This window comes from Trachypithecus francoisi, unplaced genomic scaffold (genome assembly GCF_009764315.1).
Source record: "Trachypithecus francoisi isolate TF-2019V2 unplaced genomic scaffold, Tfra_2.0 Lachesis_group5, whole genome shotgun sequence".
Lineage (NCBI taxonomy): Eukaryota > Metazoa > Chordata > Mammalia > Primates > Cercopithecidae > Trachypithecus > Trachypithecus francoisi.
Window position 1 is genome coordinate 39,541,916 of NW_022681470.1, and position 60,948 is coordinate 39,602,863.

General features: G+C 40.7%; 1 long non-coding RNA gene across 2 annotated transcripts; it reads right to left on the reverse strand.

The window, feature by feature from the left end:
- Positions 1-43,247: 43,247 nt before the first annotated feature.
- Positions 43,248-57,519, reverse strand: LOC117075065. Of its 2 annotated transcripts, none has more exons than XR_004433832.1 (3): positions 52,282-53,506; positions 44,924-45,049; positions 43,248-43,402 (listed from the first exon to the last, which is right to left on the reverse strand). It is a non-coding gene; the product is annotated as an uncharacterized LOC117075065 (long non-coding RNA). The 2 variants fall into 2 exon arrangements; XR_004433833.1 differs by lacking the exon at positions 43,248-43,402 and adding an exon at positions 53,674-57,519 and having other exon boundaries at positions 44,448-45,049; positions 52,282-52,837.
- Between the last annotated feature and the right edge of the window lie 3,429 nt (positions 57,520-60,948).

The following is a 60,948-nucleotide window of genomic DNA, read 5'->3' on the forward strand; positions in this document are numbered from 1 at the left end:
AACTTTTAATGGTTCCTTCCCACAAGTCAGAAACTCCACCTAAGCATTTTCTAGACATATCTCAAATAAGAAATCACACCATGGTTAAGATCATGGACTCAAGTCAGACCACCTGGCTTCAAATCCTGCACTACCACTTACTAGCCATGTGACCTTGGACAAATAACCTAACCTTTCTGTACCTTAGCTCTTCATCTGTAGAATGAGCTGATAGTGGCCAGACCTCATGGGACTGTTGGGAGAAGTAAATGGGTTAACATAGAAAGAACACGTAGAACAGTGCCTGGCTCATAATAAGTGTAATTTAAGTATTGGCTAATAGTATGTCTGGAATGAAGACAATTTATGATGACTTTTGTTTTTCATCATTTGGAGGTTTTCTCTTCGTGACATTTCAAGGGAGTAAAATTGACATTCTGCTCTTTAATCATTTGCATAAAATGTGAAGAATTTGGAAAAATAGAACCTTTTCTTGAACAACTCATAACCTAAATGGAATTAGATAACTAAAAGCAGTTCCTAAAGGTTACTTTGCTTAATGTTGTGCATTTTAGAACACCAAATAATTCTATAAAGATTATAATTATGTCATCTATTCTGTTTTTTCTTTTTGTTATAATTAAATTAATGTTATAAATATTTTAGGCTCTAAAGTATAGGGTTTTTTCTAAAGTAATCTACTCAATGTATTCTCTCATTGTGCATATTAATCTGCATTCTTTCCCTATTTATTTATTTATTTTTATTTATTTATTTTTTTGAGGCGGAGTCTCACTCTGTCGCCCGGGCTGGAGTGCAGTGGCCGGATCTCAGCTCACTACAAGCTCCGCCTCCCGGGTTTACGCCATTCTCCTGCCTCAGCCTCCCCAGTAGCTGGGACTACAGGCACCCGCCACCTCACCCGGCTAGTTTTTTTTTGTATTTTTAGTAGAGACGAGGTTTCACCGTGTTAGCCAGGATGGTCTCGATCTCCTGACCTCGTGATCCACCCGTCTCGGCCTCCCAAAGTGCTGGGATTACAGGCTTGAGCCACCGCGTCCGGCCTCCTATTTATTATTCAAAAGTTCATGGTAATTTTATATATAAAATGAATAGTTTCACAATCATGTTAATTATTGCAGGATTTTACTCTCACAATAACAAATGCACATTTACACTTCATTTGACTAAGACATTTAACTGAATAAAACACACAAAAGGATTTTTTAATTCCAAGTTACATCTAGAATAAAACTTACCTATATTTGAATAGCCTAAAATTCTGATACTCCAATATCTACCACAAATCCAAATAGCACAATACATTCATTTGACAGAAATTTTTACACTGATATTTGGTGGTGGTAAACTAAATAATTATAAAATCGCTGCTCACACCAATATTCAAAATGTCAGAAATGACACTGAAGCAGGCATTAATCTATCTGAGCTTCCAAAGACTAAACCTGAACCAAAGCTGAATAGCATATTCTGGCTAAACATAAAAGCAAAGCCAAGCTTCAGTGCATTCCTAAGAAAGTAGAACAATATGCAACCATGAAGGATGTGGTCTAAAAATAAAGATACCGAAAAATGCTCATGATAGCATCAGGGTACCTAAGAAGACAAGATATTTAATTGTATAAATACGATTCAAATTATTTCAATATGAACCTTTAGGTTCTAAAGAACAGAGACCCACTCTAGCTAGCACAAGTAAACAGAAGTTTAGCATAATGATAAACATTGAGCAATATGGATAATGTCAATGGAATCCAAGAGCAGAAACTTCATGGAGTGAAAAGGAGGAAGAAAAAATAGAGGAAGAGTAAGTGTGCTAAAATCCTCACCTAAATGATGGGTATTAAGAGGCAAGATCCAAATTTGATGGAACCAAAAAAAAAAAAAAAGAAAATTTAATAATATTCTTTAAAGGTTCAACAAAGGAAATCAACAGAAGAACTAACAATAATTGCATTAAAACTTAGAAGGAGAAGTGGGCAAGAATAGTGCAATACTCAAATTTGACAGGAGAGAATCAACAGATAATATCCTAAAGTTATCAGTCAAAAATTAGCAGGACAAGTGTACTATTTAGAAATAGAAAGGTAACTATCAAAACCCTAAAAACATTGTCACTTAAAGATGGTTGTCTCGGCCGGGCGCGGTGACTCAAGCCTGTAATCCCAGCACTTTGGGAGGCCGAGACGGGCGGATCACGAGGTCAGGAGATCGAGACCATCCTGGCTAACACGGTGAAACCCCGTCTCTACTAAAAACACAAAAAAACTAGCCGGGTGAGGTGGCGGGTGCCTGTAGTCCCAGCTACTCGGGAGGCTGAGGCCGGAGAATGGCATAAACCTGGGAGGCGGAGCTTGCAGTGAGCTGAGATCTGGCCACTGCACTCCAGTCCGGGCGACAGAGCGAGAATCCGCCTCAAAAAAAAAAAAAAAAAAAAAGATGGTTGTCTCTGCTAACGCATGCTGGGCTTAACACCTAGGTAATGAGTTGACAGGTGCAGCAAACCACCATGACACACATTTACCTGTGTCACAAACCTGCACGTCCTGTACATGTACCCCAGAACTTAAACAGTACAATAAAATAAAAAGGTAGTTGCCTCTGGCAAGTGGAAATGGAGTAAGACAAGACAACCTGCTTCTTTTACAAGGCTTTCTCCATAATCCTTTTTAAAATTCAAGTTTCATGTATTAGCTGGATAAAAAGATTTTAATGAAATGGTTGATTGTATTAGAGATATTCTTTTCTTAGGATATGTAGGTCTGAATGGATGGTAAAAGTGCTGGCTTGTGAGTAACTTCAACTCTCTTCACCCCAGAATACCTCAGGATGAATGGGAATGGTCTGCACTGGTGAATTCTGACGGGCGTCTTCCATGCTTCTAGAATCAGAGGGCAGCTCTTCTGCCCATGTCTATGCAATATAGATATCCCTTTCACTAGTGATGTTAACTCTGATTATTGGTAAAAGTGGGAAACTTGCATTTTTATTTAAAAATCATCCTTTCTTCAAAGACAGTACAGTGAAATTATTTCTCATTTACATTTAGTAACTCCCTTAGTCACATAATAAGTCAGAATTCTGTGAAAATGTGCATTGCTCTGTAAATGTGAATGACTTTATAAAACAAAGCATTATTAAAAAATATAGGGTCCTTCCTTGCTACCTAAGTGAACCCTGATGAAGGTATATTAATATACTGATTAGTAATTTTTGCACATTAAAAATCTTGTATAGATTTAATACCATTTTCAGCTTTTGTTTAATGAATATTTAATTCAGAAAGCTACGAAATAATAGGTAATTATAGCTCTACAAGAACACATATTGACATGTAGTTTAAAAGACTCTGAAAGGTGCCTTGTGCTTGCAGTGAGTTTATAATTTAAACACAAAGAAAAATTTTAAGGTTGCCAATCAAATATTCATCAGAAGAAAGAACGAACGGAGGATCCCACTTCCTCAGGGCACATATGCAAAGGAGATACTAAAAATAACATAGGCCACGCTTGGCAGACCATGTTTAGGCAAAATTCCAAACACATCTAAAAAGGGCTGGTGAAGAAAAAGTTTCCCTATCTTCAGGCATGTAAGGGTCTGGTTTAGAAAAGATGATGGGGATAATAAGCAAAGGGTAGGAGCAAATGGCAAGTCCAAGAAGTTTGAAATTCACTTCCCTAACCTTCCTTTTAATATCTTTTTCTTAATTTGAACATTCTTCCAATACCTTCAACCCTGACTCGACCAAGGAGCCCTGACTCCCTTCTGCTATCCATAAGAAACTCATTCACTCTTAACTTGCAGAGACTTAGTACATTATCTCTCCTAGGGAGATTTATACTTCCAAGAAGGATCAGTTGAGTAAAACCACACTTTAGCCTATGCAATGCAGTAATAAATTTTAAAACATGCACACGCTATCACACTAATAGGCATCACTTTTTCTAGCAGAGTTTGGCTGGGTTTAAGAAAAAAAAATTTGGCTGGGGGCAGTGGCTCACGCCTATAATCCCAGCACTTTGGGAGGCCAAGGCAGGCAGATCACTTGAGGTCAGGAGTTCAAGATCAACCTGGCTAACATGGCAAAACCACATCTCTACTAAAAATACAAAAAATAGCTGGGCATGGTGGCAGGTGCCTGTAATCCCAACTACTTGGGAAGCCGAGGCGGGAGAATTGCTTGAACCCAGTTGGTGGAGGTTGCAGTGAGCCAAGATCCCTCCACTGCACTCCAGCCTGGATGACAAGAGCAAGACTACATCTCAAAAAAAAAAAAAAAAAAAATTCGGAGTCCTTCTAGCAATTTGCACCCTACCTTGCGGAAAAAGTCCCTAGACCAGTAGATCTCAATTTTTTACATGCTTAAGAATTTTATGGAACACTACAGCTGACCAGTCTCATTCCCAGAAATTCTGAGATTCTGATTCAGCTCCAGAAAACTGTATTTTTAACCAGCACTGTTAACAATTCTGATATAAACCATCTCCTGGCCTACATTTGAAAATCACTGCATGGCATTGAAAGACTAAAGGGTTAGAGAAATCTTCACTTCTCCCTGCTGCAGAGAGATCCACCAATGGCAGATTTCTAAAGAAAAGAGTTTATCTGACCTGCATTCTATCCTCCTGTTCTCACCCATAACCTGTCCCTGAAAACTCTCAGGATCTTTAATAGCCGTTTTATTCCCAAGCATAGGCACTAATTGGATCCCCACCTGGCAACTCTTTCCAGTGCTCAGAAAAGCGTCTGCAGTCACTGGAGAATCTAGATAGAAATTTAGCCCAATAATCCTGCACCTTTAGCCCTCACAAAGTTAGTTATGAAAAGTGACTTGGCTTCACACTCTTACTTTTAATTTTTCCAGTGCACTGCTTGTTGGTTGACTGCAATTGGCAGATGGATTATATACTATTTCTTGCTTACCTGATACAGTAAAATGATTCTCCTTTACCTGTTCCCAAGACTTCTATCACCCATCTATGCTCATCCTACCCCAAAGAAATAGAGTAAAACCACCAATTATAATGAAAAATTTCCTTTGAACTAGAAAAGATGAAAAAGTCTTCTTCTAGATCAAGATTCTTGAAATCACTGCTGAAAAAATCCTCAATCTACTTTTTTTTTCTCAAAAGCCCATCCCAACTAATATCACATTACTTGGTCTCAACATTACAATAAGCACAAACACACACACAGAAATTGCATCCCAATTCTCAACAATGAGAGGTCATGTAGGTGGTTTAGAATATTCTCTCCATTAATGGACTATGACTTAAATGAAAACATAAAATTTAGAAATCCTCAGAGTACTTGAGAATGTGCTTGGACTTCAGGGTTCTACAGATCACAGTTTGAAAAACACCAATATAATAGAATTCTCATCACTGCCACTTATTACTTAGGTGACCTTGTTAGTGGCAGCTAATCTCGCCAAGCCTTGGTTCCAACTGAAGCAGATTGCTCAACAAAAGACTGCCAGTATTAGTACAGTATGAAAGATAGATCACAGTGAGAGAGACTGAGACTGGAAGACCAGCGGGAAAATTACTGCAATAACCTGGGTATGAGCCAGGAAGTGTTGGGACTAGGTTATGAGCAGTGGGAGTAAAAAGGGATAGATAATGATGACTTTAGGAAGAACCAGCATTAGTGACTGACTGGGTGCTTTCCCAGACTACTCTTCCAGGATGTTAACTGGCGTTCTGTGAAAACTATTAATTTCGTCTTCAAAAAAATTGGGGGAATTTTGCTATAATGTCAGCAGAGTAAGCTCTCTCTCTCTTTCTCTCTTTCTTTCATTCTCTCTCTCTCACACAAACACACACCCCATGGTAGCAGTACTAGGTTGTCCTTAATGCTCTGAATCCTTTTCCAGGCTGCTACACTTCCAGTCCCTCAAACACAACTTGTCCAACAATAAGTACTAAATAAATATTTGTTGAATGAATAAATGAGCAAGGAGCAAATAAGGAAACAAGTAGATGGTAGAATTTTAAGAGCTTGAGAAAGACTCATACCATTCATTCCAAATTCTTTCTCCTGCTGGCCAATGTTAACATTTCATCAATGGAATTTAAATCCTTTGGCCACTATGTCTCAGGAGAGGATATGGCTTCAACAAAGGGGTTCTCAGACTTATTTGAGGGGCAGAAAACTTGAGAGTAATAGTGATCATTATGAAGCATCTGAGCTAGAAATAATTTTATTATCAGAAACTGAATGTTATATATTATGTTGGTACCGACTGACAAATAAGGGCATGCTATAGAAGGACAAAGAGAAGCTAATTGAGTAGAAGCTCCTGGAGGATTCTTTGAAGATAAAAGCAAGATGACAGCCACAGTGAAAAAGAATCAAGAGTCCTTCACCCTGGCAACTTTGAAGATGATTTCTTGTGGCACATGCCTCAGGTAGAGTCCAGGCTAAACAGCCAAATGGTATTATGGCTTTCCAGAAATCACAAAGTAAAGCCATCACAGCTTAATGCAACCAAGTTAAATGGCCACTGTAGGAACTTAAAAGACCGTATATTGTTCCTAATGTAAGGAACATATAGGAAACCTGAATACAGCAGCAAGTGCACCTCATGGTTTTGCAGTCTGCTCTGAAAAAGCATTTAAATGGCAAAGGCTGTGAGTGAAGCGAATGGATTTCACCACAGAGGATACTCAGATATTCAAATGCTGTGTTCATAGGCAGTAACTCATAGTGTCTGGTACGTGTGTTATAGTTTTTCCTGTTAATTAAATCTTAACCCAATTTTGCAGCAAGATTATTTGTCCTGTGTTTTTAATATTCAAGTGTGTTAAATAAGAAATGATATGCCATGCTCAATATCCCAGGAAGTTAATTATCTGGGAGAATTCTTGAAGGATTGTAGAGATTATCATGCTACATTTTAAGTGTCCATTTGCTATATGTTTACTGGTTTTGTTGACTGCTAGAACATAGCTGACAAGGAGCATCAGGTGTCAAGTGACTTAAGAAATGTTGACAGTGTAGGACGAATAAAGCCTGCAGGTAGGAGCTAAGCTAGGGCTGGAGTTTGGGACCAGTCACAAGCTTGGGCCAGGATAGGGCTGGAACAATGCCTTGGAGTGACTCTCACTCATATCTCAACCAGGGCTTGGGGACAGGTTGAGGATTAAGGAAGCAAAGCAGATAGAGCTGAGAATGATGTCAAGGACCAGCCAAGGTCCAAGGAAAGGAGGAGAGTAATGAAAGGAGACACAGGCAGATCCACCTCCATCCAGCGTTCATCTACACTGTCCAATAAAATTAGGAATAGAAGCAGGCACAACACTGACAGACAACAGAGGTTCCCAAAGCTAATACTATTCTGTTTAACAGCATAGTCAAAAGAAAACACACAGCCCTAGATGCCAAGTTATTTATTTATTTATTTATTTTTATTATGATTATAATTTTTTGAGACGGAGTCTCGTTTAGTCGCTCAGGCTGGAGTGCAGTGGCACGATCTCGGCTCACTGCAACCTCTGCCTCCCAGAGTCAAGCAATTATCTTGCCTCAGCCTCCCCAGTAGCTGGGATTACAGGCACCTGCCACCATGTCCAGCTAATTTTTGTATTTTTAGTAGAGACAGGGTTTCACCATGTTGACCAGGCTGGTCTCAAACTCCTGACCTCAGGCAATCCACCCACCTCAGCCTCCCAAAGTGCTGGGATTACCGGCATGAGCCACCGCGCTTGGCCCCAAGTTATTTATTTTGATTTCAGATTTGGATAAACAAAAAGCAGGCCAGTCACAATGTGATCTGATTCTCTATGTTCATGTGGGTTTTAATTGACTGGAAACTAAAGAACTCAATCATAATGATGATAGTTATGATTTTGAATGCATGGTGCATAGTAGCAGCAGAAAGTAGCTTCACAAGAAAACATATCACCAGAAAAGATGGTCATACTTGCCAAGTTAAAAAGATTAGAAGATTCGCATCAATAAGCTACAGAAAAAAATAGCTGAAAGAATCAAGACTGTTGTAAACATTTTTTCAATATCTTGATACTTCTGTGTCCTTCTTTGACTTTGTAGTTGATCCCAATACTTTTTCATGCATTTTTTATGTTGTCTCATTATAAGACATGGTTTTGTAAAAATAAGGCTTGACCAAGACAATCTTCCTGTAATAGAATCTACTAATATTAACAAAGGAGGTGAGGGAATTGACCTAAATACCCAAGTTAGGAACCAAGGAGTTATAATTTTGTGTTTTAGCACTGGGAGGATGTCGGGAGGTTCAGAGCCTGTAATCACTTAGTGTCAGCGATTACTGCAAGTTGAACTCGGTATTTTCTAAGGCAATGCTGATCATAGAAATATACTGTGGGACACACACATCATTTTAATTTTCTAGTATCCACATTAAAACGGGTAAAAAGAAACAGTGAAATTAATTTTTATCGTATATTTTAACACAATATAACCAAGATATTATTCCAACATACAACCAGTACTTGAAAGTATTAATAACATATTTTGTGTTCTCTCTTTTTAATAGTACATTTTTGAAATTCAATGTGTATTTTACACCGACAACACGTCTGTCTTCAGGCTAACCCCATTTTAAGTGCTCAGTAGTGCCTTGAGGCGAATGGCTACTATACGGGGCAGTGCAGTCCTAAGAGCTCAAATGAATAGTGAATTTTTTTAAAAAGCACTTATTTAATGTATTGTATGTTGAATCAAATTTTCAAGAACATCAAAACATTTTAATATATCTTATTAAAGTGGTTATATAATATTATAATCAACTATAACTAAAGAAAAGTCACTGCCATATTATTTTAAAGAAAATTTAACATTAGGAAAACTGAAAACTAAAAATAAAGAAAAAAGGGGTTAAAGATACCCATTAGTTAACTTTTGTGGTAGAATGCTCTGTCCAACAGAATTTGAAGACCAATGCTTTGAACAACATAGGTCATTTACAGCTCTGAAAAAAATGAAAGCCCTGAGAGCTAAATCTGATGGGGTCAGGGTGGAACAGAAGGAAGCAGGAAAGAGTTGGAGGGAGAAGGGAAGATAAGTAGCGCACTATGGCAGTAACAAAGAGAGGGCCCCAGTGGAAGCAGGGGCAACACAAGGCTTCACCTTTATTTCATTTTTGCCAAGAACCAGTCCTGTTATTGAATAAGTCTGTGCCTCTACACAACCTGATTGCACCAGTTTGTGATTATACTTTGCTCTGGCCCTTTCTTTTCTATATTCACAAGAGATGTATCTGAAGGCATGGCTCATTTGCTCAGTCTGACCAGCTTCATGATTGATCCTGATCAGCAGGGTCTTCCCCTCACAGAGACGCAGGCAATAACCTCACTAACCTGGGCAGGGCATTTCTGCCCGCAAATATCTCCTCCACTTTCTACCATGACACCTTAAGGCCATGGAGTGCCTTCCTTTGGGTTAGGACAGTGCTTCTCAAACTTCAACTGTTTGATTATGTCTGACATTGTTTTTGCCATGTCTGTGTACCACCTATACCATTGCTTACTTAATATATTTTTTCAAATCTACTCCTTTTTCTTTTTTACAACAACATATTTATTAAAGAAACTCTGTATTATCACCAGGCAGGAAAACCAATGTGATTTGCCATAAATAGAAAGTTACCCTGAAGATAACACCACTATTAAAATATTAAATGGTCATGCTTATACCACCTTAAACCATTTTGCCTACCACCAGTGGTACAATTACCACTAATTAGGATACACTGGATTAAGGAACTGTCCCCAAAAAGCAACTGCTAAAACATGACTGTCAGAGAGCAGATGTGTAGCATTCACAAATACTAGTTAGCTATGAACTTTTCTTGAGTAAGAAATAGTGTTTAGGTCAGATTTTTTTTTTTAATCTTTATTGTGCATAGGAATCACATGGGACGCTTATTTAAAATATAGGTTTCTGGGTCCCACACTAGATTTAATAGAATTAGGATAGGCCTGGATATCTGCATTTTTATCAAGCTTTTTGGGTGATTAGGATTTATTGGGTTAGCAAAGCCCACTTCAAGAAACCCTGGGACACAAAACCACAAGCCAGTATGAGATATGGAAACCTATGTCATGGATATTAGCCCTGGGATAGCAGTAGGAGTCCAACATACAGGAGAGGGAAGGGCATGCCCTTGAGTAATCCCCCCCCTGCAGCGTGCGCTGGACCTACCAACTTGCTTCAAATGTACAGAATTCAGAAGGGATGTTGCATCAGAGAATAGGCTCTAAAACTGATCTCCACCTTGCTCACTCTCTCCCACTCTGCTCTTCTTGCTTGCTCACTTGGATGAGCCAGCTGCCATGCTGTGACATGCCCACACAGAGAAGCCCATGTGGCAAGGGACTAAGGGCAGTATATTATTTCCTGCAGCTGCTATCACAAATTACCACAAAGTTGGTGGCTTAAAACAAGAGAAATTTGTTTTCTCAGTCCTGGAGGCCACAAGTCAGAAATCAATTTCACTGGGTCCAAAATCAAGGCATTGGCAGGGCTTGGCTTCCCTTGGGAGCTCTAGGAAGAATCTATTCTTGCCTCTTCCAGCTTCGGGTGGCTACCAGCATCCTTTGGCTTGTGGCTGCATCACTCCAGGCTCTGCCTCTGTGGTGGCATTGCATTCCTCTTCGATGTCTAATCTCTTTCTGCCTCTCTCTTATAAGAACACTTCTGATGGCATTAAAGGGACCACCCAGATAATCCAGAATAATCTCATCTCCAAAGTCTTAATTTAATCTCATAGGAAAAAAAAATACTATATGGTAAATTTTACATGTATTTGACCATAATGAAATAAATTTTTTTAACTTTGCCATATGATGTGGTTTGGCTGTGTCCCCACCCAAATCTCATCTTGAATTGTAGCTCCCACAACCCCACATGTCATGGGAGGGACCAAGTGGGAGGTAGTTGAATCGTAGGGGCAGATTTTTCCCATGCTGTTCTCATGACAGCAAATAAGTCTCACAAGATCTGATGGTTTTATAAAGGGCAGCTCCCCTCCACACACTCTCTTGCCTGCTGCCACATAAGACATGTGTTTGTTCCTCCTTTACCTTCCACCATGATTGTGAGGCCTCCCTGGACATGTGGAACTGTGAGTCCATCAAACCTCTCTTTTCTTTATAAATTACCTGGTCTCAGGTATGTCTTTATTAGCAGCATGGGAACAGACTAATAAACCATATAAGATAACATTCACAGATCCAGAGAATAGGCCCTCTTATCTTTGGGGGCAACCATCCAACCCCCTGCAGGCAGCTCCTAGCCAACAACTAGGGAGGATCTGAGGACCTCAGTTCACCAGCATGTGAGAAACTGAGGCCTACAAACAACCACGTGAGTGAACTTGGAAGCAGTTGAACTTGGAAGCAGGGTTGAGATGACTGCAGCCCAACTGAAGCCCTGATTGCAGCCTTGTGAGAAACCTTGAGCCAGAGAATCCAGTTAAGCCATACCCAGATTATTGGTTCAAAGAAACTATTTTTTAAAATGCCTTTTTTTTTTTTTTTTTTTGAGATGGAGTCTCGCTCTGTCGCCCGGGCTGGAGTGCAGTGGCGCCATCTCTGCTCACTGCAAGCTCCGCCTCCCAGGTTCCCGCCATTCTCCTGCCTCAGCCTCCCGAGTAGCTGGGACTACAGGCGCCCGCCACCTAGCCCGGCTAGTTTTTTTTTTTTTTGTATTTTTAGTAGAGACGGGGTTTCACCGTGTTAGGCAGGATGGTCTCAATCTCCTGACCTCGTGATCCACCCGTCTCGGCCTCCCAAAGTGCTGGGATTACAGGCTTGAGCCACCGCACCCGGCCAAAAAAATGCTTTTTAAAGCAACTAAATGTTGTGATAATTTGTTACACAGTAACAGATAACTAACAGTTGCTTTGCTCAAGACTCATAAAATGCTAATTCATTATATATTCATTATGTTGTATTCATATCTAAGATAACAATTAGAGCCAAAACTATTGCATTAATGGATGGAGGCCACTTGATATTATAACAAGCGCACAAGCTATTGACTTAGAAAAAGCAACCGTGAACAGTTAACTTCTCTGAGCCTTTGTTTCCATTTGTGTTAGATGAAAATAATGATACTTTTCCAGGTGTATTACTGATACTACTTTATGACATATGTGAAGCATCTAATTCAGTATCTGGCATCAAATGACCAATAAATAGTAGCCTGTATAATTTTCATGTGCCTCAAGGAAATATATATTTTAAAATAGCATTAAATATATTTTAGGCTTATCATTTTAGATTTTTAAATGAAATTATAGTTGACCTTAGAGAGGTCAATTATTTGGTGCTATTTTAAACAAATGAAAATGATCTAACAATGGACTCTCTCGTCTTTACGGGCCATGCCAGGTATACTCTGGGTACCCTTTATGGCCAATCCTGTAATTAATATGAAGTATGGAGTCAGAACATGAGGGAATAAAAAAGGCAAAACAAAATTATTTTGGCTATAATCAGTGAAACATCTATTGACAGAGAGAGGGGATACAATCACTGAACAAGAGTAAATCAATAAAGGAACTTGAAACCAAGTATGCATCTGGGAAGCAGTCCAGAGATTGACTGCAGGTCCATTTAGGGGTTAGGGCCAGGTGAAGTGGCTGAATCGTGTGGAGAGCTGGGCAGGCAGTTTGAGAAACATCTTGCAGGGCAAGAGGATGAAGGCTGATGGTAAGGACATTGAAAGATGTGGAAGCTAGAGAACTAAGGAGACAATCTCTCTTTCATAGAAGGTTAGATCTGTAGTTGTATCTCTGAACTTGATAAGCACTTAACCTCTGGTCTCTCCTCACCCCTGAAATAAAGAATCTTATTGTATCCTCTCCCAGGTATCTTCTAGCTGTCATTTATGGCTTCTTTCCGTTTAAAAGTGGAATATTCCCCCACAAGTGTGCTGGGAGAGTCTCGGCTTTCAGATGAACAATGAAATATGCTGGGTGCAGTCAGCTGCTACTCGGCTTCACCGTCTGCTCTTTCTCTAGTGTCCGTACTTACTCCTCATTTAGGAAGAGAATTGGTGCTTAATGTGTGAGAGAAAAAGAACCCAAAGGATGGCTTTCTGAGGGGCTTTGCACAGCCTTATAAGACAATGTATTTTCTCTGCAACGCTGACAGTGTCACTGGGGCCCCGACCTTGAGTACTGACGTGGAGGAACTGATGTTCTTTCAATGGGGTTTTTAAAGGCACACCGCAGTCACAGACATACACACAGTTTCTGGCATTTATGAAGAACGGGGGTTTTTTTTTAAAGAGGAAATAAAGAATAAACCAAACTGTTCATTCCTTTTCTAGAGTATTGAATATTGGCTTTGTGTTTGAGGATTCCCTTGTTATCTTTATGTTTTCAGGCCTCCCCCATCCCATAACCTAGGGGGAATCTCCATGGCCCTGATTTGTGTGTGTAGACACTGCTGTTTCCATTCCTCTTGGCCTTGACCTCTGCCTCTTCACACCTCCTCCCACTCACCCAGCGAGCACGCAGCCCACCCAGAAGCTCTTGCGCCAGCAGTTACCTGGCAACAGCGACAATCACGCTAACAGGCAAGGATGCAGCAGCAGAGACCAGAGAGCTCTGACTCTACCAGAATCTAAGCAGGAAAGGGAAGGGGGAGAAATGGCTCATTTTATCAATGACTTTTCGTCCCCACCCACACTGTTTTCCTGTATCACACATTCCATGCCCAGCTCCCAACCCCCAATTTCTATCATCACCTGGGTGAAACTAGCCTCCAATCGAGAGTTTAATGACAGCCACAGAGATTCATGTGGAATTGTGTACTTGGGGAGATTCAACAATCATCCCCCTTAATTCCAATGTAGAATGCTCAGGAGTTAATCAATCCTGGTTTCCATCTGTGCACATGTTGTGTTGCAGTCCAAGGATGTACTTGACCACCCAACTGGCCTGCTGTAGTAGAGTCCCAAGTGCTGTGTACTCAGAAACATTGACAAGCTATTATCTTACTTCTTGCTTCCCTGACCACAATTCTACAGTAAGTGCTACCAGAGAGTGGGGCATAAGCATACCAGTTAGTAATAGCTAATATTTACTGATACTTACTCTGTTCTAGGCTCTGTGCTGAGCACTATACAGACACATCTAACTTTCAAAACAGCCATATGAGATAAATAATGTTACTATCTCCATTTTACCGATGAGCAAAACTGAGGCATCAAAGGTTGTACATCTATTAAGAGCAGGGCCAGACTTTGAACTCATTTCAGGATTTGAACTCATGTTCTTAACTACTTTTTTATGTAGTTGAAAGGTGAAATATGGTAGGATTGGCTAAGAAGAAACCTGGATGGTAAGGCAGAGATGAAAATTATCAAACTGTAAGAATCAGGAGATACAAATTAATTACATAAAGTCACTTAATGGAATATGCTAAGGAAAACTTATTCCTCAATTAAAGTGGCATTGTGCAATAAGAGAGACTGATCAACCTCTTTCAGCAGAATCCTGGAAAACTGTGTAAACACCCACAGGCCTTGGAGGATGTTAGTGTCAATTTGCTGGGAAGATGACCCCTGAAGACCCTGTAATCCCCATCATTCTGTGATTCAAAGGGAAAAGCAATATGGCCATGTGAGTCAGTACAAACAGCATGGGATTTGGAATGAGAAGACCTGAACTTCAGTCTTGACTTGACTGTCCACTCACTTTGTGACCTCAAAGAAGTCGAATGAACATGTACTGAGCCTATGTCTTGCAGCAAGTACTGACTTAGGATTTAAGGAAATAAGATGACCAGACTTGGGACATGTCCTGAAGTGGGTCATTGACTCATGGAGTACAGAGAATTACAAACAATTTCCTCACATTTTCCTTATATGTAGACTGAGCAAACTAACAGCAACTTCTTAGGGTTATGAGCATCAAACAAGATAGAGGTTGTGAAAAGGACTCAGGGAGTGTATAATATGTCACACAAAGTTAGTGGTAATTATTAATGCTAAGACTAATCTCATAATAACTCATAGATATTATCATGGTCATCACCTACATGATATGATCCCTACCAACCTCTCCAGTGTCATTTTCCACTAGCTCTCTGTCCTTCTTGGTTGAACAGACCAAAATATTCCTGTCTCAGGGTCTTTGCATTGCCTGAAATGTATTTACCCCAGTTATCTGTATAGTTAGTTCTTTCATTTTATTCACACTTTTACTCAAAAGGTATATTCCCCATGGAGAGCCTCTCTGTTCAGCATATCTAAAGTAGAAAACATGTGTATACACACACACAATGCACACACATACACATGCATACATACATGCACACAACACACATGCATATAGACACGCTACATACATATACCCACATACGTATACATACATATACACACAAGACACATGTGCACGTATGTATGCACACATTCTCTAGTTCCTTATCCTGCTTTATTTTTCTTCAGAGTACTACTTTTTCCTGAAACTATGTTTTTATATGCTTGTTCAGATGTTTGTTATCTGACTCCCCATTGTAAGCTCTGTGAGAGCAGAGACTTTGGCTTATTCAACGTTGTATTTCCAGTCCCAGAACAGCTCCTGACTCATAATGTATACTCAATAATTATTGAGACATAATTCATATACCACACAAGTCACCTATTTAAAGTGTAAAATCCAATGTTAGTTGTTTGTTTTTTGAGACAGGGTCTTCCTCTCTCATCCAGGCTGACATCACTGCAGTCACTGCAGCTTTAACTTACTGAGCTAGAGAGTAGCTGGGACAGCAGGTACACGTCACCACACCTGGCTAGTTAAAAAAAAAAATTGTGGAGATGGGGTCCCACTATGTTGCCCAGGCTGGTCTTAAACTCCTGGGCTCAAGCAATCCTCCCAGTGCCTCCACCTCCCAAAGTGTTGGGATTACAGGTGCAAGCCACCATACCCAGCCCAATTCATTGTTTTTTAACACACAGTCATGTGCCACATAATAAAGTTTCAGCCAACATTAGACTGCATATAAGACGGTGGTCCCATAAGTTTATAATGGAGCAGAAAAATCCCTATTGCCTAGGGACATAGCCATTGTAACGTATTACCATTTCTATGTTTAGATGTGTGTAGAGACAAAAATACCACTGTGTTATAATTGCCTTCATTATTCAGTATAGTAACGTGCTATGCAGGTTTGTTGCCTAGGTGTGTAGTTGGCTATACTAAATTTGGATAAGTACACAACTTTTTGTTGTTTCACACAAGAACAAAATCACCTACTGATGCATTTCTCAGAATATACTGCTGTCATTAAACTATGCATGTCTATATTTACAGAGTTGTCCAAACATCATCACAATTTTAGAACATTTTCATCACCCCAGAAAGAAACCCATACCTGTCAGTGCCACTCTCTATTTCCCCTTAAGCCACCCTACCACCCCCAACCCTTGGCTTAGGCAATTATGAGTCTACTTTCTGTCTTTACAGATTTGTCTATTCTGGACACTTCATATACATGAAATTATACAATATACGGTCTTTTTGAAATTAAATTTTGATGAATGAACAAATTACTAAATCCAATTCTTTGCCACACCCTCTAGATATAAATAGCTCTTCAGAAAGTTTCCTTTCATGAGTTTTGAGCAATCTAACATTCAATCTGCAAGACAGAGAATTGGTCTGATCAAATTACAACAAAAATCTCACTTATTTATGGTGTGCTTTTGTTTATTTTTTAATTGTGACATTTTGACAGACGTTGAACATCAGCTTTCCTTTGCCCTAGAAACAGAAAAAAAAGAAATAGTTGACAGAATAAACACATAAAATGAAATTCCAAAGGGTCTATTTATTGACTTACGAGAACCAACTGTTTTCAAACATTCTGCATTGGAAATGATTCAATTCTAATCTAAGCAAAGGCCAGCAAGCCTGGTACTCTAATATGTTGATTACAAATCATTCTCTATTCTTTAAAGCACAACCTTGATTGGGCAACTTTGGTAGATGTAATTCCACGCATCCAAGGACTTGAAAGTAATAAAATGGCCTTTTATTATTTACAATAATTTCATAATTGACTTCACCAACGAGACTGACTCTCCCTTTCAATTATTTTAAATCAGTGAGATTCTACCGCATAAATACCCTCTTCTCCAACAATCATTGTTAAACCATTTGTCATATTTGATTCACATAAAGGCAAATGATATAAAGTGTATAAGTTAAACCACGAACTAAGTTCTTAGAATTGGAATGGAACTTTAGGGCATTGAGCATGATCTCTTACCCAAAGCTGAAATCCCTGCCATAGCTTCCCTAGCTTGAAATATCCCAGTGACAGGAAGAACATCATTACTTGAGACAGCCTCCACCATCATTCTCAACTTTAATGTTCAAATATTCATCCTTCTAATAAACTCCTCAAGCATCCTAAAGATTTTTCGCACATGTACATCACTTTCTCCCTATCCTGACCTTCTTTTAGTCCAACTTCTGCCCTCTTGGGTAAAGAAGAGGATACAGGATACCTGTTTATTCCTGTTCGGGGCAAGTGAGTCCCTCAAATATCTGAAGACCCCTTGCTTGCCTAGAAATTCTTCCCTGGGCTAAACAGCCCCAGGCCATCTTACAACTTGGTTTTCAGACTCCATCTCCAAAATACTGCCACCCCAGGTACCACCTTTCTGATCATCCACCAATCCGCTGCTATCCTTCAGTACAAATCTGCAAAATGGGCATTTAACTAAGAACTTTTCTAATGTGTTTCCAATAAAAAAGAGACCATATATGGCTAAAATTAATTGTTAAAATAACTTCTTAGATGCAAACACAATATATATAATGATGTTGAGAGTATATAAATGAAAACTTCCAGGTGGGTGCAGTGGCTCATGCCTGTAATCCCAACACTTTGGGAAGTCAAAGTGGACAGATCACTTAAGTCCAGGAGTTCAAGACCACCCTGGCCAACATGATGAAACGCTGTCTCTACTAAAAATGCAAAAATTAGCTGGGCATGGTGACCCATGCCTGTAATCCCAACTACATAAGAACCACTTGGGCCGGGCGCGGTGGCTCAAGCTTGTAATCCCAGCACTTTGGGAGGCTGAGATGGGTGGATCACGAGGTCAGGAGATCGAGACCATCCTGGCTAACACCATGAAACCCCGTCTCTACTAAAAAATACAAAAAACTAGCCGGGCGAGGTGGCGGGCGCCTGTAGTCCCAGCTACTCAGGAGGCTGAGGCAGGAGAATGGCCTAAACCCGGGAGGCGGAGCTTGCAGTGAGCTGAGATCCGGCCACTGCACTCCAGCCTGGGTGACACAGTGAGACTCCGTCTCAAAAAAAAAAAAAAAAAGAACCACTTGAACTCGGGAGGCAGAGGTTGCAGTGAGTCAAGATCACACCACTGTACCCCAGCCTGGGCAACAGAGTGAGACTCTGTCGAAAGAAAAGAAAGAAAGAAAGAAAGAAAGAAAGAAAGAAAGAAAGAAAGAAGGAAAGAAAAGAAAGAAAGAAAGAAAGAAAGGAAAGAAAGGAAAGAAAGGAAAGCAGGAAAGAAAGAAGGAAGGAAAGAAAGAAAGAGAGAGAGAGAGAGAAAATGGGAGGGAGGGAGGGAGAGGAAGGAAGGAAGGAAATTTCCCAACTTAGGACATCTATAGGCTTTTCACATTCATTTGTCATCAAGGACTGCTTCGAGTTAAAATGAACAGATCGCATTTAAACAAAAGACAATGTGTTCATTAAAGATAGGAAATGTATCAGATGCTCTGACCCGCATCTCCTATCTTTTGTTTTTGTTATTGTTTTTGAGACAGATTCTTGCTGTGTTACCCAGGCTGGAGTGCAACGGCGTGATCACAGCTCACTGGATCCTCCTGTTTCAACCTCCCAAGTAGCTGGGACTACAGGCACATACCAACACTACTGGTCTTGTTTTTTTTGTTTTTTTGTGGTTTTTTTTTTTTTGTAGAGATGGAGATCTCGTTTTATTGCCCAGGCTGGTTCAAACTCCTGGGCTCAAGCAATCTTCCTCCTTCACAAAGCACTGGGATTACAGGCCTGAGCCACTATGCCTGGCCCTGCATCTTCTATCTTTAGACACACGTAATTTCAGCTAAGGTTATTATCAGTTGAACCAGGAGATCCAGAGTTACTTTGGCAGCTGTGAAAACAAAAGCAGTAATACTAAGCTTCTTTTATCCATTTAATTTGGAGCTTTTTCAAGGAGAAAAAGTAAATTTCAGTGTGCTTCTCATTTAAAGACACCATGCAGAGAACGTTTTGTGTTTTCGCAAGTCTCTCCAGTGGTTAAGGAGTGCTGTGATATAAGGGGTAGAACTGACAGCCTATTTCTGTCAGAGACACTATCTTAATGGGTATATTGCTATTCAAGGTCTGATCTGTACTTGTGTTAATTGCAGCACTGTTCACAATAGCTAAGATGTGGAATCAACCTAAGTGTCCATCAACGGATGAATGGATAAGAAAATGTGGTGTATTGGCCGGGCGCCGTGGCTCAAGCCTGTAATCCCAGCACTTTGGGAGGCTGAGACGGGTGGATCACGAGGTCAGGAGATCGAGACCATTCTGGCTAACATGGTGAAACCCCGTCTCTACTAAAAAAAAAAAAAAACAAAAAAACTAGCCGGGCGAGGTGGTGGGCGCCTGTACCAGCTACTCTGGAGGCTGAGGCAGGAGAATGGTGTGAACCCAGTGAGTTCACAGTGAGCAGTGAGCTGAGATCCAGCCACTGCACTCCAGGCCAGGCGACAGAGCGAGACTCTGTCTCGGAAAAAAAAAAAAAAGAAAGAAAATGTGGTGTATATACACAATGGGATACTATTCAGTCATAAAAAGAATAAAATCTTGCCATTTGCAACAATGAACCAGAAGGATATTATCTTAAGTGAAATAAGCTGGGCACAGAAAGACAAATATTTCATGATCTCACTTACATGTTTAATCTTTACAGAGTTGATCACACAGAAGTAGGGAATAGAATGGTGGTTGCCATAGACAGGGATGATTAGGAGTGGGGGAAATGGGAAGATGTTGGTTAAAGGATACGTAATTATGGTTAGATAACAGGAATAAATTTCAAGAGATCTATTGTACAGCTAGACAACTACAGTTGGTGAAATATTGTATTCTTGGTAAATCTAAAGAGAGTGGATGCTATTTGCTGTCATCACAAAAATAACTAGGTGAGGTAATGTATTTGTTAATTACCTAAATTTAACCATTCTATAATGTGTATGTACTTCAAAACAGCATGTTGGACACAATGCTACCTGCCAATTTTAAAAAGTAAACTTTTAAAAATAAAAAAAGCATAAACCATACTAAAAAATCAAGAGCCAGGAAAAGATGCAAGACACAAACAGACAAAACAAAAAAGAAAATGATGGAGCTGTGATTTAAACACTGCCTGGACATTTTTTTTTTTTTTAATTGTTTTTAGTAGAGACAGGGTTCCGCCATATTGGCCAGGCAGGTCTTAAACTTAGGTCATCCTCCCACCTCAGCCTCCCGAAGTTCTGGGATTACAGGCATGAGCCAATGCACCTGGCCAGGCCAGGACTAACTTTCAATGTTGCTTTCTGTTCTGCATGGTGTTGCCTATTCTAAGAGAACTATGTGATGCCTCTTGCTTGTTCCACTCTTGGGTCAGAGATATCTCCCTGGGTGGAAATGAAGTAGTGGCCACAGTTGGTAGGGTCCAATCCCCCACAGCTGGCTCATTTCTCAGTGAAGTGGTTATTGTGTTTGCAAGTACACAGTGATTTCTCTGACACAGTGATTTCAATTCCTTTGGATATACACCCAGGAGTGGAGTTACTGGATCATATGGTAGTTCTATTTAAAATTTTTCGAGGAACCTCCATACTATTTTTCATAAGGGCTGCACTAATTTACATTTCCACCAATAGTATATAAGAGTTCCCTTTTCTCCATGTTCTCCCCAGCACTTGTTCTGTTTTGTCTTTTCTATACTGTTCATTCTAACTGGGTGAAATGGTATCTCATTGGGATTTTATTTTGCATTTCCTTGACAATTAGTGATGTTGAGCATATTTTCATATACCTGCTGGCCATTGTATGTCTTCTTTTGGGAAATGTTTATTCAGCTCTTTTGCCTATTTTTAAATCAGGTTATTTGGTCTTTTGCTGTTGTTTGCACTCCTTATATATTTTGAATGTTAACTCTTCATGAAATGTATAGTTTGCAAATATTTTATCCCACTCTGTAGGTTGTCTCTTTTATCTATTGTTTCTTTTGCTGTGCAGAAGCTTTTTAGTTTGATGTAATCCCATTTGTCTACTTTCACATTTGTTATCTGTACTTCTGAGGTCTTATCCAAAAAATCCTTTCCTAGACCAATGTCATGAAATGTTTCTCCTATGTTGTCTTCTAGTCGTTTCATAGCTTCAGGTCTTGTGTTTAAGTCTTTAATATATATATATATTTTTTGAGATGGAGTCTTGCTCTGTCACCCAGGCTGGAGTGCAGTGGCCGGATCTCAGCTCACTGCAAGCTCCGCCTCCTGAGTTCACGCCATTCTCCTGCCTCAGCCTCCTGAGTAGCTGGGACTACAGGCGCCCGCCACCTTGCCCGGCTAGTTTTTTGTATTTTTTAGTAGAGACGGGGTTTCACCATGTTAGCCAGGATGGTCTCGATCTCCTGACCTCGTGATCCACCCATCTCAGCCTCCCAAAGTGCTGGGATTACAGGCTTGAGCCACCGTGCCCGGCCGTCTTTAATATATTTTGAATCCCAGCACTTTGGGAGGCTGAGGTGGGCGGATCACAAGGTCAGGAGATCGAGACCATCCTGGCTAACATGGTGAAACCCCGTCTCTACTAAAAATACAAAAAAAAAAAATTAGCCGGGGGCGGTGGCGGGTGCCTGTAGTCCCAGCTACTCCGGAGGCTGAGGCAGGAGAATGGCGTGAACCCGGGAGGCGGAGCTTGCAGTGAGCTGAGATCCGGCCACTGCACTCCAGCCTGGGCGACAGAGCGAGACTCCGCCTCACACACACACACAAAATATATATATATATATATATTTATATTTTGAGTTAATTTTGTATATGGTAAGAGATGAAGGTCTAATTTTTTTTTTATTCTCCATGTGGATATCCAGTCTTTCCAATACCATTTATTGAAGAGGTTTCCTTTCCCGATTATGTACTTGGAATTTCAATAATGAGTTGGCTTTAAATGCATGGATTTAGTTCTGGGCTCTCTTTTCTGTTCCTTTGGTCTATGTGTCTGTTTTTATACCACTACCATGCTGTTTTGGTTACTATGGTTTTGCAGTATACTTTGAAATCAGGTAGTGTGACACCTCCAGCTTTGCTCTTTTTACTCAAGATTATTTTCGCTATTTGGGGTCTTTTTTGATTCCATATGAATTTTAGAATTTTTTTTTCTATTTCTGTTAAGCATGTCATGGCTATTTTCAAAGAGATTGCATTAAATCTTCAGCTCTACCATATTCTGATGGGTGACTGAGGAAATTACTTAACTTCTCTCTTTTTCTAAATTTTATTTTACTTTAAGTTCCAGGATACATGTGCAGAACATGCAGGTTTTTTACACAGATAAATGTGTGCCATGGTGGTTTGCTGCACCTGTTACCCCATCACCTAGGTATTAAGCCCTATATATGCATTAGTTATTTGTCCTGATGCTCTCCCTCCCATGATCTCCCAACAGGCCCTAGTGTGTGTTGTTCCCCTCCCTGTGTCCATGTGTTCTCATTGTTCTTAACCTCTCTTAGTCTGTTTCTTCATCTAAAAATGGGGCTTTTGATACCTACCTCAGAAGGTTGTTATGAAAGTTAAGCAAGATACTATACATAAAAGTTCTCAACAGGACCAAGCACATTACTTAGTGAATGCAGAATTAGAACACATAGTATCAGATATGTTTAACGGCTCTTTCTTTTGGGCTATGGAAGCCTAGTAAATTTCTTCTTTTTACTCTACAAAATTGGAACTGGACAGTGAAAATGGCCTACCCTCTTTTCTGAACAACAATAAAGATATAGTGATAGTGCCCATGTCCGAATTTTTTATTTCCAGGTTCTGTGCAGACCAACACCCTTTTTTGGAACTTATCTTTGTAGTACTACCCATCTTTACATCAACAGTTCAGATCCTTGACTTTACAGATGATTTTTCTTTCTTTATACGCAACAGGAAGATGCCTAAACCCATTGGCAAACTATACCCTATGTCTTAGGTTGAATTGCTTCTGACATTTTTTTTTTTTTTTTTTTTTTTTTTTGAGACGGAGTCTTGCTCTGTCGCCCAGGCTGGAGTACAGTGGCCGGATCTCAGCTCACTGCAAGCTCCGCCTCCCGGGTTTACGCCATTCTCCTGCCTCAGCCTCCCCAGTAGCTGGGACTACAGGCGCCCGCCACCTCGCCCGGCTAGTTTTTTGTATTTTTTAGTAGAGACGGGGTTTCACCGTGTTAGCCAGGATGTCTCGATCTCCTGACCTCGTGATCCGCCCGTCTCGGCCTCCCAAAGTGCTGGGATTACAGGCTTGAGCCACCGCGCCCGGCCCTGACATTTTTTTATATATTTTTATACAATTCTGTCACAAAAGGTGACACTTTTTCCTTGGATTCTTGGATTATCTTGTTCTCTCAGTAAACTTGTTTGTTGAGGGTTCCTCTAACTGCAAACTGATAGCCACCAAAATTTCTCCATCAATTAAAAACAACCAACAAATGTAGACTTTTCAATTTTATCATTCAACATAAATGCATTGAATACCTTCATGTTTATGAAGTAGGCAAAGAAGAAAAATTTATAGTCTATGCTTTTAAGAAGTTTACTATCTAGACTCTAGATACTAGAGTAGATACTATCTAGACTCTAGATTCTAGAGGATGTGGGTATATAAATAGCTACAACTTAAGGCAGAATGTATTACTCACTTTATATGAGAGATGCAGAAACAGCAGAGAAGAAGGAAATTATTTCTGATTTGGCCTTTAAATAAAGCAAAGTTTCCTGGAGAGGGGACATTTGCATCTTGAAGGATGGATAACATTTTGATGGAGAAAAAGGAGAGCTGGGCATTACAGAGGGAATGTCGTGAAAATGAAAGAACTTGTTTGGGGAACAAGCAGTTAAGCTGGGCTATGATATGGGGGCGGGGGAAGCAACATCATTTGAAGATAGAATGAAACAGAAAGAAGAAATCAGAGCATGGAAATAAAGATCATGCCAAGAAGTTTGAGATTTGTTGTGTAGGCAATGTGGCATGTTTAGAAGGCTTTGAGCCAAGAATTGGCAAGATTGCATCTACACTTTTAAAATAAATTATGCAATCAATAGCTTATTCGATAGTTTAAAAGAGAAAAGACTAAAACCTAGGCATACTACTATTTTCGTTAACTCATTCATTTATTTATCATATATGTATTGAGGCCCTATTAAGTGTCAGGTAGCAGGGTCACGTACAGTGTTTAATAAGGCAAACACAGTCCCTGCGCACGTGCCTACATACAAATCAGATGAAAAATAATTAGGCTCTGAACAGGAGGAGTGTGTGATGAAAAAGGGGTTCATTTTCCCTGTCTTCCCAGAGCCGTGGCTCAGAGGAGCTTAAATGACCTCTGAGTCACATCGTATCACATACATTTAATATTTTTTTCTAACCAACAACTTAAGATCAATGATTTTTGCTATGATTTAGCCTATAAAAGCCGAGATTGGTCTGAATTTCCCCTGAATTTTATTCCCAGCATTAGGTACATATACTTTCTCACATTCAAAAAGATATACCATATACATAATTGAATTAGGAATTCTGATATGTAAGAATACATACTTCCAGATAAAGGCTGGATCATTAAAACTAGAAGCAACCTTCCAGAACAGATTGGAAACTCTAGTCATCAGATTAACTTAACCCCTTGGCATTTTATTTGGCCTACAATATTGGATTCTGGTTGTTTTTGTTTTATTTGAATTTGAACATCTTCAGGCAAGGCATTTATTCTCCAGTTCCTCATAGGCGCCAACATTCCTATTGTCTGACACCAGACAATCCATTCACTCCTGTCACCTATCTGACCCCCAGAGGCATTTGTGTTTGTCACCAGAATCTTTCCCAACTCCTTTCTTGGCCATGAATCCCACAGTTGAGAAAACTAAGAGCCGGAGAGATCCCAAGCCTCCTCATGTCACAGTGTTAGTTTATGAGAGAAAGAAGACTTCCAAACCATCCCACCTCCTGACAGGACAGCAGAGGCTGGGCTGAGCCAGCTGACAGAACATTCCTGAGGGATTACCTTACATCCTAGCAACCACAGGAGTCGGCACATCAATCGGTCCTGCTCCAGAATGGCCAGTAATTCAAGACCCGGCCACAGACGAGCCACAGGTGGTTCCTCTCAGGAACAGTATTTCCTTGTATGGGGAGCCTGTTCTCTCTGGGGACGCTTGGTCAGATGGGACAGTGGCAGCTTTGTCCTTTCATTAGAATTTCCTCCTGTTGTGCATTTACAAAAGGGGAACTGACTGTGCAATAGGATGACTAAAGAAAGATGCTAAAGTTGGAACTGGGGACAATCCAAGTTGGCGGCCACTGAATCACGAGGAGATTCTATACTGCCTTTTGTTCTTCCCTCCAGCTTGAGTGACTCAGTTGTTGAAATTTTGTGGCAAGACACCTGGAAGCCATTTGTCTTTTTTATTAAGGACTCATTCATGGGGTAAAAACGTAATAATGTTCATTTACCATCACTCCATTACCCAGAGCACCAGATTGCTACAAATTCAATGTGGTGCTGATTCAGTCATCGCATCACTGAGGCAACATTCCTCTGTGAAAGCTATTTATGTCCCGGCACCATTTGAAAGGCCCTTTAGATCCTTTTTGAAACATTCAAGTCCCAGAGAGGCAGCCTGATCTGCAGAGCACTGCACAGGATGTGGGTCTGAAAAGAGCCGCTTCAGAGTGCTGGCCAGCCAATTTGGGGTCAGGCCTTCAGGCTCAAGTGTGCGTCCCTCTTTTATCCTCAAATGTGCTTCTGGACACATCTTTTCAGATTCAGAGAGTTATGGCCAACCTCAGCTCTATAACCACTCCCTGCGCACTGCAGGCAGGAAGAATTTGGAGGGACATGTCAGTAGCTGAACATGTGATAACAGTGGCTTCAGACTCACCCATAGCCTGGCATGAGAACTCAATCATCCTGCACAGCTTCTCTGAGCCCCCAGTTTCTCCAACCCAACATGAGGGTATTTATCCCACATTGAAACGAAGCAAGTAAATTACGAAAAGAGGGTAATGACCTAGTGGTGGGTAGTTGGACATTTAGCACAAGTCAGTAGAGGGACAACACCGGAAGCCAACTTATATAATGAAAAAGTCCTCAGCATTGTTTACTCCCACCTCTCTTTATGAGGGACAGAGGTCTCAGCTAAAAGAATGACCACAAGGAAGAAAATAAAGCAACCACTTAGAAGTGAGAACATGCAGTATTTGGTTTTCTGTTCCTGGGTTATTTTGCTAAAGATAATGGCCTCCAGCTCCATCCAAGTCCCTGCAAAGAACCTGATCTTATTCTTTTTATGGCTTCATATATTCCATAATATATATATACCATATTTTCTTTATTTAGTCTGTTGTTGATGAACATTGAGGTTGATTCTGTGTCTTTGCTATTGTGAATAGCACTACAATGAACATATGTGTGCATGTGTCTTTATAATAGAATGACTTATATTCCTTTGGGTTCATGTTCTCACCTATAAGTGAAAGCTAAATGATGAGAACACATGGAAACATAGAGGGAAACAACACACACTGGGGCCTACCAGAGGGTGGAGGGTGGGAGGAAGGACAGGATCAGGAAAAATAACTAATGGGTACTAGGCTTAATACCTGGGTGATGAAATAATCTACAACACACCCCCATGACACAAGTTTACCTATGTAACAAACCTGCACATGTACCCCTGCACTTCAAAGTTAAAAAAAAAAAAAAAACAGAAAACAAACATTATCCTTGCCTCCTCCCTCCTTCCCGAGCACCCCAGGTGAAAGTAGCTGATAAGATGCTTGTGGAGAACTTTGAGCTCCTGGGAGATCAATGATATATGAATAGAAAGTGTTATTATTCTGCAAAACACTGAAGAATGGCTTCCCCAGAAGTCATCGTGTATCAGCAGAATATAAATGAAATAATTTGCTTTCCTCTGATCTCTGGCTAAAAGCTTCTAAGTCATTTAAGGAGGATTTAATCCACTAGTGGACTGTCCCCATTTGAGGACTGCAGGGCTAAAGTTAGTACTGACCTGAACACGGCAACCACAAGGGGGAATGGGCCGGAGTTCCTCTCCACTGCTGCAAGCTGGTTGCCTGCCAGTTTGCAGTTTCTTCCCCAGAGTTGGGGAGACACAGTCCACCAGGGTTTCTCCTTTGAAATGCCTTCAAGCTAGGACAGGCTTGGGAAAAACTCCCCGCCCCAATTTCCAATGTTTTTTTTAAGGGGCCTATTCTTACTGATTTGCGGGTGGAGGGTGGTTGGGAGGGGGCATGCGCTTAGCTGTTAGTCATAAGTCCAGTTACAGTGTGCCCTCATGTAAGCAGAATCAATTTTAAGGCTCCAGGGAAGAGTCTTGCTAGGTGCTAGGAAAGAAATTTTGAGGCTGGTAGGCTCACTCTTTACCCATAAAATGGTTCCATAAAAGTGGCTTCCAATTCCAGCCTCTGTATCAGTCCATTTGCAAATGCTACAACTGCACGGTCCAGAGGGAAAGGAGCAAGAGAAGGAGTGAACACATGGCATGAGGATTGACAGAAAGAACCTAAGGTGCTTCCCTTGGAGAAGGGGTAGCTCAGGGAGATGCACAAGTGCTTCTAAATGTGTGAATGTGTGTTCTTGTAGTTTGGCTTTTAGGATAACAAACAGAAACCCACTTGAGCTAGCTCAAGCGAAGCAAGATTGTTGCAGGGCTTCTTGTGGCACAATAAAAGGACTCCCAGGGAAATTCAAAAGATGGAGCCATAATAGGCTTGGGAATCCCAGAGAAATGAGTGGGAGACTGGATCTGAATTGAAGGTGCTGTAGACACTCAAGTAGCAGAAGCACTAATACCTTTATTATATATAAGTCACTTTAAATATGACTCATCTACAGGCCACCCATCCACTTTTTCCTGTTCCTTAACAACTAGCAAATTATTTCCAAGTTGCTTCATTTAAATACCACGGAGCGAGAGTCCACCTGAGTGACAGATTGCAGAATAGCCATAGACTATCATTGATCAGGGATCTATCTACCTGTCATCCAATCAGCTGTAACAAGAGGGTTGGACTAAGTGCTATGAAAAATATTGCTCCCTCCCTGGCAACCTGAACTGTAAGCTGGGCAGCAAGCAGCAACTTCTCAAATGAGAAGGGCACAGGAGAATGGGCAGACTGGCATGGAGATAAAGAGCATAGATCCTGGAGTCACATCATCTGGTCTGAATTCCTGCACACCACTTCTTCACTGGATAAAGACAGTCACTTGGCTTCTCTGTGTTTCAGTTTACTCATCTGTAAGATAGGAAAAATAAATAAAGTTATTGAAAGGATTAATTAGACAATCCACATAAAGCACTTAAAACGATGTCCGGCAGAGTAGTGTTCAATAAACGTTTGCTATTATTATTCTCTCCAATACAGTGCTTCTCCAAATTTTGTGTGAATATGAATTACTTAGGGAGTTTGTTAAAATGCAGATTCTGATTCTGTAGGTACAGGATGAGACCTGAGATTCTGCATGTCTAACCAGCCTCCAAGTGATATCAATATTTCTGGTCCATGGCCCACGCTTTGAATAGCCAGGATCTAGTACATAGGACATGGGACAGAGGGAAGAGACCGTCTTTAGGGAAAAGAACTAGAAAAACATGACAGAAGTGCATATACATATTACAAATTTTCTATCAATTCAAATGGTTTTTAAATGGAAATATATGGGGTGTTTCATAAGATAGTGCATTCCCTCTCTCAGGCAGGGCTGACTCCTCCATTAGACATAGGAGGCAAGTGTCTGGGGCCCATGATGCTTCTAGGGGCCCATAAAAATGTTTTACTTTTAATTTTTTTAAACCAAAGGAAACATAAATATAATAATGAATAAGTAATCATAAATCCAGCCTGGATTACAGGTGATTTTATGCCAATGCTGTCATAAAATATAATTTTAGATACTTTTTTTTTTCTTGAGACAGAGTCTCACTCTGTAGCCCATGTTGGAGTGCAGTGGCGCAATCTCAGTATGCTGCAAGCTCCGCCTCCCGGGTTCAAGCAATTCTCCTGCCTCAGCCTCCCAAGTAGCTGGGATTACAGGTGGTAGAGACAGGGTTTCACTGTGTTAGCCAGGATGGTCTCAATCTCCTGACCTTGTGATCCGCTCATCTCGGCCTATGGAGCAAAAGCAGAAGTGCCAGGGGTCCAAGAAAGTCATAATGTGACCCTGACTGGATGTGATCATAGGGATAAAGAATGAAGATGGAAAACTCTAAGATTCCTTGCAGCTTTGAGTCAATGTTTCTTTAAGATTCTGTGACAATGCTCTGCTATCTATATCCCCTAACTATAAACTCACACCTGCAAACACTCACTTTCTGCTTGTCTCACATCCTCACACATAGACTAACATTGCTTATCACTGGTCATAAATCAGCAGTTTACAAACCACCCCTAGAATATATAATCTACCTCTGCCTTCTCCCTGTTTGCTTCCAAAATAGAGAAGTTATTATTGGCAGGGCACAGTGGCTCAGGCCTGTAGTCACAGCACTTTGGGAGGCCAAGGACGGTGGATTGCTTCAGTCCAGGAGTTCAGGACGAGCCTGGGCAACACTGCAAAAATTTCTTTACAAAAAGCACGAAAAGTAGCCGGATGCGGTTGCATGCACCTGTAGTCCTAGGAGGCTGAGGTAGGAGGATCGTTTGACCCTGGGAGGTCAGGGCTACAGTGAACTGTGATCACACCACTGCACTCCAGCCTGAGTGACAGAGTGAGGCCCTGCCTCATTTAAAAAGAGAGAAAGAGAAAGAAAGAAAGAAAGAGAGAGAGAGAGAGAGAGAGAGAGGAGAGAGAGAGAGAGAGAGAGAAAGAAAGAAAGAAAGAAAGAGAAAGAAAATTATTGTTTTTATTCTTACAAAATACATTTGATTCCAGATATTGCAAGCATTTTGCAGACATTTCCTCATTAATATATACATCTCCTTATTGAAGGAAGTGGAATTTTTGTTTTATTTTTATTTTTAGGGTGGGAAATAAAGCCAAGAAAAGATTAAATGAGAGCTGTGCTTTAAAACTCAGTGGGAGAGGCCAGGCACGGTGGCTCACGCCTATAATCCCAGCACTCTGGGAGGCCGAGGTGGGCAGATTACCTGAGGTCAGGAGTTCGAGACCAGCCTGGCCAACATGGTGAAACCTGGTCTCTACTAAAAATATAAAAATTAGCTGAGCGTGGTGGCAGACACCTGTAATCCCACTTACTCGGGATGCTGAGGCAGGAGAATTGCTTGAACCTGGGAGACAGAGGTTGCAGTGAGCTGATATGGCACCACAGCACTCCAGCCTGAGCAACAAAGTGAGACTTTATGTCAAAAAAAAGAAAACTCAGCAGGAGAGAAAAACATACCTAAGTCTATGGCTATGATGATTCTTATTATAGTTATCAGTGGAAAACATACATCCAGCACTCATAAATAACACAGGCAGTGATTCTTAATTGGTACAAACTGGAACTCCTTAGGTAGCATTGAACAGATGCCTGGGCCCCACCCCAAACCTTCCCTCCAGAATACTCAGAGAACAGAACCCCAGCCCTGTGTTTTGAAAAAACTCCCACTATTATGAGGGCTTAAAACCACTGTGTCATGGAGTGGAGAAGGATATTGCAGAAGCCCAGGAAGGAGAAAGTTCCAAGGAGGGAATGGTTTGGTGTCTGAGGCTGCAGAGAGATGGAGTAATGTAGAGATAGGAAAAGGTCCTTCGAACCTGGGGGAACATGGGTGGCTTTGGTGAGAATAGTCACCCTGGGTCATGAGACTAAAAACCATACTACAAAGATTGCTTACCCTTATACACAGTTAGATATTTGAGGGATCATAAAATGGAGACGCAAATGGAAGATTAAAAAGTAGGCAGGGAATATAGACTTAAACAGGGGTACATGTGGACACACAGAGAGAAATAACAGACATGGAGACTCCAAAAGATGAGAAGGCTGGGAGGAAGGTGAGAAGTAAAAAATTACATATTGTGTACAGTGTAAACTATTCAGGGAATGGGTACACTAAAAGGCCAGATTTTACCACTATGCAATATACCATGTAACAAAGCTGCACTTGTACCCTTTATTTATAAAAATACATTTTTTAAAATAGGGGTTTTGATCTGGGGTCCTCAGATTCCTCCTACACCCCACCCTCCATTCCCCTCCAAGGGACCCAGGGATAGAAGTCAGGGAATCGGCCGGGCATGGTGGCTCACACTTGTAATCCCAACACTTTGGGAGGCAGAGGTGGGCAGATCACAAGGCCAGGAGTTCGAGACCATCCCGGCCAACATGGTGAAACCCTATCTCTACTAAAAACACAAAAATTAGCTGGGTGTGGTGGTGCATGCCTACAATCCCAGCTACTCAGGAGGCTGAGGCAGGAGAATCGTTTGAACCAGGGAGTCGGAGGTTGCAGTGAGCCGAGATCACGCCACTGAACTCCAGCCTGGTGACAGAGCGAGACTCTATCTCAAAAAAAAAAACAAAAAGAAGTCAGGGAATCTATGAACTCAGATGGGAAAAATATCACATCTTGATTTCACTGACCTCTAACTGAAAATGTGCCTTTCCTTCAATTATGACTGTAGGCTTCACACTTCAGTAGTGGTAACAGTACCTGTGACTTTGTCACCTATAATAATCACAGGTATTTTAGCATCACAATACAGTTAATATTGCAAAATATTGTTTATAATTATTATTACTTCAAAATTATGGGAGTTATTAGAACCACTTCAAGACCTGGTTACCTAACGCATTAATAGAAATCACCCAGCTGCGGCCGGGCGCGGTGACTCAAGCCTGTAATCCCAGCACTTTGGGAGGCCGAGACGGGCGGATCACGAGGTCAGGAGATCGAGACCCTCCTGGCTAACACGGTGAAACCCCGTCTCTACTAAAAAAATACAAAAAATTAGCCGGGCGAGATGGCGGGCGCCTGTAGTCCCAGCTACTCGGGAGGCTGAGGCGAGAGAATGGCGTAAACCCGGGAGGCGGAGCTTGCAGTGAGCTGAGATCCGGCCACTGCACTCCAGCCTGGGCGACAGAGCGAGACTCCATCTCAACAACAACAACAAAAAAAAAAAAAAAAAAAAAGAAATCACCCAGCTGGGTGCAGTCGCTCACACCTATAGTCCCAGCAGTTTGGGAGGCCAAGGCAGGTGGATCACTTGAGGTCAGGAGTTTGAGACTAGCCTGGCCAACACAGTGAAACCCTATCTTTACTAAAAGTACAAAAATCAACTGGGCATGGTGGCATGTGCCTGTAGTCCCAGCTACTGGGGAGGCTGAGGCAGGAGAATCACTTGAACCCAGGAGGCAGAGGTTGCAGTGAGCTGAGATCACACCACTGCACTCCAGCTTGGGCAACAGAGCCAGACTCTGTCTCAAATAAATAAACAAACAAATAAATAAATAGAAATAGTCACCAAAAAAAAAAATTAAAAACAAAACAAAACAAAACACTGTGCCAGAATGGGTGCCTAACTTAACTGACAGAAGCTGCTTCCTAGAACTTTCTACCCTAGGCTCTCAGCCACAAACAGGTGCTATTCCATTCCTACTATACCCAAATCATTATGTTGTATTTACCTGAGGTCAGGAGTTCAAGACAAGCCTAGCCAACATGGTGAAACCCAGTCTCCGCTCCTCTCCCTGCTCACATACTTTTGTCATTTAGAATAAAGCCACTGGACACTAGAGCAGGAAGACACCATAAAACAGTGTTCCCCCGATGCCAGGCCACAGATCAGGGCTGCTCAGGTCAGATCTTTCATGAAGCCCCAGTGAAGTGGGAAAATTAATGACAAGGTACCAAGTATGTTACAAAACTAATATATCCCATTTCAAAGAATGTTCTTCTTTAGAGATTATTACTTTCCTATTTTTTATATTAAAATATCCTTTCTTTTATGAAACAGTACTGATGCTAGATAAAAATTTTATTTTTGTATTTTAATATCCTTACTTGGCAATATAAAGTATTATAAGTCCTGTGTCTGTTTTCCAATTTTAAAAATTATTTTTATTGCTTTGTGAAGTCCAAAATTCTGAGAAGTGCTGCGTTACATGTTTGTTTTATTCACTCCTCTCCTTTTAGAGATGAATTCCCAAGAACATGCTGTGACTTCTGTTCCAGCATGTTGATTTAGAAAGAAGAGCTTCAGAGTCTGATTTCGAGACCTGGATTTGGCCTCTGGCTCTGCCACTTTCCACCTATGTGATCTTGGGCAAGCCACTTGATCTCCCCCAGCCTCAATTTCCTCATCCATAAAGTAAGAATCATTTCTACCTCATGAGACAATTGAAAGATTATATAAGATAATGCATATGAAAGCACTTTTCATGCTGCTAAATAAAGTCATTATTATTATGACGATCATCACCATCCTTTTTATTATTGTTACTCAATATCGCCTGGTTAACGGCAGTACTTGGTCTAGTCTTTCGGCTTCCACATTGACTGACTCTGTCCAGTGACCTTCAAACTACTGCTTAGTGAATCCACCTTGAGTTGCTTACTTAGCTCAAGAAATGTTAACTATTTATTTACTATTCCTGCCAAAATCACATAACCTGACTCTAATTATGTAATTATGAGGAAACATCAGACAAAACCCAATTTCAGTGACTCTATAAAAAAGAATTGGCCTGATTTCTTCAAAAATGTCAAGGTCCTGAAAATCAAAGAAAGTGCAGAAAACCCAACGATATGCATAATTCTGGATTGAATCCTGGATGGAAAAAAAGCATCTGTATTAAAAAAAAAAAACTTACAGAGAAAATTAGCAAAATGTGAATAAGGTCTGTAGATTAAATAGTGGTATATCAATGGTCAATATTCTGAGTGAATAGTCTTCTTAGAAAATTTATACAGAAGTTTTTTTGTGTGTGTTTTTTTTTTGAGACAGAGTCTCGCTCTGTTGCCCAGGCTGGAGTGCACTGGCGCAATCTCGGCTCCCTGCAAGCTCTGCCTCCCAGGTTCACGCCATTCTCCTGCCTCAGCCTCCTGAGTAGCTGGGACTACAGATGCCTGCCACAACGCCCGGCTAATTTTTTGTATTTTTAGTAGAGACGGGGTTTTTCACCATGTTAGCCAGGATGGTCTCGATCTCCTGACCTTGTGATCCACCCGCCTCGGCCTCCCAAAGTGCTGGGATTACAGGCATAAGCCACTGCGCCTGGCCCTATACAGAAGTATTTAAGGGCAAAGGGACATGATTTCTAAAACTTGTCAAATAGTTCAGAAGAAAAAAATATATATATGTATATGCATATATATATATATATATAAAATACATATGTATATGTTGCCTGAAGAGAGAGTGAAAATAATAAAGAAAATTTGGCAAAATGTTGAAAGTACCCATTACATGTAAAGCACTAGGTGTGATGATAACACCTGACATATGTAGGACTTTACAGTTGGCACCATCCTTTCACATGACTGCTCATTTGAGTTGATTATCACTGAATTCTCAGTGAAATACAATAAAGCTAGGTCTTATGGGAGGGTGAGGAGGAAGGGCCTCAAATTTCAGCCAGGAAGGCAAAAATTTATAAACAGGTTTTTTAAAAAAATTACTTCCCTGGAGTATTATTTGTATTTATCTTTTTATCTTATAAACACAAAGGGATTTGGCCTTCTGTTAGGGGTCAGATTTTGACTAAGATACGGCTGTTTCTTTTTTTATTCTTTGAGGTTGGAGCAAAGGTTTAGTAAGTGAAAGAAGAAAGCTCTCTGCTGCAGAGAGAAGACCAGAAAGAGGGTTGCCATTTTTACAGTTGAATGCAAAGGCTTTAACAAGAAACCGAAGAGGACTGAGCATCTCATTTGCATAAGGTGTGAATTTCTGGTAGCTCCACCCTGTCCTCCTAGTGCATATGCAGGCCCTTAGCTTGAGTTACTCCATATTGCTTTGTTTCCCTTACCGTACATGTGTTAGGGGATGTAATTTTCCATTGTGGGCATGTCTGGACAAGTCACCTGTGTAGCCTTTCTTATCTGTGTGGCTAGGAGCATGTCTTAGGCAAGTCCTCCTGTGCAAGTTCCCTTATCTATGCCTGCAGACTGTTCTTTTGTTTGAAATAATTCAACCAAGGACCTACCCTAACTGCCTGCCTGTCTGGTTTCTTCCTTTCTCCTCTCTCATTACCCCCCTCAGGAGTGGAGACCCTAGATATGGCTTTTTAATCACTCTATTCACTTATTCAGAGTATATAGACTCATATTGTGAGAGGTACCTCAGTACTGACATCACCTGAGGAAACAAGAAGTTCATGTCTTCCGTCTCATACTCACTTCAGATCTGATGCTCATTCCTTGAGTTGAATGTTCAACAAAATTGCTCCCATATTTAAATCTCTCTCTCTCTCTCTCTCTCTACCTTAGTGAACTGGTTTGGTTCTGCTGAATTCATGTTGTTGAATTAGAGACAGATGAACACACAATAATGGGACTCAGGCAGGACAGTGTGCAGGAATTGGTTGACTGTGGCTCAACATCCATTCTCACCTACTGTTACCAAGCAATGGGCTCACTGCCCAATGCAGACAGAAAACAATACTAAGGCACCAGCTTTGGAGAAAAGAAAGCACTTTATTTCAAGTCAACTGGCAAGGAGATAGGAGGCAACACTCATAACTGTCTCTCCAATCTGGGAGTAGCTCCAACTTTTACAGACTTTCTAACTAGTCCCAGGTGATGCCAATGCAGCTGGTCTGCCAGGCTGGTGGTATTAAATTAGAAGGTCAAAGTCCTTCCTATTGTGCAAACCCAGGCAATTTTGGCTCTTTGTCACCTGTAACAACTTAAGCAATGGTTAATCAGTTTGAGCTGGTCCTATGGTTACATTTCCAGGATACTTTCCAATGCTGCAGAGGCTGGAAGTAAAATAAATAAACAAACAAACAAACACTACATTTTCTGGAATCTAGTTAGGAGACTGGATATGACTTAGGTTCTGTCAGTTAGATGCACTCATCAGAAATGTAAAAGGTGGAAGTGGGCAGAAGCTATCTTTCCGATGTTTGCTGTTTTCTGCTGGCAGGGAAGATTTTTGTGTATCAGTACTTAGTCTCTGCCTTTGTGAGTGTTGAGGGGTAGTTGGGCTATGAAGATCACCAGACTCCAGATTCCACTGTCCACATGGTTTGGTCCCCCAAACAGATCAGATGCTGTTTTTCTGATCCCTTGATCACAGCTATGTCTTTGTGTCCTTAAAGTCAATGGTTTCAGCCTTTGCCCTTCCTAATTGGGGTTTGGTTAGTCATTTCCCTTGTAATTCAGTTCTGTCATATTCCAGGAGCCATTCTTAGCTCTAGCCAGCCTAGAGCCCACTCCTTTTAACCCTTTCAACAATTTCCTGAGAACCTAATCTCCAGATAATTCTCCCTTCTGTCTAAAATACCTAGAGTAGTTTGTTTTCTGGATTAAACTCTGGCTGGTTTTTCCATTTTCCAGATACAGAGAGTAGTCAGGCTGCAAGAGGCTAAAGTGGGACAGTGCTTGAATGAGGTGCTCATGCAATCGAATACAATATCTAGGCTATTAGTGCACCTCATCTATGAACACAAAGCTGACTTGTGCATCTGGGATTACCTTGCTCATTTTGATTACATAGTCCTAAGACAAAGATGGCACCTTTAGACAATCTGCATGGGATTCCTAACATTGACCAGGTTCAACAAATAATAAGTATTCAAAGTATTATTCCACAGCTTCTCTTCAGGAAATTAAAGCAAACTTCCCTGCATTATCAGTTCATTTTTCCCCCTTTGGAATCTTTCTAGCCACATCAGTTCATTTTTAACTTCCTAAGGCAAGAAAGTGAGGGGAGTGCTCCAGACAGAAATGAATAGGGGTGATGTTAACTGTCCAGACTCAATAATGAGTTGGAGTCTAGAAAATACTCAGCAGGAAATTTAACCATGAGCAAGAGCTCAAAACCAATGTACCCATAAGCAAATACATTTTCTATCTTCCTTTTGAAAATATGAAAGTAGAAAATAAATAGGTCATGTAGAGGGTTCACGTTTATCTAACATTTACTATTACAAGTCTCTTCCTCAATTTCCACAGCAAACTTCAGAGGCATGTACCATTAATCACCATTTCCTGGGTGAGAGGACTAAGGCTCATACAATGTGAAGTAACCACTCAAGGTCACACAGCTATTAAATATCCTATCCCAGTGGAGGAACACGTATCCTAATCAAAGCTTCTTTAATATCAAAGTCTATTCCTTTAACAACCTGCAAACTAATGCAGCTCTCCACAAGGTGAATGATTGCCAATATTTTTCCACTCCCCAAAATAGTGTTTTCTAAGCTGAAATAGACAGCCATTTATTAAACCCAGCAGCCTTCATTAATCAGTTTCTTGAGTGGAAAAAATAAAACAGCAGGTTCCAGAGTTTTTATTCTTAGCTCACTAGGAGAAAGGAGAGGGCAGGAGAAAGGAAAGAAATTAGCATCAAGACCCAAGATGAGGGATCCAAATCTATCTTTCTGCCTCCCAAAGCAGCTGCTCCCAGATCCCCAGCGACATAGTCCTTCACCAGTTCCATGATGCTAGAACTCCCGCACCTCACTCCTGAACCCAAGCAGGATTTCCCTTCCCTATAACCCTTAATTCCCCTACAGTGAGTGAGGGCCATGGAATTTCATTTCCCTAATGTTAACGAAGAGTTTTTTCTCAACAGCAACTAGCTAAATTTCTCAGGATAGAATGATGAATGCACCTGCAAAACAAGCCCTCTTAACACTCACTTGACCCTCTGTGCAGGTGCTCCTGCCGCTCTTGATTAGAGTGCTGAGGTTCTGACACTCCTCCCTGTGCCACACAAATGTCCAGTGATTCATTTATAACTGACACCCAAGCCTTCACTCTTCACTGTTGCAAAGAGAATTTTGGACTTCTGAGAGTTATAACCTTTCCCCATTTTTCTTTTCTGCTAATAAATTCTGGAGAGCAGTAAGGATAACAGTAAGACATCCATCATCTTGTGGGGTTTACGGGCAGCTGGCGTGCCAGTCTCAGCCAATATAACTGCAAGCTGACTTTAATCATAGTCTGTTGATCTCAGCTTTCAGAGATATTGCCTTGATGTATCATTCTATTCCTTCTCTAAGCTGAATGCATGAAGGAAGGCTTTTTGAGTTTCACCATCTAAACCCCAGGGAAGAGGGTCGGAGGAATGCAGTGAACTCTTAATTCATTCGCAAAGGTAACTGGAAAACACTTGGGTCTTAAAAGACCTTGAGCCTTGAAAAAAGACAATTTAAGATAAAGTCTGGGGACATTAAAGTAGTTGCAAATTTGAGCAAACTCTGTGCCAAACAATTGCTGGATTTCACTGTTCTTCAATAACATTCATCAAATATTTCCACATTTTCTAAGACAACCCTTGGGTTACCACTAAGGCTTGTCATTTTTACTAATTAATGGTAATCTAAATTTGTGAATCTTCCTAAAAATTTCACAATTTTTCAGTTTTGCAAATATAAAACTCAGCTGTCTTAAACACCATCTATGATCCTTATAGCTTTTGATTACATGAGAGGATGGCTTTGAAATGATGAGCTTCTGTCCCCTGGATCTGACAAAACAAGGCAATCCTATTTCATTTGCATTTGGCAAGTAATTAGACCAGTGGCCTCCATATATTTTGCACATACCCCAAGTCAACAGAAAAATGTTAAGCATGCTCCCTATATGCTAGGCTATTGTAACGAAGAGACCCAAATGTGTATAATGACTAAAATACCCAGAAGTTTATCTCTTGCTCATAAAATTGCATTAAGTGAACGTTCCTGGTAAGTTGGCAGCCCCCTCCCAGCAATGTTTCAGGGATGAAGTCTCCTTCTATCTCAGGCCTCCGACATTCCCAGGGCCTGTTCATTTTCTGCATGTAAGCCAACAGAAGGGGAAAGAGTACAAAAGAAGCATGCCTGCTTCTCAAAAGCCTTGGTCCAAAACTGACATCTATCACTTCTACTCACCTCCCATTGGGAATAACTAGAGAACTGGTCACACCCACATGCAAGGAATCTGGAAAAAGTTGCCTTGGGCTGGGCAGCAGCTTGCCAGCTAAAACGGTATATTCTGAAATGAAAAACAGATTTTGGTGAACAGCTATTTGTCTGCCACATTCTCAGTGTATTCATTCCTTTATTCAGTCATTCTTATTTATTTATAAATGGTGTACATATGTATGTGTATATATATATAAAACTGTGTACTAATAGGCATATTGTAAGGCATAAACAGAAATATAAATTATAAAGGATGAGAAAAACAAGATTAAATAGAAGTTTTGTTTTTCCTGCAGCCCATTGGATCACCTGTGACTCCCATGGTCAGGATTCACCCCCTAGATTCACTACTCTAGACTCCAGGAGGTCCTGGAAATTAGGAAGTGCCCTTCTAGGGAAGCATTTTAAGAAGTAAAAGATATTGCCCTCCCGCTAGCCTTTCCCCCGTTCTTGTAGATGGCACCCAGATCCACAAAGTTGCTCAAGCCCCAAACCTGGAAATCATCTTCAGTTCCTCACTGCCCATTACCTCCATATCCAGTTTCCAGCCAGTCCTGCCTGCTTGCCCTCCCAACCAGATCCAGAATCCCTGCTTATCTCTCCACCGTCATGACTCTCACCCTACCCCCGGCACCAGCATCTTTTCTCTGGACACTGTAAGAGCCTCCCGTCCTTACAATCCATTCTTCATGGGACCGCCATTGTGATCTTTCAAACATGTAAAGATGATCAGGTTATTGCCCTGCAAACTCTCCAATGGGCTGATACTCAGATACAATAAGCCTCCTTATTGAAGCTTACAAGGCACAGTAAACATTCTACAAATGTTTCTTGAATATTGTTAAATATATACACAGAGGGGGAAACATCTGAAAAAATGAATATCAAACTGCAGTTATGTTTACTGTTAACTCGTTCAATGGCAACTTTTATAATTAAGAAAAAAGTTACTTACATTATGTAAAGAAGGAGAGGGAGAGAAGGCTGATAAGAAAAGAAGGACATCTGTTTCCAGGTAAACTCTACTGTAAAGACCAGTTATTATTATTTTTGTACTATTTTCCTCTCCTAATTCAAGCAGATTTTCACTTACTTGTCTTGCAAAAGGTTGGTAGCAAGAAAGAGAACAAAAAAAGATACTTTTTACCTCATGGCTTTCTTTTTTTCAAAGAGCAAAACCCATTGAGGAAAATAGGGCATGCTGACAGGCAAGTGCCTAGATGGAGGGTGAGCAAGGGATTTCCTTCTAGAAGAAAAAAAGGCCTTAGGTTAGGGGGAAGAGAGATCTAAGGTGCTTTGGAAGAAAGGCCATGTGCAGCCTTGGGAAGCTGGGCACCTGGATTCTGGGCCCAGGGCTCCCAGTTTTATAGGTTTCAGGGTTCCAAGAGCCAAAGGGAAAGTGAAAGACCACAGCAGTCTCAGTGGAACCAATGTAGATAATTGTCCAATACAATATGTTGGCCCTGCATAAGACCCAGATCTTGGCACAAGTTCACAGGGCATGAGGGAGATCAGCCCAGAATGGCAGAGACTAAATTTCCTGCCAGCTCAAAAGGCTGGGTGTCCAGAGCCAAAATGAAGTTGATTTATAAAAGCAAAAAAAGTTATATTTCTTGAATGCCTTCCTTTGTGTCTTAAGACTTAAACCTACTATCATCTTATACAAAAATGTGCAAAGGATACACCACTTTCATAAATGAGTACTGATTCAATGTCATTCCTGTAATATTGTCACCCTTACTCACATGTATTACATGCATTCCAGTATGCTTTCCTAGGGCAAAAAGTGGAGGGCAAAGGGTGGAGCAATGACAGTGCCGGTGTTGTCCCAGCGAATGCATCTCATGCAAGCTTATCAGCTAGTACATGTTTCAGTGGGCAAACGCCTAAGAAACATGTTCTCTATGTCTGTTCCATTCTGACTTAATTACAGTTTGTAATTGCAGTTTGTTATTTGCAGTCCTAACCAGGCCTACTTCAGAACCTTGGACATAGGGAAATGACATGGCACAGTGGTTGAGAGCACAGGTTCTTAGCTAAGACTGTCTGGGATGGAAACTAAGTTCTGCCAGTTATGTGATATGGAGCAAGTTTCCTAATCCCCCTGTTTTCTTATCTGGGGATCATTCTTACTTGAGGGGGTTAGTGAGGAGTAATTGTGTTCATTTTAAGGTGCTTAGCACAGTGCCTGTCACATTGTGGGTTTCTATTAAATGTTAACTGTTATTACTAGATTTTATTATAGTAGACACTTAGAAAATGCTGAACGAACGAATGAATGAATGAATGTCTTACCCTCTGGTCCATCAAGAGTAGAAAATTATACAAGAAATTGACCAGATTATTCTCTACTTAGGTGCTGTTCCAGACCAAATTCTGCCACACTTTGTTTTTGCTATTAAGACACATATATTATATTCAGGCCAGACACAGTGCCTCACACCTGTAATCCCAACACTTTGGGAGGCCAAGGTGGGCAGACTACCTGAGGTCAAGAGTTCGAGACCAGCCTGGCCAATGTGGCAAAACCCCGTCTCTACTAAAAAATATAAAAATTATCTGGGCATGGTGGCGCACATCTGTAATCCCAGCTACTCAGAAGGTTGAGGCAGGAGAATCGCTTGAACCTGGGAAGTGGAGGTTGCAGTGAGCAAAGATCGCGTGCCACTGCACTCCAGCCTGGGCAACAGGGCGAGACTCCATCTCAAAAAAGAAAAAAAAGACACATACATTCAGGTACTTCTCACATACACTGAGGCATTAGCAAGGTGCTACATGGAGTCATGCCTGCTGTCCCACTTGGTGACCAATAGTCAACATTAGCAAAAATTTTGACCATGATGAGGAATATAGGTTATGGTTATACCAAAAAAAATTATTCTGGAAATGGTGTTTTCTATGGCACTCAATCTTTCACTTTTGGCCTCAGGTAGTATTAGAATAAGTCAATTCTGGGAATCATGGGAAATCAATAAATTTGTTGTCTTTCTTCTGGGGATGTATTTAAAATAACCCTCAGCCAACAACTCAACAGAATGACCAGCTGGACAGCAGCCATTTGAAAATGCTCCAATTTCAAGAAATTGTGTTGATAAATCACTTTCCAAATATTCTCTAGGAAAATTCCTATGATGAAAGAAAAATGAAGCATGTATTTATCATCAGTCCCTCTATGTCGCCTTCCCACTGAAATTCAGAACAAAAGTCACAAACATGCCGTATTTTCTCAGATCTTTACACAGCGCCCTGAGCATGGAATGTCCTCCACACCTCCCATTTCACCCAGCCCTGTAATCCCAGCAAGTCACAGTTGTAGAGTGCAGAGATTAGTAGTTGAATTCGAATCCCAGCTCCATATTCCCAGACTGAATGACACTGGGCAAAGTTATTTAACTTCCCTGTTAATCAGCTTCCTATAGGGATGAAGATTACACCAACCTTGTGGGCTTTGGAAAAATTAAATAGCTTAATATTTGGAAAATGCATAGAATAGGGCAGTTCTGGCACATAGTGAGCATTATATAAGTTGTGTCATTATTGTCCTTCAAGTCCTAGCACCAGTTTCACAGAAACCTGAAGGTTTGTTCATTCCTCTGGGCAGGGTTGTGCACCTCCTTCTCCATGCTTGTACTTGTCTCTACTGTAATATCCAGCACATTCAATTACAAAGGTTAGTGTATTATACGTCTCCCTTGCCACTATGCGAAAGTGTAAGGAATACAAAGGCAGTCATTTTACCTTTTTTTTTTTTTTTGGAGATAGGGTCTCACTCTGTTGCCCAGGCTGGAGTGCAGTTGTGTGATCTTGGCTCACTCCAATCTCTGCCTCCTATGTTCAAGCGATTTTCCTGTCTCAGCCTTCTGAGTAGCGGAGACTACAGGTGCACACCACCATGCCCGGCTAATTTTTATATGTTTAGTAGAGATGGGGTTTCACCATGTTGGTCAGGCTGGTCTCAAACTCCTGACCTCAGATGATCTGCCCGCCTCGGCCTCCCACAGTGCTGGAAGCATGAGCCACCATGCCCAGCCCATTTAACCTTTAGAGTCTTCAAGTCTTACAACAGAGCTGTGAACATGACAGATGCACAATAAATATTTGGTTAATGTATGAAAGCATTAATTAAATGCTATTTAAGCTTTTCAAACTTCTCATGAAGTCAGTATTTTCCTCTCCTTGTATGAAACTGTTGAGTAATGGCTATTTCTGTAGCTGCTTCTAAAGCCAAATGAGGAAAGGTTTTGAGCTATCGCAGAGACTGTACAATACGATAATCATTGGTATCATAAAAATTCATTATTAGCCCTGTTAACAGAGTGGATAAATATCCTTGCTGGGACAGCAGTGTCTTGGCCCAGTAAGTGTCATCTATAGAGTGGACTCTTTAGAGTTTCCTCAGGCAGCTCTCCAGCAGTGCATCCCTCCAGCATTGCTGGGATATGGGACATGTCACAGCTCCCAGAAGAGATCTCCCAGTGGCTAGTCACAGTCAATCTGCAAACAGAGAAGGGTTTTGGCAAGAAAGTGATCCCAGGAGACACTGAAAATAGCAAATTCGCTGAAGGCCAAGGGAACTTCCCCTTGTGAAAGTAAGAAAGGATGATGAAATAAAAAGTTTACTGGCAGTGAAAAGAAAACATCCTGTCTGAGTTGAATTGCAAGAGGGGAGTCAGGGAAGGCTCCAGCCACCTTGGAAAGGCAGCGTGGAGCAGCAGGGAAGCCACCAGATTTGGAATCCGAACAGTCAAGTCTCAGTTCTTCCATTTGATGAGCGCACTTTCTCCTCTTTAAAATGGAGACTCAGCCTAGTGCAATGGCTCACGCCTGTAATCCCAGCACTTTGGGAGGCTGAGCTGGGTGGATCACCTGAGGTCGGGAGTTCAAGACCAGCCTGACCAATATAGAGAAAACCTGTCTCTACTAAAAATACAAAATTAGCCAGGCATGGTGGCGCATGCCTGTAATCCCAGCTACTAGGGAGGCTGAGGCAGGAGAATCACTTAAACCCAGGAGGCAGAGGTTGCAGTGAGCCAAGATCGCGCCATTGCACTCCAGCGTGGGCAACAGGAGCGAAACTCCATCTCAAAAAATAAAATAAAATAAAATAAAATAAAATAAAATAAAATAAAATGGAGACTGAAACAAAGAAAACTGTGAAGCACAATATGAATGTAAGAATTTATCCTGTGTTGTTAGAAAGGCCCCTACACACAGGAATTCACAGAAAGGATTCCCACCCTGAACAGAGGTCTTTCCATCTTCTCCACTTGAGGGCTGAAAGGGATGTCTCTGCCTCCTTTTCATTAAAATTAGCAAGTTCTTAAGAAATGAGGGGGGACAACAGGATTGGAGGCTTTCATGAAACAAAATTGACTAGGAATTTGCTTAGGAATCTGCTTTTGGGAGGCACTATGTAAACCCACACAGTGTGACTTAGAGCCTGTGAGGAACTTTCTTATGTTGGGCTCAAACATTAAAGATGCAAACTGCCTATGGTGCGATGCTGGAGCTGCTGTCCCCACCTAGCAAGAACAGACTGTGCACATCTCTTCCCAACTCCTTGAAATCGGCCCTGGTACAAGTGTTTACCTCATGGTAATTGACAAGTGCTACAAATCAGGGTGTCTTTTCTTCTCTGTCTTCAGGAGCTTGCTTATGAGCACACCTCTGACTGAGGTCCACAGGACTCAAGATTCCTCCAGCCATCACTCTCCACTACAAATGCCACAAAAATGAAAAGTTTGACCACACACATAAGTACTAAATAGGAAACACTGAAAAGATACACCATGAGGAGGGAGAAAAAACAAAAAGTCAAAAAATCTTAGTGTACCAACTGCACATTCCTACCACACAGAGATCTGGCAATGAAGTGTCTTGAGGATTTTGGGGGGTTTTTTTGTTTGTTTTTTAAACTAAGAATAACTGTAATATGCCAGAGAATTTTGAATCAGCTTTATCTGTAGTCTCAAATGAATATATTTAAAAGTCATATTATAGCAGAAATTCAAATATCTTGATTGCATATTGAGGATAATATAATGGTGGAACAACTAGTTTGTCAAATAGGTGATCAGGATGGAATAAAAATGTATTCTTGGTTGTCTTCTATCCCAATGAGCTAAAGTAATATTGCATTTATAACTTTTCAATACATTATGGTCATATTGTTTCCTCATGCATGTTTTATTTGTTCTTTTTATAGCTTAAATGAATTGTTCCTTTTCTTCTGGAACTCTAAACATTATGCTAGGTTTTCAAGGCTGGTGCTTGTGATAGGGGAAGAGAATAATGCCTGTGTGTGTAAGGTGCCTGATGTTTCTCAGAGGCCTTTCTTATAGGCAATCCTCATTTAATCTTTATACACACCCTCCAAAGCAAGGCATACCCATTTTTAGACAAGGAAAAAGACACTCCCATGGTAAGAAGAGCTACTGGAATCTGGACCCTGCTGTCATTATTGCTCCTGGACATTAGATGCTGACTGTTATAGCCATCGATAATGCTGCCACTAAAATGATGGTCAAATTATCTCTACTTCTTTGCATCATTCTTACAGTCATAAAATTCAAGACAAGAACATCTGCTTAACTGAGCTTAGGTCTCATGTACATGCACTAACTGGCAAGATTTCAAGTGAACCAGCACCTTGTCTTTTTTGGGCTTCTGCTGTGAAATGAAAATCCTTCATCTAATAAGACACAACATGGTACATTCTCCAAACACAGGAGGAAGTTTAAATTCAGAAGAGTAGATATTATCATTACCCTTATAGTGAGCATCTATTCTACCCATGGGAGCCTATCATCTTTTGAGTCTTTTCTCTATATTTGAAGACATATCCAAATTATGAGTTGCTATATAGGAATCACAGTGTAAATTTCCAGCTGCCCTTGCAGCTAGGATTCAGGCACATGAATTAGTTGGTGTGAATCAAGGACACCATATCATTATAAGATTTTGATTCAAGGCCAGCTGCAGTGGCTCATGCCTGTAATCCCAGCACTTTGGGAGGCCGAGGCAGGCAGAAGACTTGAGGTCAGGAGTTTGAGGCCAGCCTGGCCAACATGGTGAAACCCTGTTTCCACTAAAAATATAAAAGTTAACCAGGGATGGTGGCAGGCGCCTGTAATCCCAGCTACTAGGCTGAGGCAAGAGAATTGCTTGAACCTGGGAGGTAGAGGTTGCATTGAGCTGAGATTGTGCCACTGCACTCCAGCACTGGCAACAGAGTGAGACTCAAAAATAAAAATAAAAATAAAATAAATAATAAAATAAAATGACACTAATTTATTTTTTAAAATGTTTTTGATTCAGAAGGAAGCAATAAGGAGAAAAAGGCTCTGCAGAAAAGGGACCTTGTATCTTTGCAAATTTGCTGGTGAAGGGGAGGCAGAGGTATCTGGTTTTTTTGTGGTGGCTCTTTCCCAGGGATTACAATAGGGTATTTTGGACACAAAAGCAATGGCTGTGGAACAGCAGCATTTTTCCATTAAATCTGTTGTTTAGTTTGGGATATTGTTCCTCAAGGCTTATTCTCAAACCCAGTTTTCTAATTCACTCAACAGTCCTGTGATCCACACAATATTTTGAAATAAAACGCTTTTCTATTGATTCAACAAGAATCAGCGTCTGTTGTTTGGAGCCAAGAACTTTGATTAATACAGTTATATTTCCTATCTCTCAGATGTGGAAACTTATGTTTTGAAAGGTTAAATTGCTCAAGATGACAAAGTCAGTCAATGACAGGGCAAAGATTTGTACCTGGACTGTCATAATCTCAAGCCCATATTCTGATGCAAAAAGAGTATACCATAAGGTCATAAAACTAATGAGTTGTGCTTGAGTTTTTTGTTTTAAAGTTAGTATAAATTATAGAAGGATCTAGTCTAGGCTAAAGCTCTGCATAATAAAATATCAAGTGGAGTCCACAACCCAAATCTTCTGCTATGTAATCTAATGTGCTTTCTGTGATGCTTCATATCATCATAATCCTATCACATTTTGCTTTATGTATTTTGAGACTAATTTTTAAGTGCATTTGTGTTCAAGAATATTATACAGAGAAGAGATTACTATTATTTCTTGCATCCAACACCTCTCTGTATTCAATTTCCATCTCTTACTGAAGTATATCTTTTAATAATGCTTTCAGCCAGGGTCTATTTTTGAATTATTGATCAGAAAAAACATGCCTTTATTTTTGCCTCATTCTTGAATGATGTGTGTTTTCTGGATAGTATCTTTAAAAGATGGGCATGTATGCCCCTTCTGCCTTCCTTGCAAACTCTCCTGCCCTTGTGCCTGCCTGCGATACAGACATGAGAGATAGAGCTAAAGCAGCCATATGGGATCCTAAAATAGAAGCCACAAATGGAGAATAACAGAGCCACTCTACCAGCTCTTGACATCTGGACTGTCACTTGGGAAAGAAATAAATTTCTATCTCTTTTAAGCCTCTGTATTTTGGGGTCTGTCCTTTTTCAAAAAAAAACAATGTCTACTATGTCTTAACAGTTGTATGCCTGTTTGCTCTGCTCTCTTCTTTCCTTATGCCTTCCTCAATATAGATGTGTACGGTCCCCTGGTACACACTCCCAACCCCCACCTTCACTTTGATTTCTGGGTCTTAACCAAAAACCACAGAGTGCCTTGACTGCTATCTGACCTGGCTAGCTGCAGTTTTTTTCCCAGCGAATTTGAATCCTAACCAGGGCCTTGAACATTCCCAGGTACTGATACAGGTATCTAGGCTTACTAGAGAGAAACTGGCCCTGAACCTGAGCCAAATTCCTTAAACCTTCATATAAACTCCACACCCTGACCCCCTTACTGCTGACACACCTAGGTAGAACATCCCTTTCCTCTCGCTGTTCATGGGAAGGATTGCTGCAGCCCACTCTGTACACAAATTCCCCTGATAAATGCTTTGGACTGGTCACCCTGGCATTTAGTGCTCCTTTCTTTGGAATCCCAACCAGCCCCACCTCAGGATGGTTTGGGACACTCACTTGTGAGAACTCCCCGGCACTGCTTTTGGGGTGACTCCAGCCACCAGTTGGGTAGGACAAAACAATAAACGTGTGAATACATGAATGCACATGACCTCCTCTTACTTCAATTTCTCCTCTTTATGTCATATTTTTCTATCCCATTATTTCTCTATGCTTCTGTTTGGGTGATTGCCTTAGTTCTTTCTTCCAGTTCACTTGCTCTCTTCAGAAGTCTAATCTGCTATTTAACATGTCCCTGTGAGTTGTTAATGTCAACAAATATATTCTTAATCTCTACACTTCCTATTTGGTTCTTTTACAAATAAATCTGGTCTTTTTTAATGACAAAATATTCTTCTGTTTTATTCCTTTCTTTATGTCTCTGACATTTAAGAGATACTTGCATTAGGCCAAATGTTTATATTCCCCCACCACAAAAAAAATTCATATGTTGAAATCCTAATCCCCAACATGACGGCATTTGGTAGATTCATGTCTTTATAAAAGAGCCCAGAGAGCTCCCTCACCCTTTTCATCCTCTATGAACCAGAAAGAGCGCCCTCATCAGAAACCAAATCAGTGGGCCACTTGATCTTGGACTTCCAGCCTCCAGAACTGTAAGAAATAAATGTCTGTTGTTTGTAGGCCACCCAGTCTAGGGTATTGTGTCATAGCAGCCCAAACACACCAAGACAATACTTATTTCATAGCCTCATTCAGAGTTTTAAAATTAACCCAGTTCTTGGATTGCTGATTTCCCCATTTATTTTATCTTCAGGTTTCCCTTCAGGGTAATTCATTTGGTTCTTAGTTTTGTATTAAGAGTTCATCTTTAGCAGGGCTGGTTATCCGACCATACATCTGTGTACCTAAATTGTAGAAACAGCCCAACATGGCACTTTGTTTCCGGTGAAATTCTAAGGATTCCATTGTCCTGGACCAGATTTCATGGTAATTTCTTAGAATGAGATTTCTATATCTCCCAGATCCTACATCTACTCATGGTAAATGCCTGGGAAACACATTTTTCCCCACCCACAGCCATAGACCAACTACAAATTTCCTTCCTCCTCTTCATAACAATTGTCAGTATTTTCCATAGTCCCTTCCTAACGGATGAGGCACCCCTTCTTCTAGGCTCCAGGTATTATTGACAAGCCTGTGTCACAGAATTACCACATAAAACACAGGAAGTCCAGTTAAATTTGAATTCCAGATAAACAACTATTTTTTTTAAACCATAAATATGTTCAACTTGTAGGGCATACTTACCCTAAAAAATGATTCATCATTTATCTGAAATTCTAATTTAACCAGCCATCTTGTATTTTAATTTGCTAAATCTGACAATTCTAGTCATAGTGTCCTGCCTAAACTTCGCCTGAGGCCCCATATCCTATCTCCAGATGGGCCTCCACACCCAAGACTCCGGATCCTGGTACCTATGTGCCTTTCTAGCAACATCAGCCACAGTTATTACTCTGGCTCTGAGTTTTCTTTTCACATTGAGAACTAGAAGATTTCCCTTACTTTTTTCAGTACTGGTTGTAATGGACGGGTGTGGTGGCTCATGCCTGTAATCCCTGCAATCTGGGAAGCAAGGTGGGCGGATCTCTTGAGCTCAGGAGTTTGAGACCAGCCTGGGCAACATGATGAAACCCTATCTCTACCAAAAATACAAAAATTTAACCAGGCATGGTGGCATGCACCTGTGGCCCCAGCTATTTGGGAGGCTGAGGTGGGAAGATTGCTTGAGCCCAGGAGGCGGAGGTTGCGGTGAGCTGAGATTTCACCACTGCACTCCAGCCTGAGTGACACAGTGAGACCTCATCTCAAATAAAAAACAAACAAACAACAACAACAACAAAAACCATGGTTGTATATTTTAAATTGCTGCCACATATCATCTAGATTTTCTATGTGACAGTAGTGGGAGGGAAGGCTTCTCCATGTCAGCTAGTCTGCCATGTTGTCAGAAATATTTTAATTACTTCACACCTGCCGTCATCCTCCACGTGAGCACTGTACTATGCCATGAAAAAAACTGAAGCACAGAGTGGTGAATTCACCCAAATTAGTTGGAGACAAGGGAATGTCCAGGAACAAGTTCTCCTGACTTGTACTTCAGGGATGCCGCCCAGCTCATTCTTTCTACAGGACGGGTTCCCCAAAGAAAGGCAAACAGTTCCCAGTTTTGGCTAAGGTTGGACTTCTCAAACCCTGGGTATTCAAGGATTTTCTTTATATTTTTTGGGCACAGGAAGGAAGTAAAATTCTGACTTGCTATGTTTTACCGGGCCAATTCATAGATGAAAGGCTAGATGATGAGGTTAAAATAGAAAATTATTAACTAAAAAGGGTTGAAACGTCTATTTTAAAACCTTAAATTAGTCAAAACCTAGGGAATGGAAGACATAGAGTCATACGATGAGAAAATAATGTGGTTTTGTATTGAAATGTTTCAGAGAAAGGCCCCTTTTAAAACAGTTCTAAATAAAGGTCTTGGAACAGAAGAAAACTATTTTGTTTTCACTTTAGACATGGAAAATCCCTTGGACCAGAAATTCCAAAATCCTCTCTACATATTTTCTGATTTTTTTCAATAATTCCACATCCTCTGCATGGTTTCCAGGCAGAGCCTAATTTGGCCTTGATCCTGCATGCACCAAAGATCTCCAATTCCCGCCTTTGACATAATGTCACCATGAAGTTTTACTTTCTGTTCCTGTATACTGTGTGTTAAAAGCATCAGTTTGTTCAAGATAAACATTTAAAATCATCACAATTTTTGAAACTCTGTTTCAGCACATCTACACTTACTTCTACATTTTTCTTATTTTTATTTTTAGTATTCCAGACATCTTAAAAATTAATCCATGCCCTGGGCTTTCCACCTACTCTGGCAGGCTCTGCTGCTAAAAATTCACGTTGTATAAGCCTTGAAGAGTATGTGTCCCTCCCAAACAGCTCCCACAAGAATATGAGTTTAAGAAAAGAAGGTATACATTTTGCTAATATAAATCATTTATAATTCAAAAGAAAAAGGAATAATACTTCTCGTGTTTTTCTCTGGTCCCAGAACTTACTTGTCCCACAAGACCTTTGGCTCTAGAGATGGCAATCTAAATTATGACTATCATAACTTTCAAAGCAAATTAAATCAGAGAACTGTAGAATTTTAATATATGTCTTATTACAAAATAAACCATGTAACTTGGAAAACATTTGGAAATTTCAAAAAAGCATAAAGAAGTGGAAATCACATATCACCTCACCACTCAAATATGTTTCTGTGAATAAAACATGTTTTTATGCATAAAACACATTTTAACAAAATGGAATCATACTCTTCAAGTTTTCAAATTTGCTTTTTTCACTTATCTATATATTGTGAACACTTCCCACAGCATTACCTATTTTTACAGTAACACTTTAGTGACTATACATTCCATTTTATAAATATATGTTTATTTCATCAGTCCTCTCTTTGGGGGCATTTAGATTGTTCCCAGTTTATTCTAACGCTGTGATAATTATCATTGTAGTAAAGTTATTCTTGCAGTCAGCTATGATTATTACGTCCTTAGGATAAATTCCCAGAAGTGAAACTGATTGGTTGAACAATATGCACATTGTCAAAATTTTAGGTACACATTGCCAAGTTACCTTGTAACAGGTTCATCAATCCCACCAGTAGTGTATGAGAGTACCTATTTACTATTAGCTTTGAGAAGTTTTGTATAAACAAGTGATCATCAATAATGCAAAAGTAGTTTTCATTTATGAAAAGGATTTACAACATGGCTCCTTTAAACAGTGAGCTTCCTGGTACATTTAAAACATTATCCAATTTAAAATATGATTTTAAGTTTCTGTAGAAATTATCTATAACACAACTAATAAAGAAAATAAGGTATTTCTCTATTTGATTTTTTTTTTAATGGAGAATGCTACCTTTCAAAGGACTCTCTTTCTGTGTTCATCCAGCCTGAGAAGAGATACCACAGTTCAGCACCATTATTCTGCTCATAATCCATCTTCTATTTCATATTCCATTTCCCGTCATGCACTGGATAAACACGGCAGCACTGACATGATGAGAAGCCTTCCCTGAAGACTGCAGCCCACACTCATCTATCCCTTCACTGAACTCCTATTATACTTATTGTCTGTACCACACAATTAGCACTTTATTATATACTGTCTTGTTCTCTAATTGTCTGTACCACACAATTTAGCACTTTATTACATTCTGTCAGATTCTGTAATTGTGTCATTTATTTTTATCGTATCTCTCCAACTAGATTACAAGCATCAGGGTGGCAGGGATGCTGTCTGGTCCTGCTTTATAGACATGACAAAATTCTACATGGCACCAAACACTGTGTCAAGCACAACAAGGTAGGCCTTCAATACATGCTGAAGAGTTTATGGGTTGATTGATGGTAGGTGAGTGAGTTGGGAGATTTGTTGGCTGACTTTCTGGTGAGCTTTAAGTAGGCTGAGTTATCTGGAAGGTAGAGTAGGAAATATTAATTGATAAGGTACTGAGTAATAGAAAATTCAGGCACCATGGTCATTCCACCTACTGTCCATCTGTCCAACCTGCTTTGTTGCCTAGTAAGTCATTTGGTTCTCTCCACTTAAATTTTTCTGTATATAGTCATGCATAACTTACAACAGGGATACATTATGAAAAACACGTCATTAGGCAGTTTCATTGTTGTGTGACCATCATAGAGTGTGCCTACACAAATGTAGACACTATAGCCTACTGCAAATCTGGGCTCTATGGTGTATAGCCTGTTGCTCCTGGGCTACAAACCTGTACAGCATGCTACTATACTGAATACTGTGGGTGATTATAACACAATGGTATTTGTTTATCTAAACATAGAAAAGGTAGAGTAAAAAGATAATACAAAAGACTTAAAATAGTACACTTGCATATGGCACTTACAATGACTGAAGCTTGTAGGACTGGAAGTTGCTCTGGGTCAGTCAGTGAGTGAGTGGTGAGTGAACGTGAAGGCCTACAACAATACTGCACACCACTGCAGACCCTTATAAACATTGTACACACAGAATGTACTTCATTATTTTAGAAAAATATTTCTTCACTGATAAACTCAGTGAACTGTAACTTTTTTACTTTATAAACTTTTAAATTTTTAAAAACTTTTTGACTCTTTTGAAATAACACTTCACTTAAAACACAAACATTGTGTAGTCGTACAAAAATATTTTTTCTTTATATCCTTATTCTATAAGCATTTTTGTATTTTATTTATTTATTTATTTTACTTTTTGAACATTTTTGTTAAAAACAATGTCACCAACACACACCTTAGCCTAGACCTGCACAGGTCAGGATCATCAATATCACTGTCTTCCACTTCCACATCTTGTCCCACTGGAAGGTCTTCAGCAGCAATAACACACATGGACCTGTCATCTCCTATGATGACAATGCTTCTTCTGGAATACCTGCCAAAGGACCTGCCTGAGGTGCTTTTACAGTTAAGTTTTAAAAATATAAGTAGAAGCAGTACCCTCTAAAATAACAATTAAAAGTATAGTAAACACATAAGGAACATGTATTATCATTATAAAGTATTATGTACTGTACATAATGCATGTGCTATACTTTCATAAGGCTGGCAGTGTGGTAGATTTGTTTACACCAGCATCACCACACCCACAGGTCTGTGCTATGTGACAAAAGCTATGCTACTAGGCAATGGGGATTTTTCAGGTCCATTATAATCTTACAGGACCACCACCATATATGCAGCCCATTATTGACCAAAACGTCCTTATGGGGTGCATAACTGTTATGTAGAACAGAGAAACCAGAACAAGTGACCAGACAACATCGTTTTAAAAATTACTGGAAATCACATTATTCCTCTGGTGATTTTACACTATAACATTCTCTAATTGGGGAGGCACTGCTGTGTAGAGGAAAGAAGCCATGCTTTGGAATTAGAGAGACTCCTTACCAGCTATGTGATGTTTAACAAATTGTTTAACACCTCTCTCCCTCTCTCTCTGCTTCCTCATCTCTGAAATTATTGTGATTATGATTATTTGTGATACTGCCACTGAGTGTCTGTAAGTCTGCTAGAGTATTCTTATTTTTCCCAATTTCTGCAACTATCATGCTTTGAAGGAAGTGTTAAGTATATTATTACCATAATAAATATAATTAGTACCTCTGTTTGTCTCATACGCCACTTGAAGAGTTTCTGCCTAGGCTGTGGTTAATGGGTTTGTTTCTCAGTATGTGTAGAGAATAAAGTCAAATAAAGTTACACAAGTTATCTTTTTTCCTGATTGAAGTCATTTACATATCATAGTCTATCACATAACATCAGATTATGTCCAGTAAATAGTAACAGAAGACATGCCCAATATTCAGCATTAACAAATTTGTGCCTCAATCTGTCACGTTCACCTCTGCTATAAAAACTTAGGTGAACTGAGCATGGAGTTAATTATATTTCTCTGAATTTGGAATGATAAAAATAAAATGTCCTGTCCCTCTGTGTCATCTGCTTTCCCCTGTCTAATCAATATGTTTTGCCATGTTCTATCCTTTTGTGTTTTTGACCTTGTTTTTTTCAACTGGCAGGTACACAATAAAATGTAACTAGTCACCTGGCTCTTCAACATGTTATTGTTTCAAAACAAGGTCAATGAAACCTCCCCGGAAAGTGCTGTCCTAACCCTGGGTCTTCTCCAACCCTGAGGGTCCAAGGAGTCGAGAGAGCTGTGAGTGGCTGCTCTAGAAGAAACTGGGTGCTCTTCAAGAAGAGCTTCTCTCCCTCTGCATGTGTTGCCTGAATTTCCTTTTGGCAAAGATGGGCTGCTTCTTTCGACATATCTTCGCTAATTGGGCTGTGTTCATTTATTCTTTCAAAAATATTTACCAAGGTCAGCTGTGTAACAGGCAGGGGACTGTATACTGGAGATACAAAAATGAACACCACACTGTTAGGAGCTCACTTTCAAGGAAGCCACAGTCTAACGGGGGAAAGCAGACATGTCTGCAGACAATTGCCACACAGTGAGATAGGCATTAACAGAATAGGCATGGCCAGGCTATCAGCTTGAGGCCAGTAGTGCCCACCACAAACAGTCAACTTGGTCTGATAAATCTAAGGGAGCAGTTGACCTGGCTGTAGGTGCTGATTAGCCTGAAGCAAAGATGACTGCCGGAAAATGGTCTCGTGGTATCTCAGGGTGAAGAAAGGAGAGTGGGAAAGGATAGCCTTGGGATGGGGGTGGGGTGACTTTGGTTCCCTGTACTTGCTCCATAGACTCATGCCTGACCTCTACAGAGAAAGAACCTGCAGGTAGAGAGGGAAGGGGCTCAAGTGAGACAATGAACACATGTCATGTTCTTTGGGGTCCCAAGTGAAAAAATGTGAGGCAAAGTGGAAGAGAAGAGGCTTCGTTCCACAACTTAGTAACAGTGCGGTTGATGGCCTTTGGGGCCTAGGGAGAAAGCAACTTTGACTGCGACGAGACACTGCCCCCCAGTGGCCTTGTGGCGGGGGTCGGGGGGGGTCAACAAGAAGCTCAAAGTGGAAGAACAGGCAAGAGAGGAAGCACATTGCAGGGATCACCATATCCTGCCTCCCAGTAATAATGGGAAGGTGGAAGGGAGCAGTGTGTCGCATTAGGCAGGTGGAGGCTCAAGCCATGTGAGTGTTACCACTAATATAAGAACTATTCTCATTAGGGCTGGTGTGTATAGGAAACCTAATTCTCCATATGCACAAAAGTTGTGGGAACACACACACACACACACACACACAAGCACTTATTTTCTGATCACAAGATTAAGCAGTGTGGTGCCGTGATGCCTATACCGGTTAATAATGGAATTGAGGTCTGGTAGGTGGAGAGACAAGAGGCTCAAGATAAGCAATAAAAGGAGACTCAGACACCAGTGTTGGGGTTGGGGAGAACTGAGAGATTATGAGAGGGAGTTCAGCCAGGTCTTCTCTTCCCCTCAAACAGAGGGGCTTAAGAAGCTTAAGGAGAGCTCTCAGTGGAGGATTCAGCAAAATGGAACTAAAGGAAATGGCCTTGAGGCTGGAGACAGGCTGGAGGTAAATAACTAGACAGAAATGTCCACAAACAAATTCTAAAACTAAGACTTATCTCCTAAGCTAAACAAAATGAAAATCTACCTACATGCACATAAATAGGATTCAAACAAAAAATAACCTTTCAAACAGTACTAAAGGGCACATTGAAAAATAAGTCCCTCCTGCCCTCAGCCCCCTTCCCCAGAGAAGCAGCTGGTGGCTGCCCGGCATGGCCTTGGAGTGCTGCCCCCCAGAGTCTAGATCCATTATTACATAGATGTTAGGGGACCTCCAGAATCCCTTGAGCTCTAAAACCAGCACCCATCTCTGTGTCAGTGCTGAACCAGTTGTTAAATATTTTGAACATCACTTCTATCCTTCTAGAAATATGTGCACATATACAAGCATATCCCTACACACACCTGTTTCCATTTTCATACAAATGGAAGAACTGAATAAATAGCATTCCACATTTTGCCTTTTTTTGTGCCTACTTGGTCTATCTTTAAATGCATGAATATACATTGTATATTTTTCTTTCAGAAATAACAGAATTTAGGTTACAGAGATAACAGAATACCTAGAAGTGAGAAATGGAGCACAGGAGTAACGCAGCAGACTTTGGAATAACCTCTAGGAGTTTTTCATTAGGCGCCAGTGACCCAGGCGACTGCAGAAACCACTCTGAAAGATGGAATCTGAGTGCGCTAGTCCAGGCTAACAGCACCCTGCAGGCTTAGGCAGAAGGAAAAAGGAGGGACAAGATCAGTCACATTTGCCCAGAAGGGATCTAAGCTTCCTAGGGCCCTGACTCTTAGTACCTAAATACAGCAGTTACCGAGAATCAAACCAGCCTCGGGTGGCACCAAGTTAAATTTCAAATTTCACACTCTGAACTTTTTCCAGGGAGTTTTTCCTTCATTCAAAAGAGACTAAACACCTAAAATTTGTTTCTCCTAATTGTCCCATTTTTACCTCAAATGCTGAAGGAAACATAGAGTTTTATTCATGAGAGAGAAAATACTTATAAACTTGAACAAGATTTTAAAGTATATTTTACATATTGGAAAGCCAAGAGCATTAGATATACTCTTCTTACAGGTATGTTTATTTTAAAAACCCAAAGAACCAGGCGGGCGCGGTGGCTCACGCCTATAATCCCAGCACCTTGGGAGGCCGAGGCGGATGGATCACGAGGTCAGGTGATTGAGACCATCTTGGCCAACATGGTGAAATCCCATCTCTACTAAAACACACACACACACACACACAAAAATTAGCCGGGCATGGCGGTGGTGCACTCCTGTAGTCCCAGTTACTTGGGAGGCTGAGGCAGGGAAATCGCTTGAACCTAGGAGGCAGAGGTTGCAGTGAGCTGAGATCACGCCACTGCACTCCAGCCTGGTGACACAGCGAGACTACGTCAAAAACAAACACAAAAACAAAACCAGTAAGTGACGGGAGGCAGGAGTGTTAATTTTCCATGTCTCATTTCTATTTTTCTATACAACATATTTTCATTATTTTAATATAAATGAGAGAGAGGCAGAGATTGAAGAAGAACATTTAAAATTGAGGGTGTAAACTGCATAGGAGGAGGACAGAGAATGGGAGCAGAAAACTATTATCGAATACTTTTGTTATTCCCTGATGTCCCCAGAAATTTTCAGTCTAGAAAAACTCATAAAGGAGCAATTTCTGCTGATAGACTGTCACCTAGTGGTGGATTTTTACCTTATTCATAATATAAGTAGCTGCTGAGCTTTGGAATGTTTTTAGAAAACATGCTCATTACTCTTTAAGATCTCCGGGGAACCTTTTACAATACTGTCACAAGCAGAATGTAATTCACTTTTGTGCTTCCCAAAGGTCTAATGTCCTTGTAGGCAATAGCTAAAACAGGTTGCACATCCTTCAAAAGGAAGTTTTGCCTCTGTAATTATTTGAATATTGTCAAAGAAGCCCTGTAGGCAAAGTTAATATTCGTAACTTTCTCTTCTGTTTACAACTCATAGCACCCTCAGTGTTCTCCTTGCTAATGGCCAAACTAGGCCCATATTTTCAAAAGTTTTCTCCATTTTTAGGTGGTGACAAAAGAGTGTATGTAACCCACTGGCCACATTGGCCTAGAGATACGATTCAGGACAAGGAAGTCACAAACTCAGCAAGACACAAAACAAGACAATGTTCCCCAGATATAATCTATGCCAGGAATCCATCCTGCTTGGTCACAAAGAGGCATTACGGTCCTCTTTGTCCAGTCCTTACTCTCTGTGTGACACCAGCCCTCTTGGCCAAGAGGGTTCCCACTGTTGCCTTAACCCTAGTCAACAGGGAGTCACCCTGCTTCCATCAGTGATAAAGTCTATGTTCAGGCCACAGAGCCAGCACATAGCTCTCAGTTATCAACATCCATTCTGTATGCCATACTATTTCAACCATTTATGCAGTATAGGCACTGTATGTGTCACATGAAACAGAACAGACAGACCACACACGCACCAAGAAGTTGTGATCAGAAGGGAAAGCACTGGGTGTTATGAGGAGAGGTTGTCACCTACATTGGGAAGATGAGTGAGGTCCCTCTTAGGAAGGTTGCATCTGAGTAGAAGTCAGTCAGATGAAAAGCATCCTTGTCACATGTCAAAGCCCTGATCTTGGTAAGGACTTGGGGCTTCTGAGGAACTGAACAGAGGCCAGATGCTATAAACTAACTCCACAGAAATAACGCCACAAAATTCCAGGAGGAATTTTGTAGTCACAATAGCAGCATTATTCATAACAGCCAAAGAGTAGAAATAATTCAAATGTCCATCAACTGATGAGTAAATAAAATGTAGTATAGCTTTTTAATGGAAAAGATAAATAAAATGTGGTATAGCCATACAATGGACATAAAAAGGAATGAAATCCTGACTCATTCCACAATATGAATGAATCTTGAAAATGTTATGTATGCTAAATGAAAGAAGCCAGACACAAAAGACCACATAGCACGGCTGGGTGAGGTGGCTCATGCCTGTAATTCCACACTTTGGGAGGTCAAGGCAGGCAATCGCTTGGGCTCAGGTGTCTGAGACCAGCCTGGGTAACATAGTGAGACCTTGTATCTACAAAAAATAAACAAAAAATTAGCCAGGTGCAGCAAACACCTGTAGTTCCAGCTACTTAGTTGAGGTGGGAGGATCGTTTGAGCTTGGGAGGTCAAAGGTACAGTGAGCTGTGGTCATGCCACTGCACTCTAGCCTAGGTAACAGAGCGAGAGCCTGTCTCAAAACACACACACACACACACACACACACACACACACACACACACCCCATATAATTCCATTTGTACGAAATGTCCAGGACAGACAAATCTATAGAAATAGATTAGTGGCAGCCAGGCGCAGTGGCTCACGCCTGTAATCCCAGCACTTTGGGAGGCTGAGGCGGGCAGATTACCCGAGGTTGGGAGTTTGAGACCAGCCTGACCAACATGGAGAAACCCCACATCTACTAACACCACAAAATTAGCTGGGCATGGTGGCACATGCCTGTAATCCCAGCTACTTAAGAGGCTGAGGCAGGAGAATCGCTTGAACCTGGGAGCCAGAGGTTGCAGTGAGCCAAGATGGCACCATTGCACTCCAGCCTGGGCAACCAAAAAAAAAGGTAAAAAGAAGGAAAGAAATAGATTAGTGGCTGCTTACAGCTGGTGGTGGGGAGGGGAAATAGAAAAATGAGTGACTACTAACGGCTAGGGTTTTCTTGGAGGGAGTGATGAAAATGTTCTAAAATTGTGACACAGGTTGCACAATTCTGTGAATATACTAAAAACTACTGAACTATTACACACTTAAAATAGATGAATTGTATCATAGTGAACTATATCTCAATAAAGCTGTTACTTAAAAATCTGGAGTCACAGATCTTAGGTTAAGAACGCCAAATATAACGCATTTTTTTTTCCTTCTAGCTCTTTCTCCTTAAGAACCCAGTAGGCATTCACTAAAGGGCTAAGCCAAAAGATAGCTGAGCATGGCCACACTATGCTGCCCCCTCCTGGGTTCCCAAAGGTCCTCTAAAACCAAGCTTATGCACAGGACTTTTCCCTTCTCAAGAGATGTCCCTCTCCTAGTTAGCACTCACACTTAGAAGATAAACCCTAAAGGTCAAGGGTTTTTGTCCCAGGGCCAGCAATCAGTTCAACTTCTATTCATGGCCTGTTCCCTTCTCTGAAGACCTCTGAACTCTGATGAAAAAATAAACCCTACCTTTTCCATCAGCCCCATTGACATACCCATACAAGCCAGAATTTCCAGAAGTGACTCTCATACCTGGTCATGTGTTCTTCACAGTGAATGGAACAGACTCTTGCTCACCCGTGGACAGACCTTTTGCTAGACCACAATGGGTAACAACACTTCAAGATCCAAATTAGGTCTCCTTCCTTCATAAGTGTTCCCCAATTTAGCAGTGTTTCAGCTGTTGAAAATCCATTTTCTCTTTTCTGGTAAGTATATCCTTACCAGAAGATA